Source organism: Equus caballus, chromosome 3 (genome assembly GCF_041296265.1).
Source record: "Equus caballus isolate H_3958 breed thoroughbred chromosome 3, TB-T2T, whole genome shotgun sequence".
NCBI classification, from domain to species: Eukaryota; Metazoa; Chordata; class Mammalia; order Perissodactyla; family Equidae; genus Equus; species Equus caballus.
The window spans coordinates 7,356,495-7,427,640 of NC_091686.1; the positions used below are offsets into that span (position 1 = coordinate 7,356,495).

The 71,146-nt window shown below is 52.6% G+C and overlaps 2 long non-coding RNA genes across 2 annotated transcripts; both read left to right on the forward strand.

The window, feature by feature from the left end:
• Positions 1–4,264: 4,264 nt before the first annotated feature.
• LOC138923360 (uncharacterized) lies at positions 4,265–41,012 on the forward strand. Its single transcript, XR_011436864.1, has 5 exons — positions 4,265–4,524; positions 24,274–24,405; positions 25,969–28,134; positions 28,343–28,476; positions 40,417–41,012. It is a non-coding gene; the product is annotated as an uncharacterized lncRNA (long non-coding RNA).
• A 1,369-nt stretch (positions 41,013–42,381) lies between these two features.
• On the forward strand, positions 42,382–46,582 carry LOC138923361 (uncharacterized). The gene is made up of 2 exons (XR_011436865.1): positions 42,382–42,787; positions 45,377–46,582. It is a non-coding gene; the product is annotated as an uncharacterized lncRNA (long non-coding RNA).
• Positions 46,583–71,146: the final 24,564 nt, after the last annotated feature.

The following is a 71,146-nucleotide window of genomic DNA, read 5'->3' on the forward strand; positions in this document are numbered from 1 at the left end:
GCTTCCTTCCTGCTAATCCAGTTCCAGCCAATGAGAAGTGACTGGGTGATCTCCAGGGAATGGCTCAACTTACCAAATACAAAGACAAATCCTCATTAGGAGGAGAAAGCCTTTGCCTTGACCCCCTTCTTTCTGCCTGGGACACAGATATGAGGTCTAGAGAGTCAGCAGCCATTTTGGGACCAGGAAGCAAATGCATGAGGTCCAAAGTCAACATGCTGAGGATGGTGGAACAGAAAGATGAGGTTAGACTGCATTCACATTGCTGAGCCACTGAACCGATGCCCCAAACGGCTGCCTCCAGATGGCTTGTTAGGGGAGAAAAAGAAATCCCTATTAAATTAGATCAGAGCAGTAGGCTTTTCTGTCCTTGAGCTGGCATTCCTAACCGACGAAGATATTTTCCAGTGTTCCTTAATGACCCTTCGAGGTGGCCAGGCCGCGTAGCATCATGCCCATCTCACAGATGGAGAAACTGCGGTGTGTCTACGTGTTTTCCAACTGTCTTCCCTCCAGCCTTGGCAAACTCTGGATTTGCAGAAAAGACATGCATGTCATTTGGTCCCGGGCTTAGAGTACAAAGGGCGTGGAAATGTCTTCTCCAAACAAACGCTGTCCGGGCGCATCGTGTGGTCCTGGGTTTGCGGGAATATCAAATAGCACTGAGTCAGGCCACGGTCTGGGAAGCCCTGGCTGCTGCCCATTGCTTGTTCTGAGGCTTCGTCCTGGGAGAGCCGCGGCGGGGCCAGACGTGGAGGGGCAGGAAGGACGATGGGTCTCAATTACTCAACGGACAGTGGCTCCATTTTGGGGAAAAAAATCAAAAATAAAAAACAAAACAAAACCTCCCCGCCATTGGAGACTTTTAGCTGAATAAGAGCGGCTTCAATCAACATGCCGTACGAACGTGAGGGCGTTGGACATAAATTTCCTGCCGGCTGAGTTCCAGTCTTTGCCCCCTGAAGCCTGTTGTTAAGGCCAGAGAAGTTGCATGTGGAGCATCACCGCTGTGGCCGCTTATGGGTCTCTGGAGAAAGGGGGACCCAACTGCACAGCCCCTCAGAGGAGCCCACCTTCCGGGCGCCCCAGCTCTGCAGCGTGAACGCCTTCCCAGCTTGGGCTCTCCTCGCCCTGGCAAGAGCCGGCTCCTTAGAGGAAGATGAGCTGGGCTTGCCTCGAGAAGCCTCTCTTAGAAGCCAGGGGTCCCTCTGGAGGCTGTTTGGAGCTTCCCATCCTGCAGAAGCTTTCTGTGTCCAGGGATCGATCCGCACAGAAGCTCCCTGCGCTGGCAAGTTATTCCATCCGCTGTAGCAAACCAACCCAAAATGTCAGTGGCTTGACATGATGCAGGTTAAGTCGCTGGTCCTCACCATTTGCTAAGGCAGGAGCTCCTGGTACATAGATGACTTCCCCTTGGTGATTAGGCACTTGAGTGCTTTCTATATTTTGGCTTCCCCCTCCCTAGGGCCTTGCTGCACCTGCGTTAATCCATAGATGACCCAAAAAAGAGAGGGCAGACAGCCTCTTTGTCTCCTTGGGAAATAGAAGTTAAGGAACTTGCTCAAAGCCCCACAGAGTCCGGATTCATGTCCACAGCAAAGCGCCAGCCCCCTGATCCCCCGGCTCTGTCTACACAGGACCCCAAGCTCTGGGGCAGCCCCAGGGTCCTCCGGGCTGGCTGTCTCCTCCCCCTGTATCCCCCAAATCTTGTTTGCCTCTGGGCATTGCATCCTGCTCCATCTACATTGTTCCTCGCCTCCATCCCGGGGGCCTGTGTGCACGGCCCTGCTTCCCGCTTCACAGGGCTCACGGTTCCTGCACGTCCCTGAGGCCAGCGCAGCAGTCTCCATGGGACTGAGCACAGGGCCTGACACTGAAATACGGGACAAGGCAGAAAGCATCAATATGGCACATGATCCTAATGACGATACAAGGAATGTCCCTCTCTTTTCACCTGAGAGGCTGCACAGCAGTGTGCTCCAGGAATCGGGATCCTGGGTTCAATTCCTGCATCTACCACTTAGCGGCTGGGTGATTCTGGGCATGTCAGTTAGTCTGCCCAAGCCTCAGTTTGCTCATCTGTAAAGTGGGGATGCCAGAGCCCCTCCCTGCAGGGCTGGCAGGAGGGTGTGACGGGGAAACGTGGCCACGCTGTCTGGGGCCCTTGAGAAACGCAGCACTGGCAGCTGTCGGTGCCAGGGGCTTGCAAAGGTCCTCCGTCTGCCCCTCCAGACCCTCTCTCCACTCGTTCACACCTGCTCCGTGGCTCGAGGGAGTGAGGTTGGTGGACCGCAGCAAGGGGCTCCCTTGCTCTCTTGCTTCTGGTTGGGTTTGGCCAATGGAAGGCCTCAAGGGAATGGAGAGAAGCATGTCGGCGTGTTTATTCCTCCAGCTCCCAGCTTCAAGTCGCGGTGGGCTGGCCGCACGCCCTCCTGAAGACGGTCCGCCCTCTCAGGCAGCCTCTTGGTACAGTCAACACTCCCGGGTTCTGTGACAGTTATTCCTTTGCTTATACCTCCACAGATACAACCCCAGGGTGCTGCCCCATCCCTGTCAGTGTCCCAGATCTGCCCACTGCTTTGTAAAGAGCCCCTTTATTAACCTCTCCTTGGGTTACCCTGTTTGGGTGCACTGTCTGTTTCCTTTGGGGGCCCTGACCTATTCACCACTGTTCATTTTTTCACATTTCGTTTTACGTTTTTCAAAGATTTTTCATGATCCTCTCTCACAATAAACTTTTTCTGAGGTGTGGCAAACCCCCACTTGACTGGAATCATGGAAAGCCCAGAGAGGTAAAGTGTTTTGCCCAAGGTCACGCAGCTGAGCAGGGAGCCGCTGGGTGGACGCGGAATCCATTAGCATGTCCTCCGCTGGCTTTTTCAGGGCTGAGCCTCGTTGTGGGGCAACAGGCCCACCTCCTGTGTCGGAAACTTCCCGACACGGATGGATGATCAGAGGAGCTGGGCTGTGGGAGAGGCTTCAGATGGGAGCCAAGAAACAGCCAAAGATTCCGAGCTAGAGCCTCAGTTTTGAATAATAAATAAACGCAAGATCGGGCCCTTCACATGGAAGCCTCGGGGTGCCTGCCGCCAGCATGGGGTACCCAGGCAGCCGCCCGCCCTCGGCCCACAGGATTCTTTGGTTATTGTCCAAATGGTCGGTGGGACAGGGTCTTGGGCGATGATCTCGAAACCCCAGAGGGGAGGCGAAGTGAATATTTTGGGATGATGTCTTTTTTCATACAAATAAAGAGGCCCTTAGAAGTCATATCGAGTGTCTGAATTTCCTGACTGTATATTAATCCGCTTTCATGTGAATTATGCAACATTGTCATCGGGGGCGGGAGCAGCTGGCCATGGGATGGGCAGCCCTGGAATCAAAGGGGACCCACACTGTGCCGTCGCCTCTGCAGAGAAGCCCACAGAGGCCGGGCTGCTCCTGGGCGCCCATCTCCCTCGCCCGTGGGGCTAGCGTGTGCTTGGAGGGGCGCAGGGAGGGCGGGTCAGTGGGAGGGAGTGGGGTGAACGAGAGAGTGGGTCAGACGCCCCTCAGAAGGGGCCTCTCCCGAGCTCAGCCGATGGTTGCTGTGCTGACATGAAACCCCAGTGACAGAGGAGCTTCTGATTTTTCAAGAGAAGCCGGAAACTCAGGTTTTTACGGGAAGCCTTCCAATCTTTAAATATTTGGCGACACATTCAGATTCTAAAAGTTATTATGCAAGCCAAGCAAAAGCCAGCCAGGTGGCCTGTGTGTGACCTCTGCAGGGGGTGTCTGCCTGGAGGAGGCTCGGAAGGGAGTGCGACTTCTTGACTCAGGCTGAAAGTAGGCAAAGGCCTTCGCCCCACATCCTCCTGCCTTCATCCCACTTTCCTCGGACATTTTCCCAACTGTGTTCAGTGTCCAAGTGTGACAGAGCGAGCACCAGCTGGAGGACTGCTGCGGGTCGAAGGGTTTGCTCCCCCTACACTCGCATGTTTGAAGCCCTAACCCCCAGGGTGGCTGTATTTGGAGATGGAGCCGCTGAGGAAGTGATTAAGGTTAAACAGGGTCCTGGGGTGGGGGCTGATCTATAGGATTAGTGTCCTTCTAGGAAGGGACACAGAGTCCACTCCGTGTCCCCGTGCACCCCAGAGCCAGGCCATGTGAGGACACGGAGAGAGACACTGTCTGCGAGCCAGGAAGAGAGTTCTCACCGGAAATCGACTGTGCCAGCCCCCGATCTTGGACTTTGAGCCTCCTCAGCCACGAGAAAGTAAATCTCTGCTGCTCCAGTGGCCTACTCAGGGCTTCATTGCGGCGGCCTGAGCAGACGGGCGCAGGCTCGAAGCCCTTGGTTCTGGCGACTTGTGTCCTGGAGACCCACGTCTCCAATGCTCTGAATGGGGATCCTGCCCCCTCACAGGCTTGCCGATGGTCAGTGGTGGCATTGACAGTCCCTGGGCAGTGTCGAGACCTGTGATGAGGTAGGAGGTGCCGACCCCCTCCCCCACCGAGGACCCCAGCTACCTCAAAGATATGTAGCAGGTACGACGATCAGTGTATATACTCGGGTGTGTAAAGAGGGTAACCTTGGTTTTCCAGAACTGAATTAAGTTCCCACTCTTTTGGGTGACAGAATCTTATTGTCAGGCGGTTTGGGTTTGTCCCCGCCCCGCATCTTGATCAGGGTGTAGCCCGGCAGCCAGGAGCTGCTCTGGGGCCTTCCAGGAGGGAGGGTCTTAATCCAGAGCATTGGGAAGATGTGCAATTCTTGAAGGTGGTAGGGGGTGGGGTGGAAGCAAGGCTTGGGAGGCTGCTGCTGCCATGCAGGAAATCTGGACGTCCACGAATCATGAGGGAGCTGCTGCCGGTGCCCTGAGCCGCACGCAGCTGGGATGCGAGCTTTGCAGGAGGCGGTCTGGACAGCATGCGAGCCAGTGGCTGCTGTGTACACCACCGGGCAGCTCTTTCCTCCCCTCTCGCCTCTTCCTGGGTGGATCTTGATGCCCCCCAAGGTCTCCATACCGGAGCCCTGAAGCCTTCCAATGGCTCTTTGAGCAGTGGCTGCAAATTAAGTGTCAGGCTCTGAGAGCTGGTCCAGGCTCCAGGTCCAGCCATATGGCCTGAACCAGGATCACGACTACTACTTGGTCCAGTCTTGGCTGGGGAGGCCATAGGAGTCTCTGGGGGCCGTTCTCTCCCATGGAGCTGAGGAAACCTCTTGCTTTGGAATCCACTGCCAGACCTCTCTCTAATTTAGTCTCCCAGCCCTCAGCCTGGGCTCTCCGGCCAGCTGCCACTCAGGGTCGCTCATGGATTGTTCCCAGTCTCAGAGGGTCTTCTGCGCCCGCTCTCCACTTGTGGGGACTATTTCCCCATACAAATGCTGTCCTCCTCTCGCATAGCAGTTTGCAACCAGCCCAGGGGCCTAATTCAAGTGATGCCAGCCCTCCCTCCCTCTCTCTTTTTTCAATCCTTATCTGTAAGTCAACCTTAGTAGTAGAAACCGCACAAGCCTGTGGGGTCAGCCAGACCTGGATTTGAATCCTGGCTCTGACTGCGCCCTCATGAAGCTGAGCTCCCGTTTCCTTGCCTGTATAACAGGGGTCACAGACCATGAGGTCGAAGGGAGAAGAGATCATGGATGAAATACCAGCACTCTCTCTGGCCTCCTCCCAGGGTTGGGTCCCCTTGATGGGGCTCAGGGTGTGAGAAGACACTGGTGAAATGTGGCCAATAGGAGCAGACAACCTCTGTCCCTTTAAGGAACGTCTTCCCCCAGCTTTTCGCCATTATCCAAGCCCTCTTGGCTTAAGAGAGGCAGGGAGGCTGATGGGCAGGGACCTGGATCATAGATGCCCGGTAGCATCTCACAGACTTTGGGAAGTGCTCTTGCAGACTAAGCCACACAAATCCCACAGCCTCGACAATCTGCTCTGCCTCACCCAGCAGGGGTCCTGGGCTCTTGGAGTAAGATGCAAGGGCTGCCTTCTCTGGCTCGGAGCTTAAGCTTGTTGTTATTGGATACTCAGGCTGGTGTCTGCACGATAACCCCCGCGCCAGAATACTCGGGCAAGGGGCAGATGGGAAAATCCCCAACATGTGTCTGTTGTCAGATGATGACTAAGCCGCCCTCATCACCACCAGACCCTTCATGGTGGAATCGTGCGTGTCAGACACGAATTGGAGCCCTCAGGTTCTCGTGCAGGGTGGGGGAGGGGGAGAGTGCTGGCGCTATCACCTTCGGTCTCTTCTCCTGGAGGCGTGGGGCTCAGCTCCAACCGAGGCCAGAGACCAGTCCTGGGGAGAGCAAAGCTCTGCCACGATTCTGTTCCAGACAGGGTGATGGATTGAGACGTATAGTTAATATACGTCGATATATTTATATATAAAAACCCTTACAAATCACGTCCCTAGAGCCAGGTCTTTAAATAATGGAAGACGGTAGATTACTGCTTTATTAGTCCCTTCCAAAAGCTTATAAAAATTATCTTTTGCCTCTAGGAAGACATTTTATCAGAATTTATGGCAACTCAGAGAGTCTTGAGCTATCAGATTCAGAAACTAAGAAGGTTTCGACAGCTCCTTCTGCTGCAGAGAGACCCCGGTCTCTGCTCTCCTTGTAAATTAAAATCTCTCACATTATCTACTTTATGAAATAAGATACTTGGCTCTCCTGTCTTGAGTATGCTCTTTAATTAATATAGACTCGAGTAGGCAAAAGCCATAAATGCATGTGAGGGGCTCTGGTGCATGGGTACGGGTGGCATAGGGGCACCCGGAATGTGCAGAGAGGAAAACTCAAAACATGACCCTCAGGGGGACGGCTCTGACTGGGGGTCAGCATTCCACTAATGGCTTGGAGAGATTTTCCTTGGCACATTCCCTTGGAGGGCTCCATTATTCATCAGGTAGCCTTCCCCGGGGTCTTGTATCTCCTACGCTGAGGGCTGCTCAACTGGGTATCCCCACGTTTTCCTAGGGAAGCGCAGGCTCTGCCCACCAAGAGCTTGCAACAAAAGCAGGACCGCTAAAGTGTGCTCTGGGATCAGCGCCAAGCCACAAAGCTTTGTAACTGGTCTGCTACGAGGTATATTCGGAAATCGAGAGGAGCGCTCAGCGTGTAGCAATGTGACATCGCAACCACATCCGAGGGCTTGATCAATGGACTCAGCTCGTCGAATGGGATTCAGACAAACCGAGATGTTCTTCATCTCTTTTTCCTAGTGACGTTTTTTTTTTTTTTTTAAAGATTTTATTTTTTCCTTTTTCTCCCCAAAGCCCCCCGGTACATAGTTGTGCATTCTTCATTGTGGGTTCTTCTAGTTGTGGCATGTGGGACGCTGCCTCAGCGTGGTTTGATGAGCAGTGTCATGTCCGCGCCCAGGATTCAAACCAACGAAACACTGGGCCGCCTGCAGCGGAGCGCGCGAACTTAACCGCTCGGCCACGGGGCCAGCCCCGCTAGTGATGTTTTTTAATTGTAGTTTGCAAACGTTCACAACAGTAACTTCATTTCTTGAGCCGCTAGATTATTTTCCAGATTATTTTATTTGGATTTTATTATTTTCTAGAAAATTTTCAAAATTATTTTATGTTGACTGGGTTATTTTCTAGAGTGTTTCATCTGGGCTGTTGTTTTCTAGATTCATTTCTAGATTGTGTCACTCCCTTAGTAATTTGCTTTTATCACATCTAACAAAAGTCCACGACCAGTCTCTAGTCAGAGACAGTTTGAGAACCCAGGGACCTTGGCTGGCCTTGGTGGGAACCCTGGGGTGCTAGTGAGACCCTGAAGGTCGATGGTGCTGACCTGGCACTGGGCAGGAGATGCCTCAGGACCTAGGGCCAACTTACATCTAGCAGAGAATGCATTCCGGGTGGTGTGCTCCCCCTCACTCCATATTTGCCCACTCAAGTGGCCAAATATTTTCTTTGGTTCCTTCCCTCTTGTCCTGAGCATTCATGACCCTCATCCTGGCCCATATGCAATTTCACTGCCCCACCATCCCTGCTCCTGATCCCAGTAAAAATAAGCCAGAGTCAGAGAAAGCTGCTCTTGCTGTCGTCATTACAAATAACAACAATAATTCCCCTTAACAGTAGCACTCTCTTGTGGCAGGGACACTGACAGCTCCCCAGACAGTCATATGTTCCCCTCCATTCCCCAGCCTCTTTGCCATCAGATGCAGCCACAGTCTAACTCTGACCCATGGGCTGTGAGTAGCGGGGACGAGCGTCATTTTAGGGCCAAAGCATTTAAAGTTTGGTGTGGACCCTCCAGATCTTACAGCCCCACCGTGGTGACTTGGGAAGCCATGAGTTGTGAGTGAAGCCAAAAGATGGAACCAGAGAACTTGACACGAGAGAGGAATGATTACACGCTAAGCCACTGAGGACTTAGGCTTGTTCCTGCAGCACAGCCTGACCTGGCCTGACCAGCGCGGCTCCGCAGCTTCCAGAGCACGGTCTCAACCCATCACTCACACGGTCCTCCCCAGAGCCCCTGCAGAGAGGTCCTGTAAAGAGAACTGGGCACGGTGGATACGTCAGGGAACTGAGACTCAGAGAGGGGAAGAGATTTGCTTAGGATTACTCCACCTCTGAATGGCAGATGCAGGATTCACACCCATGCCTCCGGGCCTGCTTCAACACTCTGTCCCAGTAAGTCACTTTGACACTGGCTCTCCTTTCCCCAGGGTGGTTCTCTTTTGAAGCAGGTAGCTTGCAGAGAGACAACCCCAAGAACAAATGTCGAAGGGTGGAATGAACCCTCTGCTCACCCAGCAAGAGAAAATGCCCAGGGGCCGACGTTCTGGGGGTCCACAGGGACGTAGAGGAGTTCGCGGGGGCGCGTGTGAGATGGAGCTGATGCTGCCTCCTGAGCTGCACCAGGAAGCTCGGCCCTCTGGCCCCGTTTGTTGAACAAGCCCTGGGGCCCAGGTCACAGCGGACGGAAGGGACTGGGACATCTTCTGGAGAGCTGGCCGTGGGGGGGGCTGCTCCACCAGACAAGCCTCATGCAGGATCCACAGGCAAACTCCGCCTGACCTTGACCAGCACTGCCTGGCGTCCGGTCTCACCTCCTCCCCCAAAGAGGGTGTCAGGCAGCCTTCCAGGATGGGTTTTTATTCCTTTTAGTAGAGAAAAAGGAAATGGGCCTTAAGAGAAAGTGAGGCTTTATTGCTGCATTTAATCGCTCTAAAAATATCTCACCAGGGCTGGCTGTGAGGTCACTCTGGGTGCTGATCCAGGGAGACGTGGCCAGACCCCCGCTGGGGCTCCGGAAACCAAAATGGCTAACTGAGACGAGAACTCTGAGAAGGGCGGCCAGCTCAGGAAGGAGCAGGGCCCAGGCCCCCTGGCCTGTTTCAGCCCTGGGTGCTCCAAGGCTCCCGGGACAGGAGGGAGGGGTCTGATGTGGGTCCCCAGGCCTGTCTCTGCCCCAGGTCACAGTGAGACCCCGGGCACCTCTCTCCCATCTTCACTCTAGACCTCTGCCTCTCTCGTCTGTAAGAAGAAGGGGTTTTGTTCTCTCTAAGGTCGCTGCTGTAGTGGACACTGCTTGTGGCCTGCCCAGCCCTGTTGCTCTCTCCTTCCTCCTAGAGCACAGGTCTTGTTCAGGACCCCTCCATTCCATGCTGACTCCTGGAGGGGACCCTGGCTTATCTGAGCCAGTGAGCAGGTGGCATTCTGCGGGGTTCTTGGTGCTTCAGAGGTGGCACGTGTCTGGGCTGCTCTGAAATCCATCACTAGTTTTAGGCCAAAGTTGCACTTCCCACCCGCTGCTCCCAGCCTGTGGCTGTGTGTGGCAGGTACCACATGAGGCCCCTTCCTCTGAGCAGTCCGTGATGGCCCTGTCAAACCCCGCTTAGACTGCACGGCAGTCTAGGACACTTCTCCGATATTCTTTTCCTTGGCGTCTGCTTGTCAGAGACTAACTCCTGTGACACCAGGACTGGCCTGAGAAACCAGGGGGTTAGATGTAGATTTGGGGCTGGCTCCTCCAGTGCCTGGTGGGAGAAGAGGGTGCTGTCCTGGTCAGTGGGGGGATGACCCGTGGCACGAAGTGGTGGCTCAGTTGCTAATTTCCCGGGGGATGACCCGGGAATGGTCCTGGTGGAGGCGAATGCTGTGCAAGCACGATGGCAGGTGCAGGCATTTGAAAACCATGAGGGGAGCAAGGCCCACAAAGACAGTGCAGTCCGCTGGTTACTGCTGAGTTCTGTCGACCCCTCAGCCCGCAGGTGGATCACAGACACTCAGTTACTCACAGGCAGTGAATAGTAAAGGACCGACGGCCTTGGAGGTGGCTCCCATGGAGGGCTTCATCGCTCACCCTGGGGGCAGACCGAGCTGAGCAAGAGTTGGGGGGCTCAGTGTTAGAGGCACCTAGCTCAGGAGACTCCCGGATGCGATGCCAAGGTGCTTCTGGCACTCAAAGGCCAGGATCCTGGTTGGGAAAACCTGGGATCCTGAAACACAGAGTGGGGACATCTGGATGGACGTCCTGGAGAATGTGGATGCTGCTGCCCCTTGGGCCCTTGGGGCTTGCAGGGGGGCCTTCCCTCCCTAAGAAGAGCTGGCGCTTCCTCTGCGCTGGCAGATGCCACAGAAGCCTCTCCCCTACGAGGCCACAAGCGCATCCCTGGAAGCTCAGCTGCTAGGCTGGCAACTAGGGTGAAATCCCACATCAACGCTGAGCCTGAGATGGAGGGACGGGCTGTGCAGCTGAAGAAATGCAGGAATTAGCAGTGTGTCCTGGCACAGGCAGCAGCCTGGGGCTGAGTTTAAAGGTTCTTGTTCAAGGGGGCTGGAGCATAAAACCAGATAAACAAGAATTCATTGACCTGAGGGCACTTTGTTGGGGCCTGGGAATTTCACACCCCAGCAAGGACCCCGGGGGTGGGGCAAACTGGCTACTGGGGCGGTTATTAGAAGCCTATAAAAAACAGCGCCTGCTTCCCAGCCAAGTGGAAGTGCCCAAGTTGCCCTGGCAGGTGGCAGAGGAGGAATGAGGCCGAGGGAAGCGGACATGCTGAAATGGATATGTTACAGGAGGCCAGAACACCCACTGGAGGACAGCCCCGGCGGGCACACCAGCCACTAGGACCATCAGGAAGGCGCCCAAGCGCGGGAAGCCGCCTCGCCAAGGAGCTCTGCCGAGGCTCCCCCTGCGGACCGCTAAGAGGGACGGCGAGGACTGGTCCAAGGGCCCGGCTGCTGCGCTTTCGGGCCACTCCTCTGGCCGGGGCTCCCAGCCGATGGATGAGCGCGGTAGGGACGCTAAGACGGCCGGTTCCATGGAGACGCGGGACGCCTCTGGTGGACACTTCAGCTCTTGGACTCCCCGACGGCCTTGCTGACCCTTCCGCAGCCCTGCAAGGAGGCCAGGACACTCCCACCCAAACCTGCCGCCCTCTCTCCCCTCAGGCTCGGCCTGGCAGTGTTGTCACCCAGCTCTCTCCAAGCGCCTCTCCAAGGCGGTTCCCCAACCACATCCTGTGTGCTTGCTCCTCAGAATAACACCCAGCGGAGGAAGCCACGCCAGGGAAGACAGCGCCGAGAGACAGAGAACCAGGTCCCTGAAAACATGCCTGAGCTGTTGAATCCACTGTCCTCTGGGGTCCTGTGGTTCCCGCGGCGCACGCCAGGCCCCTAGGAGCCCCTGCATCCCTCCTCCGCGGCAGCTGACCCACCCCCACAGCCGGCACAGCCCCAGCCGTGACTTCCCACGAGACGTGGAACCTCAGACCGTGTATTACTGGGTCTCGAACCCAGGTCTTTGGGCTGTTACCTGATGGCTATTTTCCCTAGGACATCAGGCTCTAGAAACAGCGATTTTGCCAGTGGAGAGGGTTCCTTCAGCGAAGGGCGCACCATTCTATAAACAGACAGCTGCTCGCTAATAGACCCGGCGAGTCAACGAGGGCTGCTGAAATTCGGTATTTATAAACGAAAATTAGCGGGTTAGGAGAGCGCCCTGAAGACTTGACTCAGCATTTGGCTCAGAAGCCGGCCGCCGGGCCACACTTGGCGGCGCAGCAAACTGCTCCCACATGTTCCCGCAGGCAGAGATGTCATCCACGAGAGGCTCGGGGCCCGTCCGCGCTCCTCGGGCTGGTCCTGGGTTTCAGCTGCTGCTATTCTTACGTTTTAATTATGCACCGCTTTTGGTTTGGTTCGCTCGTCATCAGTGAGCTTGTGGCGGGTCGCTGGTTAACCCCACAGCATGTAGGGATGGTATTTGCACCAGCGGCGCACGGGGCCTATCATTTTCCAATAACTTCCAGACTCTGAAGCGGGGAGGTGTTGCAGTTTGGTTACGAACCACCCGAAGCCCTAATTTCTACGGCGGACGTACACCAAACTCCCTCAAGTGCTCCCTCGGGGCTCGTCAATGATCGCCACCGTCTCCTTCCTTCTGGCAGGGGAGAGGGTGACAGACGGTCTGGGGGCTTTCTTTTGGCCTAAAGTGGGCTGTGGACGCAATTGTTGGGGAGTCAGGGCTCTGGAAGATTCGAGGCTAGGACTAGGGCGTTGAGGAAGGGGAAAGAGAGGAGGGAAAAGTGGAAGGAACAGGACTCTTGACCTTCCGCTCCCACGTCCATCAGAGGCTCTCACAGCAGCTGTTATCTGCGCTCTGGTCCTGTGGGCGCTGGCTGGGGCGCGATGGTGGGGGCTGGCGTTCTGCAGTGGGCGGCAGCTGTTTCATCACTGGTGTCTGCAGGGGAGGTGACCCTGACCCCATCCTGTTTCATTGCTGTGTCACTGTAGAGTTGGGGTTTTCTGGTGGCAAACTACAGATATCAACTTGAGCTGACTCAGGCAAAAAAGGACCTTACTAGAGGGATACCAGCAGTTCACAGAACAGACAGGAGGGTGGAGAGTCAGTTTTGGAGGGAGGATGGAAAGGGCAGCTGGGAACACCAATGTGGAAAGAAGTACTCCAGGTACCGTCACTGGGATGATGATAGTAACAGGCTGCCTGTATGGAGGTGTTATAAACGTGTCTTTACTTCTTGAAGCCTGACAACAATCCTGTGAGGTAGAAACCATTATTATGACCATTTTGCAGATGAGTAAACTGAGGCACAGATAAATTAAATAACTTGCCCAAAGTCACGCAGCTAATAGATGGCGGAGTAGGTAGCCTGCCTCAGCCTGGCTGTGTCCCTTGGTGGAAGGCCACTGCTTCCTGTGGTCCTCTGCCCCAACTCTCTCCGTCAGGGTTCTGAACCCACTCCTCCTGCCTCCTTTCTCTGTGGCTGCCCCCCGCCCCCCTCCTCCCCGTCTCTCTCTTTGGCCTGTGGTTTCCCTAAATCCTGCCCACATCTCTGTGTTCCTTTATTAAAACCTCTCATATTATCCTTTTTTTTTTCTTTGTAAAGATTGGCACCTCAGCTAACAGCTTTTGCCACTCTTCTTTTTTTTTTTTTCTGCTTTTTCTCCCCAAAGCCCCCCAGTACATAGTTGTATATTTTAGTTGTGGGTCCTTCTGGTTGTGGCATGTGGGGCGCCGCCTCAGCATGGCCTGACGAGTGGTGCCATGTCCGCGCCCAGGATCAGAACCAGTGAAACCCTGGGCCTTGAAGTGGAGCGTGCGCTCTTAACCGCTTGGCCACGGGGCCGGCCTACCATATTATCTTAATTTGAATGTGACATTGGAATGTGCCATCTGTTTCCACACTAGTCCTTGCATATTTCATAGAATCCTAAACACCAGCAATTATAAACCACATTGTTATTGTATGTACCATTAAGACAGAGAAAAAAATGTGGCCGATGAGACAATGCCACACTATTGATTGTAAGGCCACTATCAGAGTGTGAAACTGTGTGTCTTCAAATGAGGGAGATAGAGTATTACTCACACTTCACGAGGAAGGGGTAGAGACACAAAGAAGACAAGTAACTCATTCCAGCAACCCAGCCAGTGGTGGCGAGCCAAGGATTAAACAGACCGTTTTGTTCTAGATCCTGTCCCCTAACCGCCCCCACGCCGCTATGGGTGTGCAGGGCGGGGATCTAGAAAACGCTGTAGGGGGAAGGGAGCTTGCAGCTGAGGCCAGTAGGGAGAGGGGAGGGCAGCCTGGGCGACACCCGGAGTCCAAAGATCCGGGGGAGCCATGCACAGGGGGTGCTGGGCAGCCCAGCGGGGTTCAGGAGAGCAGAACGGACAGCTCCCTCTAGAGGAGAAGTCAGACACTGCCCTGGACAGTGGGGACGCCTGGGATGATGCCCCAGCCTCCCCAAAGAGGCCCCGGTCCCCCAACCCGTGCCTTCCAAGTTCAACATGTCATCCGTCGACAAATATAGACCAGGAGAAACTTAAATAAATGAGTGGCTGCTCAAAGCCGCAGGACAGCTAACCATAATGGGGGTTTTGGGTTTTCTGCCTGAGACACAAACAGCACATTCCTCAGCCAAAATAGCCGGGTGGGGGAACAGGGCATTACTGGACGGGAACACCCGGCCAGGATGAGCCAAACAGGACAGAAATAGGCCCCAGCCGCCACATGAAGGGAGCTGATCAGCGCTGGGCCGGCTGTGCCTGGCCGGGCCCTGCCCTGCCGGGGCGGCTGTCACCTGGCGAGGCTCTGCTTTGCCCCCTGGAAGAAGGCAACCGTGTGCTGGCCTGGGGTCTCGGCTTGTGGCAGGTGGAGCAGCGGCCCCTTAGACAAGGGTCCCCCGGAGTGGAGAGGGGAGTGGTAGCCCCGCCCTCACCACACACGCACAAACATGCATCACGGACTCACGAACACACTCAGCGCACAGCCCCTCCCAGATGCACACAGACACGTGGCGTGCACCTGCAGCTCCAGAGCTACCTACTCATGTCGCAGTGCACGCGGAGCAGGTTATGTGCGCACACAGGAACACAGAGGCATATGCGGGCCATGATGTCATGCACGCATCCAACTACACACGGACACACACATGCCTGGATACACACCGGCACTCACACTCACACACAGCTGAAGCCATGCATGTGTGCAGAGAGCCACACAATTGCGTCCACTCCTTCTTACACACACGCACAAACACGGGAGCAGATACGTGCAAGGCTGTGTTGTGCAGCTACAGGCACTCACATGCACACACACACTCCTATGCACTGTATCTCCACACGTGCAAACACCCATGCGTGCGAGTGCACACATGTAAGTACGCGATCCTGCTCACACTGCCCGTGGCCCTGCGGGCCTCCTCTTTCCCTGGGCGTGATCACCCCAGAGTAGCTGGGAAGCGCTGGTGCCACCTCATCCAAACAAGCGTCCAGGGACAGGTTGAGGGGGCTCTGGGAGGGGAGGGTCAGGGAGAAGCTACCAAGTAAGTCCCGGACCTCGCTTGTGCTGCACCCCACCCCAGCTCCCAGCCAGGAGGGAGTCAGTAGACCAATGTCGAGCCCTCCCGGTAGACTGGGCCTGGGCTGCCCACCCGGTGCCCTGAGCCTCAGTCACTGTGGGTCTCTGGGGGGGCAGGGCCCCGGCCCCAATGCCCACCCCTTTATGCCCAGAGCCCAGCAGGATGCCTGTGCTCGGTACACAGTGAGGAAATGGGAAAGAAGAAAGGCAGGGACTGGCATTCCCACCTCACAGCTGGGGAGACTGAGGCCCAGACGGCAGCCGTTAACCTGTGTCCTCGGCAGGGCCGGGCCCGTGGCCTCTATGCGTCTGCCCCCTCCTGCGGCCCCATCTGTGGAGCCTCCTGATGCCCTGCTCCTCCGCACACCCACGCCTGCGCAGCGAGGTCTGGACAAGGCAGGTCTGTAGAAGGCGTCCTGGGGGCCGGCGCCTCCCGCCCTGGCTCTGCACGGCCCACGCCCCAGTGCCCGGAGGCGCCTGGAGCCCCCAGAACAGAAACGCAGCTCCAGTACGTCCTCCGCCCCCAAAGCACGGGACGCCAGCTCTTGTCGCAGCCCCAGCTCCCCACCTCCACGCCCAAGGCTCCCCCAGGCCTGGGGATGGAGCACAGTTTTCTGGCCCCGAGACCAGGCAGGAGGGAAGGGGGAACAGCAGGAGACAGCAGGGGTCAGTGTTCGTTCAGCACTGACAACAACAAAGTCTTCCATTGTACGGAGGGACCACAATTTCTTTCTCCACTCCCCACATGGGGGACATTTCGGTTCTTTCCCCTTTTGGCCATCACAAATAAAGTTTCCATGAACGTTCGTGCACAAATTTTTGTGTAAACGTGTGTTTTTCCCTTTTGGCAAATGCCTGCACGTAGGGTTGCTGGGTCTAACAGTAAGTATGTGTTGAACCGTCTCAGAACCCGCCAGATTGTTTTCCAAAGTGGTCGTACCATCTTCCTCCCCACCAGCAGTGAGTGACAGCTCCAGCTGCCCCGCATCTTCCGCAGCGCTTGCTGTCATTTCCCCGCTACTCTAACAGGTGTGCATCAGGGATGTCTTCCTGGAAACCCCGATCTACGGAACCAGAGAGCAGAGGTGCCCTGGGTGAAGGCTGTAGCCAGAGTCAGGGCTCAGAGGCCTGTGCACCGACCCTCCCCTGCTCACAGGGGGCTCCTGGTGTCTCTTTGGGTCCAGGGCCACGACCAGAGACAGGAGGAGGACTGCCCAAGATGGCACAGCTCAATGAGAGGGAACTGGTCTAGGACCAGACCTCTGATGCCAGTGACCTGCCTTTCTGTCACTACTGGAGAGGGGGAGTGGGGCCCTCAAACCACGCTCCAGGGACCTTCTGTCAGGCTGGCTTGGGGACAGAGTTGGGTGCAGGGATGCTGGCAGCCCCAGGGCTGTTACCGCTTCGGGGGGTCTGGGTGAGGCAACATGGTGTAGGGGAAATCCACGGTCTTTGGGATGGTGCAAAAACACGTTTTTTGAAACCTAACAACACTTGCTAGCTGTGTGACCTTGGGCAAGCCACTTTACCTCTCTGAACCTCAGTTTTATCATCAGTAAAATGGAAGTGTAGTTTACCTACTTCATTGGGTTGTCAGAAAGAATTGCAGCTCATGACATCATTATTTATTCAATACATTTATTTCCTGACCTCCTACTGGGTGCTAGACACTGTTCTGGGTACCAGTATTATAGCAGCGAACAGAATAGACACAGTCTCTGCTCCCAGAGGGGAGACTGGCAGTAACCAAATGCATCCTGTGTCAGGGAGAAATAAGGCAGAATGACAGTGTATGGAGGGAAAGGGGGTCCATTTCAGATAGGGTGGGCAGGGAAGGCCTCCTTGAAAGGTCACGTTTGAGCGGGGACCTGAATAAAGTAAGCAAACCAGCCATGTGCATCTCTGTATTGTTTCTTAGCTGTGTGTCCTTGGGCAAGTTACTTAACCTCTCTGAACCTCGGTTTCTTCATCTGTAAGATTGCCTGGATTAGAATTGCCCTTATGGCACATCGGTGAAGTGCTGGTGAGAGAAGGCATGTCAGGGGCAAGCCCAATGCCTGGCACAGAAGGCACGCACCCTGAGCCTTACTCTCCTGCCCGCCTCAAGGATTTCAAGGTCTAATCAGAGGCTGACGGTGCAGGCGGGACACTTAAGCCACATATCAAAATGTGGGAAAATGCCTCTCTCCACCCCACTTTCCTCCTGCTTGTAGACCCCTCCTCACACTTCGAGACCCCTCCACCCTGAAGCCTTCCAGGATTCCTCTGTCAGCCCCACCCCTCTCTCCCCACTGGCAGCCGCTAAGAAGGGAGGCTGGGACTGCCCACTCGTGTATCTGTCTGCCCGTGGGGTCCACCCTCCACTGGGACACACTTCAATTTGGGACCACAGCTGTTTCTCTCTCTTCCTTGCTCCTTATCGCCGGCTGACATGACATCGTATATTTACCTGCTTATTTGTTTTCCCCACCACGATTTGTCCATGAGAGCTGGGATGGCTTTTTTCTATCCCTTTCTCTATCCCTGGTGCCTAACACGCACTTGGCAGATAATAGATGCTCAATAAATATCTGTGGAACAGGTGAGCGACCGCCCCACCTCGTCCCTGGGCCTGGTGCAAGGTCATAACGACTGATCTCCCGTTTCGTGAATCTTGAGGTTCCCCCAGCGAGTGACAGCTCCTGTGGGCTCACCGCTAATGCTCACGACAGCAGACTTCTCTGAAACATATTCCAGTGTTTGCACACATGTACGTGTAGATTAATCTATTTTATATGTTAATAGATATACATTAACATGTACATTAATATGGTATATATTAATGTATAATATTACATATGTTAAAATATGTATTTAAATATATTATATAATATAGAAAGATTATATATGTACATACACACACACACACACGTACCGATATTTGCGTAGCACTTATATGCCAGGCCCTCTTTGAAGAACTTGACAAATGTTAACTCTCTCACAGCCCTGCAGTGGGTTGAACGGTGGCCCTGAGGAGGACACGTGCGAGTCCAGACTCTGGAACCTGTGAACGTGCCACTGTTTGGAAAAGGGAGCTTGGCAGATGTAATTCAGTTAAGGAATTTTTTTTTCTTTTTTTTTTTTTTCGGGAAGATTAGCCCTGAGCTAACTATGGCCAATCCTCCTCTTTTTGCTGAGGAAGACTGGCCCTGAGCTAACATGCGTGCCCATCTTCCTCTACTTTATACGTGGGACGCCTACCACAGCATGGTGTGCCAAGCAGTGCCGTGTCCGCACCCCGGATCCCAACCAGCGAACCCCAGGCCTCCGAGAAGCGAAACGTGAGAACTTAACCACTGCACCACCGGCCAGCCCCAAGTTAAGGAATTTAAGACGAGACCAACCTGGATCCTCTGGGAGCCCCCAATCCAGTGACAAGTGTCCTTGCGAGAGACAGAAGAGGAGAGCAGAGAAGGGGGAGGCCACATGAGGACAGAGGCCGAGCCTGGAGGGATGCGGCTGCAAGCCAGAGACTCCGAGCCCCGGGAAGGTGACGGGGCAGGAAGGAGCTCCCTGAGGGCCTTCAGGGAGCATGGCCCCGCCGGTCCTAGCCTTCAGAGCTGTGAGAATAAATGTCTGATGTTTGAAGCCCCCGTGTGTGGTGATTTGTCATGACAGCCCAGGGAAACCAACACAGCCCTGTAAGCTCAGTACTATTATTAGCTCCATTTTACAGATGAGGAAGCTGAGGCACAGAGAGGTTAAATAACTTGCCCAAGGCCACACAGCTGGTATGGTGCAGAGTGCAGATTCACATCCAGAGTCTGTGCTCTTAACCACGATGCCCAGCAGGGAGAGGTTACATGGCTTGTCCTCTGTCGCTCAGCCAGTAAATGGCAGAACCAGGATTTGAACCCAGGACACTCTGACTGCAGTATGCACCAGGCTCCCCAGTAGCTGTAACACCGCTTGGCCCTCCAGTGCCTCCCTAAGGGGCCCTCTTTGAGGCCTGTGCCCCAGCTGCGTCTTCTGTGAAGTGGTGGCGGGCAGGGGAGCAGGTCCGTGTCCGGGGCTCCGCTCCAGATGGGGGCATCCTCCTGGCTGACGAGGCCCCAGGTTGTACCACGAAAGACTAAAAAGATTTATACAGGGCCATCCGCCACGTCCTCGCTTCATCTTCCCACAATTAAGCAGGGCCTGGTGGTGACAAACGGCCCCACGCCCACGGCCCCGCTGCTCCTGGGGACCCTACTCTCCTCTGCAGGCCCCTGGAGCTAATTCATCCTCTTCCGGCTGCCCAGGTTGGAGTTGATAAATCAAGCTAGCTGAAGAGCCAATTACGAGGTCATCACTCAGTGGGGAGAGCGTTGCCTGGAGTTTCGGATCTTCATATTTTATTGCAACGGCTGGCAGCGTGGGGCCACTGACCCCTCTCGTCGGGAAGGGCATAGCTTCCAATCTGTCAACAGAGCCCACCTGCCCTGCCGGGGGGAGTGGCCACCCCCCTCCCCCCAGGCTTGGTGCTCTGCCCTCAGCGTGGGTTCCATGGACACAGGGGGGGAGGCTGGCCCCAGACTCTCCCTCACCCTCTTGCAAAGCTGCCCCAAGCCCTCCGGCTCCCTGTCTCCGGGAACACAGTGGAGCATGGTCCAGCGCGGGGCCACGGAGGCCGTGGAGGGGCGACTCCAGCCTTAAATAGGCATTTGGAGCATGGCAGTTACAGTTCTCATGTGGGCTCCATCGCTCACTGGTGTTCCGTCACTGCGGACAAGTTACTCACCCTTTGTCGGCTTCAGTTTCCTCGTCTGTGAGGGGTCATGAGGCCTGATTGGGATGCTACGCCTAGAGCCCTCGGCTGTACATGGTCCCTGCTTTAGCAGCGTCTTTCTCATCATGGAGCAGATTGTTAAGTTTCCAGGGAACTCGGGGGAGATGAGCTGCTCTGTGATGGGCCTGTGCAGGGCCTCCACCTCTCCCCACATGGCGGCCCTGGGACAATCCAGTCTCCTTCGGGGTCCTCGAGCTCAAGGCCGCCCTTCCGTGGGTGCGCAGGCTGGTCGTCATGGCAGCCATGCCCTCCCTCCCAGCCCCCGAGCTGCCGATTATTCCCATGGCTTGGTCCGTCCAGCACTTCATCTCTGTGCAAAAGGATTAGTCACATTTAAAGTGCGCGAAGCCTTACCCTGCTGTGTAAGTCAGGACTGGGCTCTGCGTCGTCAGATAGAAAACCTGACTGATGGTGGCTTGAACCAGTGGTTCTCAAAGTGCGGCACCCGTACCAGCACCATCGGGATCGCCTGGGAATGTGTTAGGAATAAAACTCTGAGCCTCTCGCCCCAGGCCTGCTGAATCAGAAATGCTTGGGACTGGAGCCCAGCTGTCTTTGTTTTAACCAGCCTCCAAGTAGTTCTAATGCACGCTAGAGTTTGGGAACCACTGGCAAATGCAAATAGTGGCTAATTCTCCATCCCTTAGAAGAAATCCAGAAATACACAGTCCAGGGCCTGTGTGACATCTCCATCTTTCGGTTCCACCAATTTTAGCATATGGATCCATTTTCAAGATCACTTCACACTCCAAGATGGCTGCCGGAGCTCCAGCTATCAAGTTTGCATTCTGGCAAGAGGCAGGATGAAGCAGGGAGGGAAGAGCAACAGGCCTGTCTCTGTTGAGGCCGACCCTGGGGCTGCTCCTGGAAACTACACCACCAGCTTCAATAACTTCCACTCACATCTCCTGGATCATCCCCAGCCGCAAGGGTGGCCAGGAAACAGTCTCTCATCTGGGCACTTTGCTGCCCAAATAAAGAGTCATGGGCCTGTAGGCAATGAGGAAGGGCAACACGGACATCTGGTGGGCATCCAGCAGACTCTCCCGCACAAACGCTCTCCTGTAATCCTCCCAACAGTCCCCAGGGGTAAAAGTCATTATTTCCCCTACTTTACATGCAAGGAAAATGACCTTCAGAGAGGTCAAGGTCAAGTAGCTAGAAGGAGCTAACTGGCGGTGGTGGCGGAACTACTTCACTCTCTTGCCCCTACCCCAGCCTTGCTCTCACCTGCAGGGCAGCCTGGGCGTCGGCAGGGCCTCCTGTAATTTCTCTCCTTCTCCGGACCCCAAAGATTTACCTGCCCTCCCTCCTGGAGGCTTCCAGGCCTGACTGGGGGGAGGGTGGAGGGAAGGATGGAGAGGAGGGGGAGCCCTCTCCACAGCCCAGGAAGCCCCTTCTCTTTCTAGAGTAAGAGGTAAATTAGGGTCGCAGCAGCCCAGGCTGGCAGGCCTCAGGCCTCACAGTGTCTGCCTCCACAGCTCTCCGAGGGAGGTCCCAGCTCCCTCCCCTGCGTGCCGAAGCCCCGCCCTCCCGGACACCCACGGGCTCCCTGATGAGTGAGGGCCGTGGGTGGGGGCTTGTTTTCCCAGCCTGTGTCCTGGGGGCTTTCTAGGGAATCCTTCTGACCCAGTCCTTGGGGGAGCCCAAGGTGTGGCCCCACACGAGATGACAATTCAGGGCACTGGCCACCGGAGCCTCACCCCTCTTCTCCTATGAGGACGGAAATCTTCCAAGACAATATTTTAGAATTGCCTGGGAGTGGAGAAGAAAGGCTGGCCCCGAAACAGAGGGAGCAGGTCAGAGCCTCGGGTGAGACGGGTGGAGTGTCAGCGCTGTGTGTTTGGAGCCTGGCAAGGCCTCTTCCCCCGAGAGTGCTCTCCTCCCATCTGCCTTCAACGCCAGGCAGGCTTCGACGTCCGGTTCCTTCTCTGGGATCAGGCGCTGCCCTGGCTTTGGGGTGAAGACTCGCCCGTTCTCACTTTGTCAGGGCAGCACATGGAGTCCCCAGGTTCCACGGGGCTGAGTTCGGGGTCTCTTTTCGGGACGGAAAGGCTTGAGCCCCAGAGATCCTGGAAGGAGGCAAAGGAAGAGACGGACAGCTGAGACGGGAGGGGTGCAGGGACTCGTGTGAACAGCAGAGGACCACGGCTCAGGGGTCCCTCTGGCCCCTATGGGCTCTGAGCCTGCACTGAGCTCTTAGTGTACCTGGGCCTCAGTTCCCAGCCTGTGAAAAAGGGCCACGCCCCGATCGTGTGTCGTAACTGAGCGAAGCTTTGACACCTGCTTTTTACTAGGGCCTGTGTACTGCAAAGTACACAGTGAGGAAGTTTGGCCCTGAGCTAACATCTCTGCCCGTCTTCCTCTATTTCGTATGTGGGACGCCGCCACATCATGGCTTGTTGAGTGCTGTGTAGGTCCGCACCCAGGATGGAATCTGTGAACCCCAGGCTGCCAGGACAGAGTGCATGTAGTTAACACTATGCTAATGGGCCAGTGCTGATACGTATTTTTAAATTTAATTTATTTTTCATTTTTTAAATTTAATTTTTAACTTGCTATATAAATATATATATATAGAAATTTTCTGTATATTCTGATGTTTTGACATCTTAAGAAACCTTTCTGGCTGGGGAGAGACTGCCTGTCCCTGGGCTAGCCAAAAGACCCTCAGAGACAGCAAGGGCCCCCACCTGGAGCATGACTTTGATGTGCAAACCTCCTCTCTCTGCCCTGCACCCCGGAGGCAATATTCCTCTCCTTGATCTTCCCGGGCCCAGGGGCCAGGCAACCAGAGACCCTGTAACCCGGAGCCCACCGAAATGATTGCAATCAGCCTTCCTCACCTGGTCACCCTGCGCTGTCTAGCTTTTTCCCTTTGGAAACCCCAGTAAAGTCTGTGGCCTGAGTTCAGCCACAGCCCATTCTGCCTGCTGGGCTGCCCTGCGAGCTGCAACCTGTGAGAATAATAACCTCGTCCTCCTGAGCCTCTCTGGGTTTCCTCTTGTGGGCCACACCAAACTGACCACATGAGAGAATACAAACGGCCTGCCCTGAAAGGGGAGAGAGTGGGTCCCCCGCCCCTCCCTGGGCAGTGGGGACACAGGGCTCAGATGGGAGGTGACTGGGCCAGCAGAGCCTTGGCTGGGGGCTTCCTGCTTCCCTGGTCAACTATGGCGCTAGAAGGCCCAGCAGGGACTGAAGGCTGGTGGGGCAAAGGGACGCAGTCAGGCCGGGAGTCTCTTCCCTGGAGGTGTCTGACCCCACCCCCCCCGCCCACGTTGGACTCAGAAGCCCAGGGGCCCAGCCTCAGGTGTAGCCCCTCAGGTTCCACTGACCAGAAGACCCTTGCACACAGGCCCCCTAAGCCAGGCCTGGGTCCCACTTCTCTGAGGCCAGCCCTCCAGGGCCCTAGGTGAGTGCCAGGCTCCCTCCGCATCCAAGGTCACCTGTTACTCTATTTCCCCACTCCCCGCACCTCCCCTCTGGCTGCCCGGGGCCCTCTCTCCTCCCATGGTGGGCAGAATTCTAAGACAGACCCCCAAGATTCCCAACCCCTGGTTAGTCCATCAAATACTAACCCGGGTATTGCTGTGACAAGATTTTGCAGATGTGATTAAAGTCCCAACTCAGTTGACCTTAAGATACAGAGGTGATCTGGGTAAGCCCGACCCAATCACAGGAACCCTCTAAAAGCACAGCTTTCTCCCACTGGGCTGGTCGCTCAAGGGGACGGCAGAGGCGTGTGCCTCGGAGCAGGCGGACTTCCCCTCTGTGAACCACCAATGGAGGGGGCGCCTCCGGCTGAAGCAGCCCCCGCTGACAGCTGGCAGGCAATCGGGGACCTCAGCCTGACAGCCACAAGGAAGTGAATTCTACCAATGACCAGAGAGCTGGGAAGGGCGCCCCGAGTCCCTGGTGAGCAGTAGCCCCAGCGGCCCCTTCCTTGCAGCTGATGAGACCTGAGCAGAGAACTGGGTCACGCCAGCCCAGACTCCACTTACAGCCCAGTGAGTGATAAACGGGTGTTGATTTACTCTGCGATGCTTGTGGCCACTTGTTACGCAGTGAGAGAAAGCCATACACTCTGTCTGGAGCCCCTCTTTCTTCCTCATACAGGCCCTGCCTCCTTGACATGGGGCTCTGCCCAGGAAGAACCTTCATTCCCAAATTGCAGCATCCTTCAACCTTCAGGAGGGCCCAAGTCAAACGCCACCTGCCATGTGAATTTCCCCCAGGGTCCAGCCAAAGGTAGGAATATCCCCCCAGCCCCAACTCTTACACTCCTGCCCCCTCCCACGCCCTCTACCTGAAGTCACAGTCACGTTGGGCAAATTCACATTCTCAGGACACATCGTGAATTTCCATACCTCTGGGCCTTTGCACATGCTGCTCCTTCTGCCAGGAATAGTCTCCTCTTTCCCTGCCCCTCTCAGTCCAAATTAGGTGAAACCCTTCAGAATCCTTGTCACCTCTTCAATGAAGCCTTCCCAAAGCACGAGATGTGACTGCCACCCCTGGGCGCCCATCGTGCTTTGTACCTCCTTTGACTATAGCAGTCTCCTCCTCTCTCCGGGTGATCTGTCTATCTCCCTCCTGCAGGCCTTGTTTCATTCAACCTTCTGGGCTGGACACAGTGCCTGGCGCCACCTGTAGCTGAGTGAGTGAAGGTCTCCTTGCCCCAGCCTTCTCCCAACACAGAGACCCAGTTCCCAGAGTGTGGGTCAGGATTTGACAATGAAACGTCCCAAACCCTTACTGTTGAGCTGTGGATGCGAGTCTCATAGGCCCCTTCTTGTCTGGAGAACAAAACCAGCCTCCATCAAGCCGCAGGGGAGGCTGTGACAAGGGAGGAGCCCTGGGTAGGTGACTCATCTCCCTGGGTCTGGGGACCCATGTCCTCTGCTGGGAGACTGGCCTTGGGGGCCTTGGGCCCCGCTCTTCTTCTTGGATGCCAGGACTGCTCACCTGAGGTCCACAGGCCCTGCTGACATCCTCAGCCGAATCCTCTGGGCACTGGGGCAGGACTGGAGCGGCCAGTCTGTAAGCCAGCTCTGGAGGTGCTGGGCCCACTGAGAAGGCGCGGCTGGTGAGCTCCAGGTCTCTTGAGGAGCAGAGGTTCAAGGCGACGAGGGGTCTGGGGACTGTCGGGCCTGCTCACCATCAGCCTCTGCAGGCAAAGCTGTACACCCCCTTCTGCAGGTGCAGTGACCCCTTGGAGCTCACACCTGCCTTGCCCAGGGCTGTCAGTGACCCGCATGTAGCACAGTGAGCCTGGGGGTCCCACAGCCTAGGCTCTGCCAGGTACTGACCGAGGACTCGGGCACATCACTTACCTTCTCTGAGCCTCAGTAAAGAGGAATTCAGGATAGGAACTTCCTCAGAGGGCCAGGGAGAGGAGAAATGAGACGATGTGTGAACAGGGTAAGCTCATGCCTGGCATGTAGAAAATTCTAAATAAATATTAGTTATTATTATTATTATTATTATTATTATTATTACAGGGATGGCCCCTCCATCCTCCACTTCCAGGCTCTGGCGGGTCCCAGTGCAGCCCTAACAATGGGTTCAGAAGTGCATTTCCCGACACCCTGGGGAGAGTCCCCGAGTCCTCTGGGGATCATGAGACACAGAGGTGTGGGGTGGGGCAGAGGAATGTCCTGCTCACCTAATGCCCGTGTGTCACCTCGCATTTCCCAGATCTCTCGTGTATAAGTGGGGCCATGTGGTTAGAGCTGGTCCACAGGCTGTGAGCAGAAGTGGTGTTACTCCTGGGCCAAAACATTTACAAGCCTGCTCTAACCCTCCTTCCAGGTGTCCCTTCTGTGACCACGGAGGCCATGTGCTGAGACGGCGGAAGTTGTCTGGATCGCTAAGTCACCGCGTGGAGACCAGATGCCCTGCTCCGGAGCTGTTCCATTTGCACAGGACTTTTCATGGGTGACAAATGAACTTCTGGAGGGAAGGTTATTTTGTTATCACAGCATGACCTCGCCTATCCTGGTTAATACAGGGCGGCTGAACTAGTTGATACTATACTGCTGATGAGCCCCTGAACTTGCCGGCTGGCCAGAGGGTATTTCTAAGCATGGTAATGCATTGAAGGAACGCTTTCATAGGCAGAGGAGCCAAATTTGTCTTAGATGGAGCCTGTCTCCCACCAGGTTCCAAGGATGGGGCAAGGAATGATGCTGCCATGGGAGGACGAGGATCCTGCGGAGGGAGGGGTAGGAGGTGGGAAACAGGGAGGAGAACCCGAGAGCAGAAGCAGCCAGACCCCCATCTCAGGGGACTTCGCATGGATGAAAGACCCTCCCAGGGAAGGAAGAGCGCTGAGCGCTTTATACTGTCTTTGGTCTTGGGTGAGTTTGGAATGAGCTTGTAGGTACGATTGTAATGCCTCCACACGATATTGTGGGCACAACTGAGAATTTTCACAAAGGTGGCCCCATGCTCTTCTATCTTTAGAGTCAGAAGAAGAGAGGAAAGAAAGGCAACTTCAACCTCCAACTGGCCTTCTGCGACAATAATCCTATTACCAGGGACCCCCCAGAGCTGGTCCTGCATCCAGGCCAGGTCCCTCCCCGAGGCGAGAAGAGCACCCCTCGCCACGGCCAGCAGCCAAGCACAGCACATTTGCTTCAGAACCTTAACAACAAACACGCAAACCTCTAAACCCACGGCCTCTGTCTCCCTCCTCCCTGGCTGGTGCGGGGAGCAGGAAGGGGCTGAGGTTATTGAAATGCTATTTTAAACTCTGAGTCAATGTTAACCAAAACCTTGAGGCTGATTAAACACGACCTTCGGGCACAGGGCTCCAGCTCAAAAAGGCAACCAGCTTCCCCCCTCTCAGCAGCTCCAGGCTTGTTTATTGGTTGGAAAGCCCTTCAGGGGCCCGCGAAGCGGAGGGGCGAGCAGGGGACTTTAATATCTACAGGGGGAGATCAAAAGCAGTTGACATTTCTGGCAGAGAGCAGGCGCGTATGTATCTTTATATGTATAACGTTATAGCCGAGCAGAAGGGAACAGGCGTTGCTTCTCTGGGTTAAATCACATCAGGCCACATGTTCTTGATCTTGACTGTGTTGTCTTGTAATCCAACCAAATTTAACTGACACTGAGCATTTCTGATCTGAACAGTTAACATGGAAATTTGGCCCAAATAGCTTTATATACATTCTGAACATGAACTTGGTTTAGTCGTCAGAGGTGATGGGAACGAGCCCTTCCAGTTCCCCTCCTGGGAGCCAAGCTCAGGGCCGGCTGGTGGGGAGGGTTCCTGGCTCCTCCTTGTCCCTTCTGCTGATGGAGTTGGAGGGGACAGCACCTCCACATGTGGGCAGACTCTTTCCACGTCTGACCCTGGGGCCCTGGGGTTTGTTCATGGCCATCCCAAAGAAGAGAGATGACCTTGACTTGGCACAAGCATCTAATGGGCCTCAAGGTCAAGGAGGATCACTGGGAAGTGTTTCTGAGACTTACCTACCTCGAGGTTCCTGGTAACATTGGTGGGGGCAGTTTCAGCTTGAAGGATAAAAAGATGCCCCTGCCAGCAGCTAGCACAGTGCCTGGCACAGAGCATGTGATCAGTCAACGAGTCAACACTGGTGGGAGAGATTTTGAATAAATGAATGGGTGATGGACACAAGTAGCTGATTACTCAACATCCATTTCCTCTCCTGCTTCCTGGCTAATTGAATCCTGTTTTTGCTCCAGAACGCAACATACCCAGTCCCGGGTGAGGGAGCATGAGGGATGTAAGCTAATCATGACCATCCTATTCTGTTTCCCAGCTTCCCTTGCAGCTCGGGATGGACACGCGCCCCGGTTCTGGCCAACAAGGCCTCAGCAGCAGTCTGCTGGCTTCTACAAAGGCTTTTGCATTCTGGGTTAGAGGAGACGGATGAGGTTGCCGTGCCCACGTGCCCATTCTCCAGCCTCTCCCTTCTTCCTCCCCTCAGGGAAGACTTACCGTGACAGGTAGCTGGTTGTACCAAATCTACCCCTTTCATTCCACACTGCAGAGTCGTCCCTAAGAAGTGTCTGCCTTCCCCTCCAGCACCTGGATTTGGCTACCTCACTGATTCTCATCAATGGGCTATGAAAGGACGTGATGCTTGGCACTTCTGGGCCAAGACACAGGAGTGAGTGTGCCTTCTCTGTGTCTCTCTCTCCTTCCACTGCGTAGGTGTGATTGACAGAGAACGAGGCCCTAAGGGAGGCAGAGCTACAAGATGGAAGGAGCCTGGGTCCCCAAAGAAGCTTGTAGGGGACCGACCCAGTGATCAGAAACACCTGCATTGGAATACTGGGGGTCTACAGGTAAATTTCTACTGTGTGGAGCATGAATATTTGGGGGGTTATCATTACAGAGCCAGTGCTACCCCAACAAATGCACTTCCTCTCTGCATGATTTTAAGCAAGCATTTCAACTCTCTGTACCTCGTGTCCTCTTCTGCAAGTTGGAGATGTCTGTGGTGCCCACCTCCTAGGGCGGCTGAGAGAAATAAACACAGAGCCCTCAGCAGTGTGCCCAGTACGTAGCAAGTGCCCATTACATGTCAACTAATCTGATGACTATTAGTACCATTCCCGAACCGGGAAAGCCTTAGACGACCCCCAAAGTCCTTGGTAGCCTAGAGATGCCGAGATTCTCTAGACGCCTCAGATCCTGAGGGGAAAGAGCACAGAGATGTGCGTCTGAGGATTTGCCACATCTCCAGGGGAGGTAGAAATACCTGCGAGGGGGAGACAGGTGAGCATGAGGACTGAGCCTCCTTCCTACTGCCCTCTCTGCCTCCCACACAGGCGGGCTCCCCGGTGCCTTCATTTCTTAAGCTGATGAAATATTGATTGGAGCTGAGATTCCACATTCTGCAATCAATCTTTCCTCCTCATTTTTGCGTGATTCATGCTATGAGACCGGGATGTTTAGTTTTGTTGTGGTTTGCTTTTGTCAAGCTTTGTCTGTACCTTCTCACACCCCAAGGGCGAGGTGAGGAACACTGTTCTGGAAACTTTGAGCAATTCTCGCCTGACTTTGTAAAGTGGGGGTGATGTGTCCTCTCTGAGGAGGGGGCCAGAGAGAGTCCCAGCGAGGGGTTGGGACCGCAGCACTCCAGACCCGACTCTTCCCCTTCAGAGGTCCTCCCAGGCCTCAGTATCCTCATCTGCACAATGGGAATAATAACATTTCCCACTTCGAAGGATAGTAGTGAGGCGTAAATGAATTAACACGTGTAAAGTTACCAGACTGGGCTTGGCACATGGTTGATACTTGATGCTAGCTATATTCAGCGTCACTGTTATTCTCAGCACTGGGTGCCATCAAGGCCAGGCACTGAGCAGGAAGACACAAAGCTGACTTGGTCCTGTCCTTGAGTATCGTTTAGTCAATCCTGAGAGATAGATGCATAAGCAAATTCCAAGGCAGCACAGTAGGAGCTTTGATGGAGATCAGTAACCCACTCTGGCTTGTGATCAGGGCTACAGAAAGAGGGAGCTGGGGGGCTGGCCTGGTGGTGCAGTGGTTAAGTTCACACGCTCTGCTTTGGTGGCCTGGGGTTCACCGGTTCCGATCCCAGGTGCAGACCTACACACCGTTTGTCAAAACATGCTGTGGCAGGCATCCCACATATAAAGTAGAGGAAGATGGGCACAGATGTTAGCTCAGGGCCAGTCTTTCTCAGCAAAAAAAGGGGAGGATTGGCAGCAGATGTTAGCTCAGGGCTAATCTTCCTCAAAAAAAAAAAAAAAAAAAAAAGAGGGAATTGGACCTTGGACCAGATGATTTCAAAGGTTTTACCGAGATGACTTCAGTCAGGCTTCTAGAAGCAGAGCTGGAACAGGCGTTTGGTGATTTGTTTTCTCAGGAGGAAGAGAGTAAGGGAAGTAGGACAGAGTGAAGGAAGGAGCTAAGCAAGAACTGGGTCTTGGCTGGAGTCTGGCCTCTGGGGAGCCCTGGGGCAGGAATCACAACTCAAGGATTGTTCTGCCCTGAGGCAAGGTGTTCTGGCTCTTGCCCCTCCTGTCGGTCAGTCGTTGGCTGCAGCTTGCTCTCAGGGACTGGGGAGTTTACTCCCAGGCAAGGGGGCTTATGATTGGCCAAGGACAATTGTCTAGACAATTCTATGGGTACCCGTGAGCCATTAGCAGCCAACGCTGATGGTCACTGAGGGTCAAGTGTGTCAGCCTAATAAAGGGCTGTGCATAGGACACCATAGCATCCACCACTTTAGTCCGCCATGATCTCAGAAGCTCGGGCTAAGGGACTTGCCTCGTCATTTGGAAAGCAAATATGGGAATGAACCAGTGTAGGGCCACCAACACTGCAAAGCTGAGAGCCAGGCCAGAGGGCAGCGATACCGGAGGCACCTGAGGCCTGTGCCACCATCCCGCCACCTCCAGGCCTGGCAACAGGGAAAGGTGAGATGGCCCACTCTAGAATTCATTGAAAGAGTGCGTGAATTCAATAAACTCTCTGAGCCTCAGTTTCCTCATCTGAAAAACAAGGATCAGAGTATCTATTTCATCATGTCCTTCTGAGGGTTAAATGAGAGAAGGCTTGGCACAGTGTCTGGAAGATAGGAGGCCCTCAGGAAACATGTGGAAGGACCGAGTAAATAAGGGTGAGGAAGAGAGGAACTCTAGCAGCCTCGGTTTCTTCCCCTGTGAAATGGGGCTAGTCCCAGACACTCGGAGGAGTGATGAGAGAAGAAATGAGGCTGTAAATGGAAAGTGTGCAGCTCAGGCCTGGGGCCTGGTGGTGCCAGGAAAGGATATGTGGGATGAAGGTGTGAGGAGATGACAATAAGGCCCAGAAAGACGATCCATGACAGAACCCACACCGAGGGCAATCCTCCTCGGATCCTGGGAAGGTGTGTATGTGTAACCAACTGGGTCCTGGGCCTCCAGGCTCCTAGCCCAGTGCTCCCTGTTTCAAGCCTTCTCCGTGGTGGTTGGTCTCCTGCCCCTGCCACATGGGCCTTCTTCAGCCATGCCTGTGCCCACTGGCTCAGGTAAGTGGCTCCTCCTTCCTCAGGCCAGGGCCTCTATTCCCTGCAAGATAGAGCTTTTCACTCACCACTGAATACTTATGATGGTGATGATACAGACGAGGCGAGGAAGGCTCAGACCTGTAGAGAGACTTGACCAAGGTCGTGAGCTAGTCCGCGGCAGCTGGCTCCTGGATTTGAGCTCAGGCCTCTCTGATTCAAGAGCCACCACACTCTACTCTTACTCACAATGTGGCTGCACTTTACCCATATTGCATATTGGCCAGTTCTGGGCACATGATCCTCACATACTTGCAGCATAAACTTGAGATGAGATTCTGGAATAAGTTTGCATCAGATAGAGTGGTGGTGAACTGCAATTAACAGACAATCATTCTACTGTAGCTGAAACAGATAAGAGTTTATTTTTAACTCACAACAAAAACTCTATGAATAGGCAGCCTGGAGCTGTAAGTGACTCAATGAAAACACCAGGGACTTCAACCATATCCATCTTTCTGCTCCCCCATCCTTATCACTTCCTCCTCCAGCTTGTAGCCTCCTAGTCACAGTATGGCTGCTGTACCTCCAGACTTACATCCACTTTCCAGACAGGAAGAAAATGGAAGGAAGAAAGACAGAGAGGTAGCATATGTCTCAGGTCAGCAAAAACTTTTCCAAAACCCTCTGCTGTGTCTCATTGGATAGAGCTGTGTGGCCAACCCTGGCTTCAGAGAAGTATGGGAAAGCCATTGGTTTTTAGCAAAGTACATTGCCACTCTGAAAGCAAATTGGGGTTCAGTTCGTCAGCAAAAAGGAAGGACAGGTCTGGAGTGGGGAACTAGCAATTCTGCTTCAACAGTGGAGGGTACAAAATTATTAAGCACCTCTGACAACAGCCCCTCACTCCTGACACCCCACGTTTCAGCGGCAGCAAATGATCAACTGAATCGAACCAAGAGCCGAGTCTTAAACAGTTAGCTTTCACAGTCACGCATCTGGGGAGCGGCTCATCGTTTTCTCTGCCACAAGCTATTTATAGGAACTGATTTCTAATAAACACAGATTGGCAGGGCGGGGGGTGGGGGAAGGTCAACAGTGCACACGCGCAGCTTTATTGATGCTCTGTCAATCAACGGCTCTTATTTTGTTGTTTAATTTTTTTTAAGTGCATGTAAGCACTTTCCCTGCTAACAGCAGATTTATTGAACAGCTCCACAATGGAGTTCATCTCCCCCGTACACTGTGGCGGCTGCTTATCAACCCTGTGGCTTCGGGTCGGAGGGTAAATTGACCCTGTATCCATGGCCCCTTCCAGGGGAATTGCAGGAGTCTGAACAAATTCAATACTGTCCAATAAAATGTCCCCCCTCTCCCACTCCGGGCACCTCACACAGGGCCTCAGCTTTGCTGTCAAAGCAAAGGATGTAATCTGACTAATGGAACATCCAAGCATGCGGTCATGTTGGCCATTTTGTTAAGACCAAAGGAGAATTCTCTTATCTGAGAAGTTTGGCGTCTCCTGGAAAGCAGAGTTGCCCTTTCTGAGCACTCCTAGTCCTGATGAAATGGTCTCCTGGTTTAAAACAGCCCGCCTCTCTATCTCATCTTCCCTTCTCTGCATCTCCTCTACCCACTCCTGCCAAGGACGTTACTTGCTAATAATCCCTGAACACACGCAGGCATCTCTCCTTTCCCACTCGCTTGGCTCCCTCCACCTGGAATGCCCTCCTCTCCTCTCCTCTGACTTTCCGTCTCCCCGGTGACATTGCCGCTTGTCCAAATTCTTCCCATTCTTCAAGACACATCTCCAAGCCTTCATCATTTAAGAAGCTCCTTCACTTCTTCTCGATGGATGGGGCCCAGTCCTTTTCTGACAGCCTGTCGCTTGGTGTTGGTATTTCTGGAAGCCCAGATAGTGGTGGTGATGATGATGATGATGATAAAGGGCAAAAGCAGCGCTCATTTGTCACGCTCTCACTGTGTGCGGGCAAGGAGCTTTTCCCGCATTATCTCATTTTATCCTTACCATAGCTCCACAAAGGGGGGGGTGTTATCATCATTTCCATTTTATAGCTGAGTAAACAGCGGTGGAGAGAAGTGAAGTGGACACACATCTGGTGAACAGTGGGGCCTTGTGCTCTGAGCAGCACCCTTCAAGGCCCGCACATTTGGCTTCCTGTCTTTTGTGTACCTGCCCTCTTCCCACCACGCATCGCAGCTTGGTGTCACCGCGCACCCCAGAAGGCAGGAATCCTTGGGTGCATCTGACAGGCTGGCCTCCCCCAGTTTCAGTTTATACCATCTGAGAAAGGGGAGCAAGAGGAGAAAGGGTCAGAACAAGTTCATCGATCCAGAAAGCCTGCGTCGGTGCTGCATCCGGCCCTCCTGTGCAAAGATGGGGAAAGAGCTCTTGGCTAGCACCTCTGGCAAAATGAATCCCAGCGGGGCCGGGAGGCATGGTTCCCGAAGTTTAAGAGACCCCAAACAGAGATCTTTTGAAAGCGAGACTGTCAACAGGCTCTCTAATCTGAAAACAAAAGCCGTCTGCACAGGGTTTACAAGACAGATCCTCGGAATCAAGAACGTCTATAGTGCAGATGAACTTCCCTCTGGGGAGGGCCTGGCAGAGGACTCGCCCCTCTCATTTGTACATATTACCAGCCCTTTGGTTCCAGGAAATGTCATGGCCATGAGGGCAGATGGAGCCCATTGTCTGGTGTCTGCTGTTCTTCCCTTGGTCAGCAAAGGGATGCCAGCAAAGATGGAAGTGCTTAAAAAGGCATCATTTTTAAAGACCCAGATCTGGAGCTTTGACTTCGAAAAGGGCTGCTAATCCCACCCCTCCAGTTAATTCCCCTGCAACTTGCCATTGAACTGGTTGCCTGGTTAATCTAGGGTGAACTGCAGAGCAGAGGACTTGAGGGCTTAAACGTTCCGGAAGGAAAGAGCAAGACTGGCTGGATGGGGTAGGAGGAGAGAGAGGACCCAGGACGCGGGGACTGTCTGCCCATCAAGAAGCTCAGCTCTGGGGCCAGCCCAGGGTTGTAGCAGTTGAGTTCGCCCGCTCCACTTCAGTGGCCCAGGGTTCGCAGGTTCGGATCCTGGGCGCAGACCTATGCACCACTCATCAAGCCACGCTGTGGTGGCATCCCACATACAAAGTAGAGGAAGACTGGCACAAGTGTTAGCTCAGGGCCAATCTTCCTCAAGTAAAAAGAGGAAGATTGACAACAGATATTGTCTCAAAGCCAATCTTCCTCACTGAAAAAAAAAAACGGTCAGCCCCATCCGGGGATTTGGGAGGGCAAGGCTGTGCGAGGCAGGTGACTTTCCTGTTAAGGGACAGCAAGCAGCTTGCCTGGCTCTGCACCTCCCCATGAGCCAGGTGCCATCGTGCCCACGTAACGCTGACAGGAACTGAGTCAGATGGGCCTAGAATGAGAGAGGATTTCCCTTTCTGTCAGGGCTGGGCCACACGGTTTAAAGCAGAGATGGCAGATCCTGGCACCTCACGGAGGTGCAGTGGGAGCCACCAGCACCCCGCCCTGGGCCCACCTCACCCTTTCAGGGCACCGTGGCCCTCCCGCTGCCAGGACCTGCCTCGCTCTGCCCAGGGTTCCCCCTCCCACAGGCTCCCTCTCCTCTCCAGCAGCCTCCACCCGTGACTGGCAGGAGCTGCTGTACGAACATCCCAGCTCCCTCTCCTCTCGGGAGGGAAACTGAGGCATGCTCTGCGCTGACTCTCAGCGACCCCAGCAGGATGAGACTCCAACTGCCCACAACAGTCCCCGGATGGGCTTTCTTCCCTCCCTGTCCCGCTTCCCCACCCTCTGCACGTGTGTTCTGCCTCCCAAGGAAACGACTTGCGCTCCCATCCTGGTCTCAGGGTCTGCTTTGAGGGGGAGCCAAACTAAGGCAAGGGACTAGCTGGTGACGGGAGAGGAGGGCAGCACAGGAGGCGAGCCATGTCCGCTGGGACACAGGCCCGGGCCCCCAGACCCCAGAGAAACTGGCAACCTAGCTTCCTGACGTGACATCCCTTACTTTGTTTTGTTTCATAGCGGAGGGATCACAAAATAAAAACGGCAACACCCTCCTGGTCAAACCGAAAGCAGTGAGATTGGCCTGCGGGCCCCTCTGGCCTCAGGCAGGAAGGCAAGGATGGAGGCTGAGCTGCTCTTTTCGTACACGGTGGGGCAGCCGGAGGGACGCGGGCCAGGCTAATCGTCATGGTAGGACACTGGGCCCTCCAGCTGTGTGACGAGTGGACCCTGGCTCTTTTGGCCCAGAGACGCTGCAGTGACACAGAGAATTCCCTGTGGCCTTTTCCAGCGGCACCGTGTGCCACCTCCACCACCGGCGTCTTTGGAGACAGTCTGGTGTCTCCGCCCAGCGGCCCTCCAGTCCTCAGACAAGTTGGCTTCATATCCCCAAAATGAATGGGGATGGGAGGAAGAATTAGGGATCTCAAGGAACTGAAGGTGAGGGGGCCCCCTTTGAAACAGTCTGGAACTTCCGTGTCACACGTCTCAGCTCTTGAAGCACAAATCAGAATTGGAAATCACAGCATCCAATCACTGCCCTGGTCACGATAGTCACTTGGCTTCCTCCTACATACCTCCAGCCACGGGGAGCTCACTACCTATCATGTCAATTCAGGTCGTGCTGGGTGGCTCTAACTTGTAGAGTGTCTTCCTTTCCATGCTGAAGGCTGCCTCCCTTGAACGTGTCCCGTTGGCTGAACTCTGCCTGTGGAGCTACGTACTTAAAACAGCACAGCTCGGCGAGGAGGCAGGCTGGGACGTGCATCAGAACCCCCAGGGTGGAGAGGGGTCAGGGGTGTAAGCGGCTTGAAAACACATGATTCAAATCATGATATTTAAACCTGACAAATGTAAAATAAATGCTATTTTCTAGGATGCGAAGAAGTGCTTGATGGAAATTTGGCTGGTGGGACATGCAGAGGGCAGAGTCACATGTGCCCTCGCAAGGGACAAGTTCAGAATCCCCAGGACTTGCAAGAGCTTTATATTTATCAAAAGGGGACACGGTGTCTGTTAGGACTGAAGACCCGGGTTTCATGCACGTCTCAGGTTCCTCTTTCTTGTGTGTGTGAGGAAGACTGTCGCTGAGCTAACGTCTGTGCCAGTCTTGCTCTGTTTTGTACATGGCTCACCGCCACAGCGTGACTTGATGAGTGGTGTGCGGGTCTGCACCCAGGATCCAAACCTGCGAACTTGGGGCCACTGAAGCAGAGCACACAAACTTAACCACTGCGCCACCTGGCCAGCCCCACAGGTTCCTCTTCTGAGGGCAGCTGTTGTGCCTGCTCCTCAGCCCCTCCTCTTAGGGACGATCACCCCCAGTTCCAGCAAGCACTTCTGACCTGAGTCTTGGCTCCCTCCCTGTTCTGGTTACAGTCCTTTAAGCCTCTTCTCCACTTGGCTCCTCATGTACTTTTCCCACGGGGCACATGCACCTGGGGAGGTAATTGGAGATGAGGTAGGGATTAGGTGAAACTTCAGGAAAAAGGTTATTTTAAATAACAACTATTTTTGCTATTAAAACAAACGAGGATTTTATTGTCAGGTAAAGTGCAACATCAGAACAAATTTTTTAAGTAGTTGGAGAAGCTTCAAAGACATTCCTTGTACTCTCTCCCTAGCTTTCTCATTACATGGCCTTTCCTCTGAGTGCGAGAGAGCTCTCTGCATCTCTACTACAAGGACACTAATCCTGAAGGATCGGGCACCATCCTTACGACCTCACTGAACCTTAATTACTTCCTTATAGGCTCTATCTCCAAATACAGTCACACTGGGGGTTCGGGCTTCTACATAGGAATTATGGGGGACCCAGTTCAGTTCTGTCCATAGCAGCCCTGCTGGCACTGGTTGCTTCAGGGAATGCCCCTAAATCATGAGGATTGTGAGTTCACATTCCTTTGTCCTTACCAATGTTTCAGTTGGCAAATCTGAGAAGCCCTGGGCCCTCAATGTGTCTCCTGAAAGGGTAATGCCCAGAGGAGGGGGCCGTGGAGGGGTGGGTGACTCCCCTCCAGGACATATGTGAGGGGCAGATGCCTCACCCCATGCCCCTTTGTTATTGGCAGAAACTGAGCCTGGCTGGAGCCAGCCTTCAAGCATCCAGAGAGGATAGTTTATTTTTTTATTTTATTTTTTTTTGAGATTGGCACCTGAGGGGTCAGCCCCATGGCCGAGCGGTTAAGTTCTCTCGCTCTGCTTCAGCGGCCCAGGGTTTCGCTGGTTTGAATCCTGGGCACAGACATGACACCACTCATCAGGCCATGCTGAGGCGGCGTCCCACATGCCACAACTAGAAGGAACCACAACTAAAAATACACAACTATGTACCTGGGGGCTTTGGGGAGAAAAAGGAAAAATAAAATCTTAAAAAAAAAAGATTGGAGCCTGAGCTAACATCTGTTGCCAATCTTTTCTTTTTTTCTTCTTCTTCTCCCCAAAGCCCCCAGTACGTAGTTGTGTATTTTAGTTGTGGGCCCTTCTGGTTGTGGCATGTGGGACGCTGCCTCAGCATGACCTGATGAGCAGTGTCATGTCTGTGCCCAGGATTCGAACCGGCGAAGCCCTGGGCCACCCAAGCAGAGTGCAAGAACTTACCCACTCGGCCACAGGGCTGGCCCCAAGGGGACAGTTTAGATCTTGGGAACCTTGAAAGCAAAATCAGTGGAATTGCCAGGCCTGGGCTTTATGACCCATGACTCCCCAGGCTTTGGACAGAGGCAGCTCAGCTCATTTTTGTTTGGACCTCAAAATATTACATTTCTTTCAAAACTCTCTATAATCCAAAGAGCATGTGTTGACTTCTACAGTGACAATATGTTCATTTATTCATTAATTCAACTAATACTTATTGAGCCTCTACCATATGCCAGGAACAGTGTTTGGCAAATAGTGGTCCCGAAGGACCAACTTTGGTGACTGACTAAAATCCAATGTATTACTAGCAAACCCACCACTGGGGGTGTGTGTCTGTGAAGGGCTGGTTTCTCTAAGCAGGCCAAAGGGCTGATGTCTCATTTATATCTTTCCTCTTTTGAAGAAAACCCTTTCTTCATAGTTCGAGAACATTCTTATATTCTCATCTTGAGTCCAAATTAATGAAGTATAATGACCGACGAACCTCCGACAGTCCCAGTTGGTTTGACCTCAGTGGTGACAGGAGACTGTTCCAGTCTATTTTTTTCCCTTTGTCCCACCCATCCCAGGGAAGGCACTCAGCGGGCTCAGCAACGAAGAGCCAGCACTCATCAGCTCAGTTAATCTCCCCTTTTTCCCAAAAGTAATTAATTCACCCAGCTCAGTAGTTCTGAACCCTGACTGCATCTTAGGATCATCTTGGGAACTTTTAAAAAACAAATAATCTCCAGGACCCAGAGACCACAGCTCAGTTGGTCTGGAGTGTAGTCCAGGCATCAGATTTTTTTTTCAAAAGACTTCCCAAGTAGTTCTAAGCTACAGCCAGCGTCGGGAAGCACGGGTAACCACTTCCCCAAGACAGCTGCAGGATTCCTCCAAGGACCGCAGCTGGGTCACAGGCCTCAGATTGGTGCTGATGCTAAGTTGGGATTATCAAGTACAAACCTGGTGCCCAGAACTTTTCTAGATACAGCAAGGAGGAGTCACTTAAGCTCTGAGCCTCAGTCATGCCATCTGTGCAATGGGCTCGCTCCCTCTCCATGTAGCATCCTGTGTTGACCTACACAGAGTGGAATGACTAACGATGGGGCATAAGGCAGGTGGGCGGGGGTAGCTGTTGGTCAGGGCAGCTCTGGGGAGGCCATCAAACCGCACAGCGTCTTCACTCACTTCTCTCTTCACTGGCATCCCCAAATGGGAGAGAGCATTAAGAGGCATCGTATAGATGTTTCCTAAATCGTAGTGAGTAGTAAGAAAGCATTGTTGACCGGTCTCTCCTGCAGGCACTGGGGCCATCTTAGCCACCACCATTTTCTCATGCTCTTGGTGTCTTGGTGTCAAAGAGCAAACACCCACATTTTCACAAGCAATAAAAAAGGGGGCTATTTTGGGGTGCATCTCTCAAAACCCAAGGAAAGACCATGAAACTGGGTCTTGTGGCAGTCAGGAACCAGAGTCCCATAGCCGGGTTCTCTCTCAAGCTTCTTTGCCTTGAGTCCATTCTTTTCTCTAGATCTTCATCTCTTTCTCTGTAAACCAGCTTCTCTGTGAAAGGCAGCCAGCCAGTATTCCCTGAGCTTATGCTTCCACAGTGCAAGCAACAAGTGGAAACTGACGCACATGTGCAAATGCTAGTTCCAGATGCTGCGGGCAGAGAATCCGATTGGCTCAGCTTTCATCAGGTGACCACTCCTGGTCCAATCTGCTGCGTTCAGGGCTGGGATCCTGCGATTTAAATCTGGTTGTAGGGCAGGGAGAAGCTGTTCTCAGAGAAAGGAGGCAGGAGTGGCAAGACACTCCAGCTGGTATCTTCTACAGTCACACACAGGATGGTTTCAGTGACAGTTAGTCTTACACATGACCCGAGCTAGTCTGAGAGTGTCCTGGTTTCATGCCTAAAACCAGAAGTCGTCATCCAGCTCACCTCAGGTTAGGAAGGCGGGAGGCAGGGTGCCCTGCCTTCCCCCTGACTGTTCACGCAGCTCTTGGAAGCGCTTGGCACAAACATTCTCCAACCTAATTACCAGCCGGAATTAATCAAAGGTATTCTCAACTGCGTGCACGATGCTAGCCAGGAATGTCTCCGAGTTGAAATTCTTAAAATACTTTTGTTTATGAGGAAGTTTTACATGTTAACTTTTTCCAAAAGCCAGTGAGAGGTGCAGTCCCTGTAGACATCTGAGAGCACTTTGGCCGTCTTAATTCGCTCATGATGTTTCATTAATATCAATTTTCTCCCCGCGTCCCAGCCTGGCAGGTTCTTTTTACAAGTGTTCTAGTCTCCCAACCTCCTGGGTTTTCGTTGGTTTCTTTTTTTAAAAAACTTTTTCCCTGGAATTCTCTCTCCATTTCCTAAGAAATTCTCTTAAATCTTCTCCATCGTGCACACATCCTTTGGCTCTAACAGCTCCATTTAAAAAATGGAGGACATCACAGACTTCATGGGTTTTTCATTTTCTACTTGGAAGTTACAAGAAGGAGGTTGGAGGGAAAATAATCTAGAGAAACAGACCTGAATCCTGCCTTGGGTTGATTAGTGGTACAGAAGCTCCATCTTTTTCTCCCCCACCCCTCTACACCCTCAGATTCTCAAGTAAGCGCCATCTTACTTGGTCTTTTCAACAACCAGAAAGAGGGGCCTGGTAAACGTCCTCATCCACCACCACCAGCACCATGCTCAGAAGAAGTCTGTTGGAGGTCGTTGCCATCTGCCTGGTTTCCTGCTCTGTCCTGCCCCATGACAGCTGTTGGTTTATTTTATCCATTCACTCTGCTTCGCCTCTTCTCTATGCCCAAGCTTTCTTGCCAACTGGCTTCTGGGTATGTTCAACCAATGGAAGGCACTGGCAGAACACTGGAGGATGGAAGGAGGAAAAAAGTCAGAGCATTACCCTCTCTCTGTCCTTTTTCTCCAGTGGCCTCTATGGCAGTGCCTTGGTCTCTTCCATGGCTCCAGCTCCTGCTGGGAAGCCCCAGACATGGGTCTAGCTCCCTCTGGAAAACCTTGAATCTTGATTTTGGTTGCACCACATCCTCCTGTTGTCCCTCCAGCCATAAAAGCGGGAGCAGCTTCCTGCCATCGCCAGTCTCTGGGTTGTATCATTGTCCCTTGTCTGGCTTCCCAGAGCTTCCGTTGCCTGTGTAGTCAATCCCCTCTATTAAATTCTCTATGTCTGAGCCACCTAGAGTGCTTTTTGTTTTCCTGGTGGAACCTTACTATCTACTCACCCCAAATTAAAGTTCTCTCCCTGCCTATAAGACAGTGTTTCTCAAACTATCTGTTGCAAAGTACTGTTTTTAAATATTTCCACTACTGTGGATTGACACATGGCCCTACCTACTGCACGTGACTGGTACTCAGCTTGAGCCACATGCAATTTGCCATGCACATTCGATGATAAATGAACCTGTCCTCACCCTGTTCAATGAGTCGAGTCTACCAAGCATGCACTTGGATATCACAACAATGGAAAACAGCTACAAAAGTCTCTAAACCTTTACCCTCAACCTGTATAGTTGTCTCATCGCAGATCTCTTATAAAGAGTTTGCAAGCTGGTATGGGCACATGGGCCACATTTTGAGTAGCACTGTTCTGGGATCCTCTTTATTCATCTGTGGGACCATCCCATAGTTTGGGGAGTCTGGATGCAGCATAGATCATCTGTCCTTTGGGTTGTGCACGAGCCTCAGTCAGAAGCTGTGTTTCTCACACAGACTGTGTTCCCCACAACTTTCCAACACGAAAGACATACATAATCAGGAGAGCGACAATGACCAGCACTCACCAGGGGCTGACTTCTTTTCTAGGCCATTCATTTAATCCTCGCAAGGGCCCCACGACAAGGTGCCATTATTATCCCCATTTTACAGAATGGAAAAGTAAAGCTCAGAGAGGTTGCATAGCTTGGCCAAGGGCACACAACTCAAGAGTGACGTGGCTGGGACTCTCACCCAAGTCTGTCTAACTCAGTGTCCATGGTCTCGGCTATGACACTGAATTGTCTCCTTCGTCTTGCATCCTTGGCACTGAACACAGAGCCTGACACATCAGGGGAGGCATCACCAAAGATCTGAATGATCAAGTGGAGTGAGGCCTGCTCTGTTCCTTCTCTGAGCTGGGATAAGTTTCCCCACAGAACACTTGGCCGTTGACACCTGTGCTTTCTCAGCCAAATCACTGAACTCTCTCCTTGGGGAAGCCTTGCAGCTCTGCTTCCTACAGCTCCGACGGCCTGCACTGCCCTCTCTGACTTCAAGTTGAATACCACACGATCCTGTTGTCCCCAGACCATGCTTAGAGGCACTTCTTGTCTCCCGTGCGTTTAGACATTCTTCTGAACAGAGACTTTTGTAATAACAGTGGCTCCCGGCACACAGCTAATATTTATTAAGCACTTCGTGGCGCCAGGCACTGCTGTAAGCACTTTCTCTACAATAACTTGTTTAATATTCACAACAATATGGGCGAGGAACTTTTATTATACCCTTTTGACATATGAGGAAACTGAGATGGAGAGAGCTTAAGAAAGCCTCCCCAGGTTCAACAAGCAGGGGCTGGGCTGTGATTCAAACACTCGAATTGCTGGCCTCCGAAGCTACACTCTTAGGCACTGGGCAGTTCTTGAATTTTCCAAATGCTTCCGCCTCCGGGACCTGAGTGGGGCCTCCCAGGGCCGCAGGGAGGGAAGGAGGTGCAATCCCTGAGGGAGCTTTCGGGCTAGGAGAACACCTGGAGGGTTTGTAACCTTCCCACCGGGCGGGTGAGGACACCGAGGCTCCGGGGGAAGTGACTCGCTCACGGTCACACAGTGAGCCCGTGGAAGAGACGTCAGCGGGCCCTGCGTCTGAGCGAGGAGACCTCCGCCTGCAGCAGATTCCACAGCAGGCGCATGGATGTTCCCTCGACTACTGAGCTCGCCAGAGAGGCTCGCAGCGTTTTCCCGGACTCACGGCAGGCGAGTATTGACACTGCAGGGGAGATCGCAGAGGCCGCGGACGTTGACCACTGTCTGAGAGGGTGGACGTTTCCAAGTCAGGAAAGGCAGTGATGCTGGAGTTGTGAGCACTTGCCGGGGAGTCAGAAGACCTGGGCGTGAAACCCAGTTCTGCTGCACGAACTCCGGCAAGTTTCCTCACTTCTCTGAACCTCAGTCGCTTCCTCTGCAGAATGTTTTAGGTTTTGGAGAGGCTAACGCGCACTAAAGGCTTACACGGTGCTGAGGACTTTAGATCCTGCATCATCTCAGTTAACCCTGGAAACAGCCTCATGAGGTGCGTCCCAGGGCTATCCCATTTACAGTGGGCTTGGGAAGCTGTGCAGTTTGCCCCAGATCACACACTGGCAAGTGGCAGAGCCAGAACTTACTCCTAGGTCCCACCATCTTCAGAGCCCAGGCCCTTAACCACTGCAAAATTTACAACACGTGGGAAGAGCTTGCAGTAGGGCCCAGCAGAGGGTTATTACGGAGTCTCTTCCCCTCTCCAGGCCTCAATCTTCCCATCTATAAAATGGGTAGGTTAAACTAGAGCAGGGCCTACAATCTCAAATGCTGAAGGGAGGAGGCCATTGAGGGGGCTCGTGAGACAGACGGTAATGAATGCCCTTCACCAAACAGCTCCAGCTCACCCCTTTCCAGGCGCACGGCAGGACTGCACTTCCTAGCTCCCTTTGGCTGGGGCCATGTGACTAGTCCTGTCCAGTTGAGCTATGAGCAGAAGTGACATGTGCCGCCTCTATGCAGGAGTAATTAATTGGCGGTGAGAGAGCCTCACGCCTCCCTCTTCCTCCGCCATGTTTAAGATGGTGGTCGCTTCAGTAGTCTGAGTCCTGAGGTGAGGAGACACGGAGCAGGGCCCTGGCCAGCCTGCGGTGAACTTGTCGTGTGAGTGAGAAATAAACCTTTGCTTCTGAGGCCAATGAGATTTGGGGTTGTTTATTCTCACAGCCTAACCCAGTGCATCCTGGCTGCTACTGCAGGGAAAAACCAAATCGAATGGGTCAAGCATTAGAATTTTATCAAATGTATGACCGTCTGCTTTGAGCTCTTCCTGCTTTTGATGAAAAGAGAGTGAGTCACAGTTCACCGTCCTCTTGACTCTTCTACAAGACAAACGGCAACACAACCACGACAGTGGCTCCCGACACTTGTCCTCAGTGCTGGGGAGACACAGGGACCGGAAGAGGGCAACTGTGGTAGACCCAGGGCGGCAGCTATCACTCAGCCCCAACTCCGGCTGTGTAGGAAGCTGGGCCTGTCTGCAGGGCTTGTCGTTTTTCAAAGGAAACTGAACATCGAGGCGTCCACACGAAATCTTCCGATCGGTACAAGATGATGAATAAGAAAAAAATAAGTGTGCAGGATTGAACAAAATGCATCTGTTGGTTGTGTGGGCCTGTGGGCCACCTGTTTGAATCACCCACCCTACCAACGAGCCTGTTCCCTGCGGGCTGGACATTGATTATCACTATCTCACCAACATACACAGTGAGGGCTCAATAAATACGTGATGAATGAACGGATGGATGGATGGATGGATGAAAGGCATCATTTTTGAATGGGGTCCCAGGAAGCTGATGATCTCAAGGCTTAGAGCAGGGACACCAGAGACCAACTCTGCCAGCAGCCCAGCTTGGGTGAAAATAAGCATTGAATGGTGAGACCAGAGGTATGGGAACAAGGCCCTTCTCCAGCACCTTCCCCCAGCCAGGGAAGGTTCCAGGAGCTGGGCACTGCTGACTGTCCTGCTCCCTACAGGTCAGATGCTCCAGGGCCCAGCAGACTCAGCCTGAGCTGGACTTGACCTGGGGGAAATGTCTTCATCAAACCATGGTGCAAGATGCCACATAGGTCAGGGCAGCCGTGTGGCTGGCAGTGAGGCCCTGAGCCCCAGCTGGGAGCGAGGCCTGGCCAGCTCCTGCGTCCCTCAGCACTCCTGGGAGGGACACGGCCCTCTCCCTTTTTCACGGGTGGGGACACTGGGTGAGGTGGGCTGCTGCCCGGTGTAGACAGGCTCCAGACTGAGGTGCAGGCATCAGCCCCACAGCTTCTGTTCATCTTCCTGAGGATGCTGGCGGAGCCCACGGCATCCAGGCCCGTCCTCTGTCAGCCTGTGTGGGCCTCCTGCTCTGCTCCCCGCCTGGCCCCTCATCTCACCACCTCTGCTCTCCGTCTGCTGCCTCTGGGACTCTGCACGAAGTTCCCCCAGCCAGAATGTTCTCTCTGCTCAGCTCCCCCCCACCCCCACTTCTCTAAACCCTTGCCCTCATTGGGATGTCCCATAAGACTCACTCACCACACCCTGAATGGCTCCTGAGTTCCTAGGATAGCAGATAGCAGAGGTTGCTCCCTGGACCTTTCTTCTGGGAGATGCCGATGGAGGTATTCTGACATCATGGTTAAGAGTTTATGCTCTCCAGACACACAGCACAGTTCACATGCTGATTTCTGTCCTGTACTAGGCATGTGCATTAGTTTTCAACTGCTGTTGTAACAAGTTACAATAAACACAGCGCCTTAAAGCAACGCACATTTATTATCTTACAGAAAGTGAACAAGCAAGAAAGTCTCGAGATGTGGGCACCTGCACATTCCCCAGAGGGCCAAGCACAGAGCCTCCTAAGGAGCTCCTGCATCCTCTCAACGATGCCAACCACCATCTGCTCGTCAACAATGATGTCCTTAGCCATGCAGGGAGGGCGGGCCCAGGGGCGTGGGCTCTCAGAGAGGACCGGGGCCAGCACCAGCCTGGAGGAGCCAAGAGCTGGTTCCCACAGAAGAGACTAGAGGGGTGGGGAGAATTTTCTCATTAGCTGTTGACTTTTTCCAATTGTAAAATGAATGCCAACTTACCATAGAATATTCTAAAAGTTCAACAAACAAACAATCCAGAAGACAAAAACCCATAATCCCGCCTCCTGGCAAGCTGGGCGGTCTCTGAGCACCCCTCCAGTCTTGCTCCTGTCATGTGACTGGACTGATGCAGAGGCGGCGGGCACGGCGGCGACAAGCGCAGCTTCCGGGCTCCAACCGCCTGGCTTCAAACCCCAGCCCTGGCACACGCAGCCGTCCTGGCACACTCAGCCAGCCCTGGCACACTCAGCTGTCCCGAGACACACAGCCATGCTGGCACAGCCAGATGTGTGACTTTGGTCGGGTCATGTGACCTCTTGGTGCCTGCCTCAGTTTCCTCACGGTTAAATGGGGATGGTCATAGTACCTGCTTCATGTGGTAGATGTGAGGGATAAATCCAAAACGACTTAGAATGGTACCCAGCATAGTAAACACTATACAGTGTTTTTGCTTGACATTATATTTAACATCTGTTTTGACACGATTAAAAGTTCTTCACAAGTATGCTTTTCTGAGCTTACACAATGTTCCACTGAGGGAGGTATCACTTGAAAAGAACTCAGAAAACCAGGAGGCAAAGGACGAGGCCGCCTGCTGGTGGCAGCCCTGACTGGTGAGACCAGCAGGATTCCAGAACCTTTCTTCCAGGGCCCATTCTCCCCCGTGTGGCATCGCCATCTCCTGCCCCAGCCAGCCCTCCCTCCGCCCTGATGCCGTTGCCGCCCCACCCACTCCCCGCTCCACGTCCCCAGCTCGGTGAGCTTCCCCTCCTCTGTCTGCCTGTCCTGCTGCTGACAGCTAGAAGATTCCAGGCCAACTGTTTTGTAGACGGTCCTTCATCTGAGTTTGTTTGATGTTTCCCTTTGATTAAATTCAGGTTGTGCATTTTTGAGAGGAAATCATAGTTTCATTTTTTACGTGAAAATATTGAATCCATTTGGAATTAATTTTGGTATCAATGATATCTCTTTCTTCACTTATATGAAACACCTCCTTTATCATACAGCGAATATTTAATTGCATAAGTCTTCTCTCTCTGTTATTCGAGAGCCAATGTCACACGATTTTAATTACCACGGCTTCATAATATGCCCACAAACGGGGTAATGAGCAAATTCCCCATAATTATCCTCTTTTTCTCAAAAACTTCCTGGCTCCTCTCTCCCACTGAGTCTTCCAAGTACACCTTAGAATCATGTTATCAAGTTCCTGAAAAGACTCCTTCATGATTTGGGTTGTCTTAAACTTCTGGAGCACGATGGCGGGACTGACGACTTTAGGATACAAATCTTTCCATTTAGGGCATCATCCGCGTACCACTCAAGGCTTTTGTGTCTCGGTTTTGTATTCTTCTTCCTGAAGCCCCCGCCCATTGCTTGCTGGGCTCTTTACCACTTGTGAGACTCTTATGAGCGGACTCATCTCTTTTTCCTTGCTTCCTCTGGCTGATTAAGTTAGCTGACAGGACAGCACAGCGGTGACGTTCAGAGTCTCCAAAGAAGATGATCTGGGTTCAAGTCCTGGGTCACTCACTCCTTTAGCTGTGCTGCATGAGGCAAGTCACATGACTGTGCTGTGCCAAAGTTTCCTCATCTGGGAAATGGGGAGACTGATGGCCTCTGCCTCACAGGCTGTTCTGAGAATGGACACACAGAAGGGCGCCCAGCACAGCACTTAGCCATTTCTGTTCAGCATTAGCTGTTGCTGTTTCCTACACAGGCTCCCTATTGGCCCCTGGGGCCTTTCTTGGTGATATGGGGGTGAGAGATGGGGGGTCGCTTGTTCCTCCACACGCCCCTGCCAGGCAGTGGCGGACCCTGGGTGGGGGGGCTTTACTTACGAAACAGAGAGTAGCCCTCTTATAGTGGGAGCAGCCGGGGACCGGACTGGAGGGAGGCTCCACTTTCCCCCCTCGCTCTCCTGCAGGCGCGGTGTGGTCTTCCTCTCGGGCATTTCCATGTGTCTCTCCTCCATTTTGCTCTCTCCCTCCAGCACCGCCTTAGTCTCAAGCTCTGCCCTGCGACTCTGGCCTGAACCTCGCTCATCACGTCTCCACTCAGTATCTGCAGGTGGGGCTCTGGGTCCCCTTCCTCACGGGTGTTTCCAGGGGCAGGAATCTGACTGGGCCCACCCATTTTTTCAAGCCAGTCTATGGCCGGACTGTCCTTGAGACAGAGGCCAGTCAGTCTGGGGAGGCCGGAGATCTGAGTTTAGAAGGTTGTCTGGAGGAGGAGTGGATTCCCCAAAGAAGGGGGATTGGCCACAATGGGCATAGCCAGGACCCACGGGGTGCGCACTTCAGATGGTCCCTGCCCCGCACGACCCCACAGTCCACAAGCAGGGACTGGTCACACATCCAGCAGCCACCAGCAGAGGCACCCGTGAAGGAGATGCTATTGGCCCTCTTTTGTAGATGGGAGAAGTGTGGCTCTGACAGGGTAGGGGGCTTGCCCAGGGTCACTGAGCCGCCTTTGACAGAGGCATGTCGATGAATGTGGGCCTTCAGCCTCAGGATTCCCTCCACCCCCAGGTGTCCCCTCCCCGAGGTGTCCCCTCCCTCAGGTGTCCCCTGCCCTGTGTGTCCCTCTCAGATAAGCTGCACCAACACGTCCTTCCAGAGGAGGGCAGGGCAGGGCCAGGGGAGTCAGGCCGAGTCCTGGATGATGTGTCAGTTTGGGAAAGACGGAAGTGAGCAGGAAAGGCACTGTGGGGACAAAATGGCTATGCGGGTGGAAGGGATGCTCAAAGCAAAGGCCTGGAGGCGGGATCAAGGGGATGTACTGAGGGCTGGTGACCGCGTCGCAGGTATGCTGGGGTCCATTAGGGAAGCTCAAGTAGTGGGGCCAGATTAGGACAGAGGTGGGGAGCAGCAGTGATTGCCTTCCATGCTAAAAGATGTGTCTTGCTGTTCCACGCTACCCTTCACGTCCTCACAGCTCCCCACCACGAGAAACCACCCAACACCGAGCTGGCTGCACCGACACAGTGTCAGGTAGTGGGGATGGCTTGTCCCTCAGACTGTTCGTTAGCCCCAGGCGCAGCCCCAGCCCTGGCTGAAACCTCAACCTCCAGGTCGGGGGTCCCACACTGTCCTCTGTGGGGCTTCTGATTACTGCGAGACAGGGAGAGAGGGCACTAGGGAAGAGGGTGAGGGCAGTAGAGGACTGAGGGGCCCCCGGGCTCCCCTCTGCAGGCTCTGCTCTCGCCCTGTGTTAATATATGGAGTGTTATGTGGAACTCCACTGGAAAGAAGGATTGCGGTGTTCATTTTAAAAGACAACCCAAGTTGCCCTCTCCCCATCCTCTTTGCTGACCTAACTCCTGCTCACCCTTCTGGTTTTCCCTAATACCCCCACACAAAGAAGTCTTCACTTCACGTTTTCTTAAATAGTTGTGCTTGTCTTTTGTGGAAGTCGTCACCGTTTGTGATGACGTATTTATTGTTAGAGACAAGTTGTCTTTCGTCTGTCTTCCTCTTCAGACCGAATGGCTCAGTCAAAACCCGGCTCCATCAGTTTCTAAATGAGAATCACTGGAGAGTTCTTTAACACGTCTGTGCCTCAGTTTCCTCAACTGTTAGAAGGGGCTAATAAAAGCGCCTGCCTTGTGGGCTTGTTGCAAAGACGCAAAGAAATAATCTGGGGAGGAGCATGGCACGGGTCTGGGGGCTCTCCTAATAGGAGTTAAATATTATTACCATCATTATCACCACCACCACCACCATCTTCATCATCATCACTGTCACCACCATCTTCACCACCACTGTCACCACCATCTTCCTCATCACCACCACCACCACCATCTTCACCACCACTGTCACCACCATCTTCACCACCACTGTCACCACCATCTTTATCATCACTGTCACCACCATCTTCCTCATCACTGTTACCAACATCTTCCTCATCGTCACCACCACCACCATCTTCATCACAGTCACCACCATCATCCTTAGGGCCGGGACTATGTCTTTCTTGGACACTGTTGTTTCCTTACTGCTTAGCACATCATAAGACTCAGAAAATGCTGATTAAATGAATGAATGAGAGACTGACTGACTGAATGAATGAATGCTTCTCTACCAACACAACTGTTCTCCTTCTAAGGAGGCATTTCCTTTAGCCATTAAGTTGATACTTCTTATTTTTCAAGTGGAAAAACAAAATCCTTCTCCAAGTGAAAACACTTAAATGTCACCTGTGATGGAATCCCAACAAGTGGCGGTTCTGGAGATGTTTTGCCCGGATGCTTTCTGGGGAACTCGAGGCTTCGAGGAGGTGTCATTTTCCTGGGGAAACGTCTGGGTTTCTTTTCTGGGTCATTTTTCATGTAGGCTTGTCACTTTCCCAGACTAATCGGGGGCTCCCTTCCTGGCTGTCTGCACTGGCTGTCGTTCATCCGGCCTGTCCACCCTCCACCTGGGGAGCACCCAGGAAACAGCCAGCAGGTGTGAATTCTGTGCAGCTTTGCAATGGTCTCTGCCCTTCCCCGGGCCTCAGTTTCCCTATCTGGAATATGAAAAGCTTTGACTAGAGGTTTGCTAATACTGTTCCAAGCCCTAAGGGAAGTCGCTGGCTCAAAGTTGGGCTATTTCCAATTCTGGGAAGGCCTTTTGGCTTCGCGATGCCCAACCCTTCCCACTTCCACCATCACTGGGGCCCAGGGTCCCACACAACCCACATCCTCAGAGTGTGATAACTGGTAAGACAGCCCTGCTGATGGAGTGAAAGCACGAACAGAGTTTCAATCCTGGATCCTGGTGGCGACACTGCAGGGGGAACAGAGGCCTGTAATTCAAGTAATTCGATTCTTCTGCTCTGAAGGGTTGATGGTCAGCCACTCAGGATGGGGATGAACGCCAGCCTCCAGCAGGGGTGGAGGCTCCCACTTTTCCAGATAAACTCTGCAGGACCACCAGGAACGGCATTTGTGGGGCCCAAGGACCTTTGAGGGGAACCTGGAATGACCAGTGGGAAGGGCAGGCAGCCCACAGATGATGCCCTTGAGCTCACTGTCAGGAAGGAGAGGCTCCAGTGTGCCAGCTCGACCTGCGAATGCAGCCCATTTTTGGCAGTAAGGGACAATTTTAGGTGGGACATCAAGGCGTGCCACTCATAATGTCCTCTTCCCTAGTCTTCAGGGGATTTCCCTCAAGTTTCTTAGAGAAATAGGAAAAAAACTCAGCAAGGATTAAGTCAAATAGGAGGCGGTTACAGTGGAAAGGGTGCAGGTGTGGCAGGCAGAGGAAACCGGGTGCAGATCCAGCTCCGCCCCTTCACATGCCCTCTGGAGCCCCAGGGACCGGGACACCAGGGAGCCGAGCTCTTCCCGAAGAGTTGTTAGAAGGACCAAAACAAATGTCGCATGTAAAAATGCCCAGCACATCATAGGAACTCTGGACAACTTTACACTCTAGAAAAAACATGTTTACCTTGAATAGAAAACTCATAAAAAGAATTTAGAAAAAGAGAAGAATTCCCCCGACCCCTGGCACCATGCGAGAAGCAGACAGGTCGTGGGGAAGAATAATGTTGTTGTGGGCATGGTGGGCTGAATGGTGGCCCCCAAAAACATACATCTACATCCTAATCTCCAGAACTTGCAAATGTGACCTCATTTGGAACTTTGCAGGTATAATTAAGGATCTTGAGATGAAGGCATTCCTTCTGGATAACCCAGATGGGACCTAAATCCAATGACAAGTGTTTTTATAAGGGAAAGGCAGAATGAGATCTGAGATGGACAGAAGAGGTGATGGAGCCACAAGCCAACGAATGTCAACAGTCACCCAAAAGTAGGAGCAAAGAGCACTTCTCCCGTAGACCCTGCAGAGGGAACACAGCCTTGATGACACCTTAGTTTTGGACTTCTGGCCTCCAGAACTGTAAGAGGATATGTTTCTGTGGTTTGAAGCCACCAGTTCACAGTAATTTGTTACAGCAGCCACAGGAAACTAATACAGTGGGTGTGTCCGAGACCCAGCTTCTGCTATGGAAAACAGCAGGACCAGCAGCCTCAGCTGACGCTTAATTAAGGTCAGGGGAGGCTTATACTGGCTGCTGAGGCAGAAGAACTTGCAGGGCCATGACTCCAGTTGTGTTCTGGTTTTGACCTCCCAACACCCGTTTCTTCCTTCTCCTGTGTTTGTACCGTCTCTTCTTTGGGGACGTTCTCTCTCCTCCATTGTGTGGGTCTGCACATCAAGACCTCTCATAGTCCCCGACCAAGAAGAGAGCACGTAGCCCAAGGCTGGTCAACTGGACTCTCTCCCAGGTCATGGAATCTGGAGTGGAAGACATTGCAAGGTCAGTGCCCACATGCTCTTCACTTTCAGCACCTGGAACGCCTAGTGCTGCCTTTTGCTGAGCCACTTCTGCCTTCCCATCCACCCGGCGAGCTTCCCTGGAGCTTTCTTTGTGGCCCCGGTCTGTCACCGTTGCCTGAAACCTAACAGTGCAACTGCCAAGAGCGGGTGACAGCTCGCCAAGGGAAGAGAGAGGCTCAGGAGACGAGGGGAGTGGCCCACTCTGGATTAGCTTCTCCCTGGCGTAGACGGGAAATCCGGGGAGACACAGTGTCCTTGGTGCTTTGTGTTGGTTGTCGGTCCTTCTTATTGGACGCCCTTCTCCACAGTCTTGCTCACGTGGGGCTGCAGCCATGGCTTGTGGACCTTTAAATCTGCAGTGCCCAGTGCACAGGAAGCATCATTGGTATCTAACAACCAACACATTGGACACAGAGGATGGAATCTATTATTCTCAGTGAGGCCCCAGTCCAGCCAAAGCTGCCCATAGGGAAGGGTGAGAGACCATCCATGGAGGGCCTGAGGGGGTCCTACAAGTCGTAGAGGAGACTATCTGCTCAGACCTACAGGCCTTTACTTGATCTGTTGGAACAGAAGGTACCTTAGAACCCATTTAGTGCAGGCATCACAAACACCTGGCTTGCAGGATGCCTCACCCACGCTCATGGCAGACATTACTAATCAGTTGCAGCATTCCCTCCCTCTGAACCCAGCTATGGCTTCAGAATCCTTTCCGCCCCTCTGAGGCTCCATGCATTGCCTACGAATTGAGCTTAATTAGCAGAAGCCTATGTACCTTCACTGATCTCGTCCAAACTCCTCATTTGACAAATGGGGAGACTAAGAAGAGAAAAGACATATTTCGAAGTCATTCAACACACAAAGTGGTAGAGGCAAAACTCAGGTGCCTGGACCCCAGCCCCACGAGGGCTCGGCAGCGGCTGCCTCCTCGTGAAGGATTCCTTGCCCTCACACTTCTGCTCTCTCCAGCCAACCAAGCCGTAAAGACTGTAGCGTTTATTTTAGCGAATGCACAAATCTGGTCTCTAAAGGATGAACATTAATAAAATATGCGCTCTAACTCTATGTAACAAGAAAAATACAGAATACATTTTCTATTCCCATTGATCCTCAGGCCACTGGCAATCCACCAACAATTGATTTAGCCATTTGATTAGTTTGGGGGAAAAATATTATATTTTAATAGGGTATATATAATTCTAAGTTACTGCTTTGAAGTTGAACCAAATATTAAAATTACCTCTTTTTATGGATGCTGCAGCTATGAAGCTTCATAATTGCAGCCTGGGCTTTTGTAAGTGATTTGAACTGAGAAGGCAATTTCTGCAAAGCTTACTGCACGGGCCTGGTGGCCGCCGGGCTAGTCAGCCCCTTTGAGGAGCAAAGAGGCACAGACAACAGTGTGACGATCACAGCTTACGTTTGGCCCACATTTCACAGTTACAAACCTCAACAACAACCCTTCTGGGCTGCTTTCCTTCAAAACGGTTCTCAAACCCATCACTTCCCTCCATCTCCTCTGCTGGCTCCTGAGCCAGGGCACCACCAGCCCTTAGCTGGATTCCTGCAGGAGCGTTTTAAACAGGCATTGCTCTTGACCCATTGCCATCCACGATCCTCAGAGCAAGTGAAGAGGTTCCTTTAACTATGTAAATCAGACCAGGTCATACCATGGTCAGGCCATTGCTTGAAATCCATCTGTGGCCTCCCGTTACCTAGAGCAGGGTCAGCCAATTATGTCTTGCGGTCAAATCTGGCCCGCTCTCTGTTCTCCTAAATAAAGTTTTATTGGTACACCACCTCACCCATTAGTTTGCATACTGTCTATGGCCACTTCTGTGCTACAAGAGCATTGCTGACTGGGTGAGTAGACACAACAGAGAGCGTACGGAGTGCAAGGTCTAAATTATTTACTACACAGCCCTTGACAGAAAAAGCCTGCTGACCTCTGACCTAGAGGACAAAATTTAAATGCCCTAACCCTAAGCCCAGCAGGCCTTCTGGGATCTGGCTCTGCCCACCGCTGGGCCCTCCTTCTGCACCACTGTCTCCTCTGCTCACCCACGTTACTAGCCCTCCTGCTCCTCCAACACCCGAAGATGGTGCTGCCTCAGGGCCTTTGCCCTTGCCATTCAGCCGATGCCCATTCATCTGATTGTCACGTGGCTGACTCCTTCCCTTCCTTCAGGTCTCAATGAAAACATCAAATCCTCTGAGTCGTCTTTCTGCCCCATCTAATGAGCTCCTCTGGGTCACTCTTTGCCATCTTTAAGTTTCTTCATATGAAAGGTGGAGTCTAGAACTTACCTTCCAAACTGGACGGCTTCTGAGTGTGAAGGGGGTGCTGTTAGTAACTGTGCTGGGACAGCAGAGGTAATCGGGGGACACGTGGTGACTCTACCCGAAGCCCCCTTTCTCTATTGTTCCCGGTCTTTCTGCCCCTGAAAGCAGAGGAATTCTGGGGCCGGAGTGGCCTCCGTGGCCGTCACAGAGGCGCATCAGGAAGGTCCTGTTGCCGTCCGGTGCTGCCGACCATCCCTAGGCCCCGAGCGCAGCTAGAGCGCGGTGCTGTGCTGGCCGCGCTCTCATGACCACTCCTCCGGCCCCTTGCACACGCGTTACCTCAGCTGAACCCTGTGCGTCAGGAGCGGGGTCACGGGGTGACAGGCGCTCCATTTTACAGACGAGACAACTGAGGCTCGACAGGGTGAGGAGACATTCCCCAAGCGGCGTGAGACAACGACCTCACTCCTCCTCTTGCCACCACCTCTCCTGAGCTCGCAGGTTCCTCCCCGCCCCCTGGCTGTCCACAGTCCTCATTGTATCAGAACCTTCTAGAGAGATGATGAGGGGCCTTCACAGTGAGCTCACTGACGCAAGGCTGGAGCCACGAGGAGCCCGACCCAGGCCTGCCATGTCCCCTGGTGGCTCTGTCCACCTGCGCTGTGGCCTGGCTCCCAGGACCGTCCAGACTTTGAATGGGTCCTTGATCTTCAAGTCTCCTGATGGAGCCTCTCCCCCTACACTGTCATCTCCCCGCCCGCCTCCCACAGGGCTGGCCTCGCAGGTGTGCAGGACGTGCGGCTGCTGCTGACGACAAAAACAATCCCATCTCAGCAGATGTGCATCCCCACCGCAGAGCACATGCACGTCCGTGCTCCCGTGTAACACACACCAGCGCCCCCCACGGGGAGGTGTTTCCCTTCCTCCCCTGACCAGCCTCCTTCCAAGACCCCGTGAGCTGACCCTGCCCCCGACCTCCATCCCACCCCTGGTCCAGGAACAGGGCTTCTGCGCCCTCGCGGGCACCCCGCGTCAACCTGCAGCCCCTGGATGTCACGATTCGGACGTGGGGCTACGCGGAGGGCGAAACCATCTTCCTAGTTAGTCTCCCTTCCCAGCGAGGTCTCTCTCAGGGCCTGGGATGGGGAGGGGGCGACAGAGAGCGGGCCCCCCTCAGAGCTCGGGCTCCCACCGCCTCGCAGCGCCCCTTCCAGAGCCCCCGCAGCCAGCCGGACCCACGGCTCTCTCCTCGTTCAGATACATATTGTATTGGCCGAGAGACATCAAAGGGGCCGTGTCGTTACATATTCCATCTCTGAGAGGAGAAAAGCAGCCCCTTGCTTTATTAACGTGGCAAATGTTGACTCTTGTAATGAAAAATGCACAACGCTGAGCAATTTTTGATGAATAGGTAATAGAGAGGAGGGCCTGGAATCAGGGAATTAATTTCTCTTTCGTGCCCCCATTGCAAGGACGTGGAAGCCCCGTGTGAGGCCACTTGCCCTCCAGACAGGCCCACAGGCCCTGAGACCCTGGACTCCCAGACGTGGGCCCAGGTGGGGGAGACTAGGCATGCCTGTGAAGAGGGTCCCAGTAACCCCTCTTGACCCCAGGGCAGCCATATTTATTACTAATTGCAGTAGTCAAGCCACGAACTCCTCAGGAGCTAGCTGTTGAAGTGTGTTCAGCTCTTTACAGCCGTTGTCCCATAAGAACCCCAGGAGCTGGGTTTAACTGTCCTCATTGCTCATAGATGGAAGAAACTAAAGTCCAACTCACTTTCATAAGCTGCCCCGGGACGTACCACCAGATTCTGAAGCTGGGACCCAGTCCTGGGAAGGCCAGCTGTAGAGAAGTTTGCAAGCTTGAGCTGTCCTTCAGCTGCATCGCTGTTGTGATGCAGGAAAGTCATTGTGATGGTCTTTCTTTCTGCCTCGTCTCTGGATCTAACATAACACTCAGCTCCCAGCACCCAGCCATCTGTGCTTATTGACTCACGAAGACTGATCTTGTCTAACTAACTGAACCCATCTCCCTTGACGTGGGTCTACCCAGTGATGGTTTGACAGTTCAGTGGTGTCAGAGTTCTAGGTCAGGTCCTATGAGATTCTCTTGGTCTTTTCCTCATGGTTGCAAGTTGGCTGCAGCAGCCCCAACCATCACATCTTCACATTATAGTATTCAGTGCAAGCTGGGGGGGGGGGGGGCAAAGAATGTGAAAGAGATGACTGCTGAGATGCCCTCCTCTTTTGGTAAGGTGAGAAAAAAACCTTTCTCAAAAGCCTCCTAGGGGACATTCAGATGTGAGTACGTGTTCAACATTTTCAGCTTTGATAACGATAATTTGAAGAAAGGTGAAGAGAGGTGCTGTAGGGCAGACCACCCACAGTCTCTGCCCCAAGGCCTCCACGGGGACCTCTGTGGACTGCAGAGCCCGCCAGTTTGATGCCCGGGCACTCAGCTAGGGTGACTGGCCACAGGAGGACGGAGGGCAGGATTCCAGAGTGGCTGAGCTCAAGTCACCCCAACCCCCACTGGCCAGGGAGCGGGGCTTGAAATAGAAATTAAAGTCATCTATGGAGGACAGAGAACGGTATTTTCTCTGCCTACCCAGCAACTGCTTGTGTTTCCGAAGCTGAGGAGAATTCCCAGGGGGTGATGGATAACCAGGAAATGCGGAGCAGAGGGAGAGGATAGGAACGATCACAGACTTAGAGGTGACAGGGCAAGTGGGAGGCGGCTGCCGAGGAGGAGGAAGAGAATATCAGTAGTTCCCGTTTCCGGGCGTTGAATTCCAGGCCCTCTGCCGCGCTTTATGTCCGTGTTCTCATTGAGCCATCACAACGCTGTGAATGGTATCATCCCATTTTACAGACGGAGAGCCTGAGTCTCAAGGGCGTCCGCTGCCCAAGGTCAGGCAGCTGGTGAGAGGAGAAGCCGCAGTTAACCCACTGCCACACTGACCTCAGAAGAAGCCTGAGTGCAGACAACCCTTTGGGGACCAGCCCTTCCATTCTGTAGCCTCCCTCCCACCCTACTTCAGCTCTTGGTTTTGGCACATGCTGCCTTCTTCCTAGATAAAGCCTACTTATAGCCTTGAATATTCTGATACCCACTCCTCACAGGAAGCAGACTATCCCAGATTATTGTGGCAAGTTGTCATGTACAGTTGTGCAGGATGTGCACTGCACAAAGGCTTCCAGCTGGGGGCATGAGCAAGACTAAAACCCAGCCCACACTGTGTACACCAAACATGCCCTAACCTGGGGCTGCACTTGCCCAGAGAACGGGCATCTTCTCTTCACACAAGTCACCATCAGACGGCCAAGCCATATCCTAGCTATGAGTTTGGAGGAAGAAGGCAGCTTTTTACACTATTCACACAGGTACTCTATAGACGAGCATTAATACTGTGTCACACCAGGGTTTTAAAAGACTTGGGTTCAAGTCTTGGTTTGTATAAGCTTTTTCTAGAAAAAAGAGGCATTATCTTTCTGAGCTGCCTCAGTTTCCCTGAAGGTCAGCCCACTCATCACAGGGGAAGTGGGGCCCCTGGCCTCCAACAGGCAAGGGAGAAAGCGGAGCCCGGGCCTCTCTGATTTTAAAGGTACAAGCCGACACTGCAGCCTAATTATTTTCCTGCCCTGATCATGATACTTGCTTTAGGCCCACTTTCAGAGAACTCAGACTCAAGAGCTGAAAGAGAGAGAGAGAGAGAGAAGGAGATTTATTTTCGAGGAAGGCTTGGAAGTTTCTGTGGCATCCCAGATGCCTGAGATAACTGAGGAGCATTATTTATTCTTATCTGGGTTTTTTGGACTCTGAATTCAGAGGTTCAATTTCCCTCTTCTCTCCCTGGCTCTTTCCTCCTCTCTCTTATCCTCTCCTGAATATTTGTTACAGTTGCATTTTTCAAACCATTTACTGTCTAGAGGGTAAGTGGAGTGACACAGCTCATAATGTGCAAATAAATGGGAACTAAGCTGGTCAGCTCGAGTGGAATGAATTACTGTCGCCGGTGAAAGGCAGCGATGGGGAGCAGCTGCCGGGAGAGCGAGGGCTGGGCGGGTGCCGCGCTGGAGTGGCCGGAACAACACTTAGGATGATTTATCAAAGAGCCCTTGAAAGCCCCTCCGAGGCTTTAAACAGGCATGAAGAGAGGCTTCGTGGCACTCGGGCCCTGGCAGCACAGAGTGATTAGCGGGCGCAAATGCCTGACCCCGCGTGCGGCTTCCGGGCCGGAGAAGCCGGAAATCTTCAAAGGCACTCAGGAGAGATGGCCGAGTGCGGGCAGCTCCAGGGGAGGGGACTTCCCAGGATGGGGAGAGCGCAGGGGCCTTCATGAGCTGATGGAGCAGCTCAGAGAGAGGCGGCGGGAGTCTGGGGGCACGAGGGCTGGAGAGACAGGGGACAGCCGGTGAGAGTGGGGTGCCTCATCCAGGGTGCCCCGCAGAGAGTGGCCTCACCGGAGCTCCAGGCCCGTGGTCTGCCCCTGGTACCTGGGAGCATCCAGAGCAGTCTCCTCCACCGCCCCGTTTTCTCTCCTTGGCTCGATAGGGTGCCTACGATGTTCCCATTGGAGATGATTCATTTGGGATGAGCGGGCTTCTAAAAATAAAAATTCCTTTGAGAGACATGGCAGAGTCAGGGATGCCGCGTGTAAATGCATCCTGGGCAGTGTTTGGGCAAAACTGAGTTCCCCTCGTTTCCCACAGCTGGACGTCCATGCAGCCGTGAAGGCTCGCGCAGCCTTGGCCGGATGGGCAGTTTGGACACGGTCATTCCTTGTCGTGGGAAGGGAGGGGCCGTCCTGCCCACCGTGAGATGCTTACAGCTCCCTGGTCTCTACCAGCCAGACACCACTAGCACCCCGCTTCCCGAGTCATGACAACCAAAAATGACTCCAGACGGCGCCAGGCGCCCCCCACCCACCCCAGGGAAGAGCCACCGCTCTGGAGTCACACCTCTCGGAGCGGGCTGCAATCAGCTGTCTCGGGGCTGCTTCCCCACTCAAAGTTTAGAATGGTTTTTATCTAATTATGACTTTTTAAAATGAAAAGAAATCCATTTTAATTGAATTTATGGCAAAAAGCAGCAAACTTGAAGGGGTTGCTAAATTTCCAGCTCAATGTTCACCTGCTCCAAGACCTGTTTAAAGTTAAGGAGGAAAAGGTTACAAAAATGTTCCGAGTTTAGAGCCATTTTGTATCAGAAGCTACAAATTTCAGCTTCGTGGAGGACTCATCAACCACCTGCACACTTACCCTTCTCCCCAGTTCTTTCCTCTTTCCCCGATAGGGGCTGACTGTGTCCTCCGAAATCCATATTTGAAGTCCCAACCCCCAGGACCTCAGCACGTGACCTTACTCGGAGATGGGGTCTTCACAGAAGAAATCGAGCTAAAATGAGGTCCTGACCCGATATGACTGGAGTCCTTATAAAAAGGAGAAATGTGGACGTAGAGAGAGACTCGCACGCAACAGGGAGGATACGACGAGAAGATGAAGGCCGAGACGGACATCAGCAGGTGGCCGGGAAGCCCGAGCCGCCCTCAGGAGGCACGAGCCCTGCTACACTCTCGGCTCAGACTTCCAGCTCCAGGACCGCGAGAAAATAAATGTCTGTGGTTCAAGCCCCCGTTTGTGATACGTTGTTACAGCAGCCCCAGCAAACCAAGATGCCCTGATCTTTTTTCAGTGATCATTTTTTTTATAGTTTTGGTGATAACTTGCACACTCTCTTCTGTACCCACAACCCCTTCCGTCTTTCGTCTGGGTTTCTGTATGGAAGTGGGGTAGATGCCCCACCTGCCCTCTCCATTGTTCTCACTCCAGAATTCTTCTTTCATGAAGCATTTCTTTGAATTTCCAAGGAGGTCCATAGGTCCCACAGAACTAGTTTCTCGAATACTTGAGAACGTGCTGTCTTTATCCTTGACGGCCATTGGGCTGTGTGTAAATTTGAGAACCTTATTTTTTTTAATGAGAGCATCTAAACCTTGCTCCATGGTCCTAGGAGTTGCAAATTGCTCTGGAGAAGTTTGAGGCCCAGCGGGTTTTCCCCTGAACTTGACTTTCTTCCCCAACACCCCCCACACCAGATGACGATGCTGTGTATGCTTGACCTCCTGTGTCTTCTGGGGCTGTCGTCTTCTATCACTTTTAGCTTAGACTTTGTATTCTCTCCCACTTCACTGTTAGGATTTTCTCTGGTCTGTTCACCACTCCCCGGCTGAATTGCTGGTCATGTTTATATTTTGGTTGTTGTTGCTTTCAGTGTGGTATTCGACTCTGTAAAGCTTCTACTTTCCATTTCTTTTTTTTTTTTTTTAAGGTATGCTGCTGCTTCTTTTTTTTTTTGGTGAGGAAGATTGGCCCTGAGCTAACATCCATCGCCAATCTTCCTCTTTTACTTTTTTCTCCCCCAAGCCCTAGTACATAGTTGTATATCCAAGTTGTAAGTCGTTCTAGTTCTTCTATGTGGGACGCCACCTCGGCATGGCTTGACGACTGGTGCTAATCCACACCCAGGATCTGGACCGGTGAAGCAGAGCACGTGAACTTAACCACTCAGCTACTGGGCTGGTCCCTACTTCCCACTTCTTTCCTGAGCTTCGCTAGCTTGCTTTCCATCAACTCTGGAGTCCCTTTTGTAGAAAGACCACATTGTATTTAACCTGAGTGCCTGAATAACCACCTGTCCAACCCTCCCTCAGATATGTTGAGTAATTCTTGCGATATTTGCTCTGCAGTGGCTTTTGTTTACATTTCTTTCCCTCTCCTGATTTTTATTTTTATTTTTCCGTGCCCCAGTGTGTGCATAGGGCACGTGCTGACTCCTCTCTGACTCCTCCTCCTCTGTAGATGAGGGCAGGTGTTTGCTGGGTGGGACACATCGAGGGGCCAGAGACCGGGCCGGGGAAGCCCACACTTTAGTTCAGAGTTGTGGCCTCAGGTTTTTTCTCATCAAGTCTGTTTTCATGTGGCACTCCATCTTCCGTGCCGGAGAGGCCAATGTAACTGTCCCAGGCCCCCTGCACGGAGCTCAGGGGTCACTGCCTCCTCACCCTTCACCCCACCTCACCTCCTACCGTCCCCTCTGATGAGGTCAGATCCCAACAAGAAAAACCGCCTGTCCCCATGATGTCCCCTCCACGGCCGCCTCCTCTTCTGCTCTGGTCCAACACGACGTGCACAGCGACATGGCCATTCTCTCTGGCGTCCTCCTCACTTCCCGTCTCTCTAATCCCCTCCTCTGATTTGAGGGGTGAACCTTATTTTGAGAGAAAGCAGCGCCCGCCCGAAGTCCGGTGACAGAAGCGTCAGCTCTGCCCACCTGCTGGGCTTGCTCCGACGCTAGAGCGAGGCTCTGTGGATGGCGACACACCCCCTGCTCCATTGAAATCCGGGTTTCTCCCTTCTGATTGATTTGTGGTTGCTTTATGAAGATTTTAAGGGAGATGAGTAGAGAAAAATGACTTTATTTTATCATCTTTAGCTAGATGTCTGTGATCATTTAAAATGTCATTATTATTATAACATTTAGCTACGATTATAACAGAATTATGTTCATTTTTCAAAGCTTATAAAACAGAAACAAAGTATAAAGAGGAAACTTACATTCCCATCACCCAGAGAGAGCCTGGCGACCTCCACGTCATGTCTTCGCAGGCGAGGTAGGACCCCGGGACAGGGCAGCGAGGGCCGGCTGCTCAAGGAGGCTCTGGTTGGTTCCTCGTGGTGAGGGGGAAATGCGTTCTGCTACGCCTTCTCTGTGTAGCAAATAGGAATAATTTACAGTAAGAAAACGAACAAGAACACGCCAGTACTATGCTGATCTCTCTATATACACTAAGTAAGTTAATCCTCACAATGATCCTATGAAGTGGACCCTATTATTGTCATGTCTGTGTGACAGATGAGGGGCCTGAGGCTCTGAGCAGCGAGGTGACCGGCACAGCCAGGGCGTGGCAGCAGGGGGATTCCGAGGCAGCGTCCACGCTCTTCATCACTGCCCCACCCGCAAAGCCCGTGGCAGAGCTGGGCCCGTGGCAGGTGCTTAAGCGTCATCTGCTGACTTTCACTGAGCGTCAAATCCCTTCATCACCAGGAAGAGCAGGAGGTGGAGCCTTTGGTTCAAGAATAAGAATTACGCCTCGCACCCACTAGGATGGCTACTAATAAAACACACACACAGCAGAAGAAGCCATCCACAAAGTGAAGAGAGAATCTAGAGTGGGAAAAAGTATTTGCAAACCACATATCTGATAAAGGGGTAATAGTCAAAATACATAAAACATTCTTGCAACTCAATAGCAAAGAAACAAACAATCCATTAAAAAATGGGCAGAGGACCCAAAGAGACATTATTCTACAGAAGATACACAAAAGGGAAACAGGTACATGCTCAACATCACCAGTCATCGGGGAGATGCAAATCAAAACCACAGCGATATATCGCCTCATGCCTGTTAGAAAGGCTGTCATCAAGAAGATGACAGATAGCAAGTCCTGGCAAGGACGTGAAGAAAACGGAACACTTGTGCACTGTGGGTGGGATTATAAGTGGGTGCAGCCACTATGGAAAACAGGATGGAGGTTCCTCAAAATGTTAAAAATAGAATACCATATGATCCAGCAATCCCACTTCTGGGTTTTTATCCAAAGGAAATGAAAACACTGACTCGAAAAGATTTCTGCGCCCCTACATTCATTGCAGTGTAATTTCAACAGCCAAGACATGGAAACAATCTAAGCGTCCATCAACAGATGAATGGATGAAGAAAATGTGGTATATAGATTTACAGTGGAATATTATTCAGCCATAAAAAAAACAAGGGAATCCTGCCATCTGTGAAAGCATGACTGGAAATTGAAGCCATTATGCTTCGAGCGAAATAAGTCAGTCAAATATTTACTTATATGTGGAATCTAAAACAAACAAACAAACCAAATGCATAGAAAAAGAGACCAGGTTTGTGGTGATCAGAGATGGGGGTTGGGGGGAGAGGGCATTGGAGGAAGACGATAAAAGTTATAAAACAAACAAGTACTAGGATAGCAACGTACGGCATGACGGCTATAGTTGCCACTGCTGTACAATATGTAGAAAAGTTGTTAGGAGAGTAAATCCTGAGTTCTCATTACAAGGAGAAAAATATTTTTCTTTTTTTTCATTTCTTCTTCTTGTATCTATATGAGATGATGGATGTTAAGTAAACTTATTGTGGTAATCATTTCACAATATGTGTAGTCATGTGACGTTTTGGTCAATGATGAATCGCGTATATGGTGGTCTCATAAGACTGGGGCCAAATAGCCTAGGCATGTAGCAGGCCATGCCACCTCGGTTTGTGTAAGTACACACCGTGATGTCTGCACAACGATGAAATCGCCTAACAATGCGTTTCCCAGAACATGTCCCCATCATTAAGTGACGCATGACCATAAATCAAACTTTTATGCTGTACACCTGAAACTCATTCAGGGAGGTATGTCAATTACATCTCAATAAAACCGGGGAAAACCCAGAAAATAACAAGCATTGGCAAGGAAGTGGAGAAATCAAAACTCTTGGACACTGTCAGTGGGAACGTGAAAGGGTGCAGGCTCTATGGAAACAGTATGGCAGTTGCCCCAACGAGGAGAACCAGCAATTCTACTCCTGGGTATATACACAAAAGAACTGAAAGAGTCTGTACACTCATGCTCATAGCAGCTTTGTGAACAAAGCCAAAAGGTGGAAGCAACCCAAGTGTCCACTGATGGACAAATGGATAAACCAAGTGTGCTATATCCATACGACGGAATATCATTCAGCCTCGTATTCAGCCTCCAGTCAGAGAGGAAATTCTGACTCATGCCACAATATGGATGGACTCTGAGGACACCAGGCTAAGTGAAACAAGCCAGCACAAAAAGACAAAGACTGTGTGATTCCACTGAGATGAAGCTCTGAGAGGAGGCAGACTCATGGGGACAGAAAGTAGAATGCTGGTCACCAGGGGCTGCGGGAGGGGGTCGGGGAGTTGGTGTTTAATGGGGACAGAGTATCCGTTTTGCAAGATGAAAAATGCTCTATGGATGGATGGTGGTGATGGTTGCAAAACAATGAGAACATACTTAGTGCCGCTGAATTGTCCACTTAAAAGTGGTACATTTTATGTTATGTTACATATGTATGTATGTTATGCATATTTTACCCCAATTTTAAAAAAGAAGAAAAACTCAGTCAACGATTGGAGAGAAAACTGACGCCCAGAGAAAAGACGTGGAGATTTCCGGAAGGCTGGCGCGCCGCCTCCAAGGACCGCGCACACACCAACTAGGTGGCTGCGCCAGGCTGGCTGCAGAGCAAGGGGCCGGCCCCTCCCCGCCCTCTTGGGGGCTCTCCGGGCAGCTGTAGAGGCCAGGTGGATGACTTGGAGTAGTCAGGAGGCAACACCAGGCAGAATACGATCGTGGGGCCTCAAGGCAAGCGGGCGGAGGAGAGGAGGCAGTTTCTCAGGGACAAAGCGCCCCGTGCCTGGAATTTAGACTGGAGATGCCTGGAAGAAAGAAGAGGCACGATTCAAGGCAATGTCATGCAGTATGATCTTCCCAAGGGTCACCAGGTGCTCTGTGGTCCGCTGCAAGCATCCTGTGTAAGGTTTATAGACACCCACATCTGGTGGGAGGGCAACTGTACCCTCAGTGGAGGCGAATGTGGCTTCCTGCGATACGCGGAATCACCTCTAATCTTTATCACCACGCTCTATTTTATTCATCCATCTATACGAGATCCATTTGTTCATTCATCTTTCATCTATAGGAGGATAGAGAGTGAGAGAGAGCACTGAAACACGTACAGATATCGTCAGTTCTGGGAAGCAAAGAGGACACAGCCCCTTCCCTTTAGGAGTTAACACTCTAGTGGGAAATACAGACATTTGTCAGGTGGCCGCATGAAGAAATGTAAATTGCCGCTGTGACAAGAGTGCAGGAGAGTCACCTAGCACAGAGAAAGCCCTTACATGGAAGGGGTGATCTGTTCAGGCTACGGGAAACCTTCTCTTTGGAGATGGTGCTTGAGCTAAGACCTGAAGGATAAGCAGGGAAAGAAAGAGATGTCCTGGCAATAGGATAAGCATGTGCAAAGGTCCTGTGGTGGGAGGGAGGGACTATACCAGAACAAGGAAATTAAAGACAAGCACAGGGCAACTAAGCACTGAGTGAGAGACAGTGGCATGCAAGTTGGAAGGCCTCTCCAGGAAGCTGTATTTTACTAGGGGCAATGCCTCTCACCAAGTTACTCTCTAATGATGGTATAAAGAACCACAGCAGTACTCGGAGAAAGAGAGGTGATGGCCAAGGGCGACAAACAGCAAGAACAGAGGCCTGAGAGTGGGCATGAGCATGGCGTGGCTGAGAAATCCACCTGCCTGGAGTGGGGAGTCTAGCCAGCCAAGGACGGAGCCCTCGCTCATGCTCATGTGCCCTGCCTGCCCTCCACTCTAGGGGCCCCCAGCATCAGCTTCCTCCTCGTCTCCCCCTGCGCTTCCAGCCAGGGACGCTCAAGGGCTCTCGCCATCTTCCCCATCCCATGGGGAGGCCTCAGAGTGACTGGAAGCTTCTGGAACACAGAGCTCAGCCCCACCCACCCAGCCACATGGCTGGGTTCACCCTCTCTTTACTGAGAACATGCCAGCCCAGACCGGAGCTTCCTCTCCCTTCTCACCACAGCCTGCCTGCCTCGAGGCCTCCCTGTCTCCGCCTGCCCTGGAAAAAACTGTCCTTCTCTGCAAGGCCACACACTTACTGTATTCTGTCAATTCTGAGATGAGCATTTTTTTTTTTTTTCACATTTTAACATCATTGAAAGTGGAATTGCTGTTGGCCAGGAGCAATCACGACATCACTGGCATTACCCACACACGGGCATCGAAATTCGCACACGGGTGTCACTGATTAGCAGAAAACCCCCAAGACGACAGTGCCGCATTTTTTTAGGAAAACACAGACATCAGTGACTCTGAAAGCAGAAACTTGGGTTTCTGAATGCGGGTCAGGAATATCTTTGCCAATTTATTTCACTTATATTTTCCTTTTTATGTGTCCAAATGAATGATCTACGATAAAAATCTGTTTATGTAAGTATGAAAGAATGCTTTCATTAAGTATGAAATAAAATTTCTAAGTGATTCGGGAAGCACTGTTCATACTTTAGTTGGCAATGACTTTTTACTTTCTTAGTACGTAAAATAATGATGCATTTTACAATTGATGGAGTCAATGAAATTCAGTAAAATGCAGTAATAGACGTTAACATTGTTGATCACCTCCCACCCCACCCCCATGCACACCGGATATCCTCTGCTCGGTCTTACGCATCCAGCTAGAGCTTAATACAGACTCCTAGAACCGACCTGGATGAACAACCAGACACCTCCAAGTGGTAATCACACTTTGCAGTATCGGGAGGGGAAATGTGTTTGGGGCCCTCAGAAAATAAATCATCGCGTGAACACACAGGAGGAAGTCTGAGTCAACACGGGAGGATAATTTATTGGAATATTAATGAGAGCTTGTTCCCCTTCCATCTTCTCCTGCAAGCAGGTAGGCAGGCTTTGTAAGTCCTGGCTTCTGGAGTCTGAGCAGGGCTGCAGACGGAGCGGCTTAAGTTCAAGGCCCTTCTAATCTTCCGGAAAAGGTAAAGTCGCTGAAGCGATGGGATGGGGTCATTGGAGTGGGCGAGGGGGCCTCAGAGGAGCCCTAACTTGGGAAGGAGGGAGCTGGCCTGAGGCTGGAGAGGGGACCTGTTCCCCACGGATGTGAACCCTCAGCAGGGCCTGGCTGCCCACCAGGCCCAGCTCCCGAGGCTGGACTCGCTGCACGGCTCTCCGCCTCCCCAAAGGTTCTCGCGTCTCCTGCATGGAAGGGGAGCTGCGGGGCCTCGGAGCCTGCGGGGACCATGCAGGCTGAGACCGGAGGGGCTTTTGCACTTTGCACGTCCTGGATGTAGCCCTTCTCAGGAGGTGGGGTAGAGATCTCCATTTTTCTGAAGTTCAGCCCCCACCAACCAGGCAGCATGAGTCTCCAAGTTAGAATTAAGCGAATTTAAAGAAAGTGAAAGAATACGCTGTATCTTGCACACACGAGTTTGTAAACTGAAATCTACACCGCATGACCAACAAAGTTATTCCCTGGGCTTGGGCAGCTGAGGAGCCCGCATCCCACCCCCTGAGCGTGGAGATGGAGGCCCTGGCGGTCTGAAGGGATAGGACGCTCCACCGTCTCAGACCCCGCTAGACCCCGAGCACGTCGCAGGCGGAAGGCTGGGGCTCCCGCCTCACGTCAGTCACGCTGGAGACGGCTTTAATGGGCTTGGCGTCACGTGCCCTCCAAGGCCAGCCCCCCTGGACCGCTGTTTGCAAACTCCTCTCCAACAGCTTCCCTTGAAGAGAGTTGCTACACAATCATTACAAATTGATTGCAAAAGAGCTAACAATCATGATTAAATCATTAAATTCTTGTCTACGCTTCAGAGAGCGGAGAGAAAATTAACTTCCCACCAACCTAATTTTTTCCTGAACATGAAATAATGATTTTCTGCCCGTCTAATTACAAAGCCAACATCTGATCAAGCCAGCATCCAGAGGGGATTATCGCCTGCACGAGTATTAGACCTCATTACCAGCTTGAGTGCAAAATTATTACATCTTGTAATTGGATGGTGAGATTTATATACAGATCGGCCCGGTTTCTGTAAGATTGTAATTACAAGCTTCGTTGGTTAGCTACTTATCACTCAGCACAGAAGAGAGGAAAATAAGCAACAGAAAAGGCATTTCATTAACCCATAACCCTATCAAGAGAAAGCCACTGTAACACCCATGTCTGCATTAGGGAGAACAGCTAAATTCACAGATGAAACAATTTATTATACTCTTTGCAAATGGGATTGCATTTTGTTTAACCCCTAATGAACTCTTTGGGTAAAGTGTCTGAACAAACCATTCATTTTATAGACAACTAGGTTCAATACAGTAATTATAAGGGGTAACTGACTGAGATAAATGCTCACCTGCTTAGAGGAAGTTGATTAGAGACACAATTGCTGGGTGCTGGGCGCCCGCACAAAGGGCCCGGGGCGCACAGCCCGGCTTCCCGGCAGCGCAGGGAGGGCGCGGGTCCCCGCACATCTCGCCACGCGGAGGGGACCCCGCGCCCCTGGTCGAGCTCGGCTTTAATCAGGCCGCGGGGGCGCCGCACTTGAACAGTTTTAGGGGCGCTGGTGCGGAACGCAGAAATTTAAATGCAGCCTGACGCGGGCTCCTCGCCAGCTCCAGATGCGCCGCCTAAATTAAACGTTACCTTTTCGCGTGTTTACGGCACAACGACGGGCCTCCCACAAAGTCGCTCTGCAGGGTGTGAAACCCAAGGGTGACGTGGCACGGAGAGGGGTATTTTTCAGTCTACTGACTTGCAGGACTTCCCCTCGGGGGCCAGACATTGAAGCTCCCGCCGCCCGTGTCTGCACACCCGGGAGCGGGGTGTGTTTCGTGACACATGACGATTCTATGAAATTCAGATCTCAGGGCGCATCAATAAAGTTTTATTAGAGCACAGCCAGGCTCGTCCATCTGCATCGTCTGTGGCTGTTTTCTGCTGCAACCGTAGACCCGCAAAGCTGGAAATGTTTACTCTCTGGCCCTTTATGGAAAACGCTCGTTGACTCCTGTTCTGTTCCATTCAGCCACACGCTCATCTATTCATTCGACAAACGTTGACTCAGCACTTACTGCGTGCTAGGCCCTGGGCCAGGTGGTGTTCGAAATACAACAGGTAAAAGGACAAATTCCTGCCCTCCGGGATCCAACAGTTTCAGGGGAAATAGACCTGGACGTGGTGGGGCTTCAGCAGAACTGAGCTGCCATTCCTGCTGCTTCTGGTTACAATGTCCTGGATTTCCTGGGGGAACTAGCCTTGCCTTGACTCACACCACGTCACCTGGCCTCCGTGATTGGTTTGAGGATGCGCACGTGGTCCAGGCACAGCCCATGAGCCACAAGCCAGGACCCTCTGTGGGGAGAAAGGGGCACTCCCTCTTTGAGGTGGAGCCAGACTTCATTGGCTTAGGTCTGGAACCACACAGAATACCTTGTTGCCCCTGGGAACCTGTGAAAAAGCCCCCAAAGAGGAGAATAGAGCAGAATGATGGAGGAGACTGCGTCTTGATATCACTGGTTGAGCCCTTGATCCACCCATGCCTGAAGTCAGTCTACCCCTGGACTTTTCCATTTTATGAGCCAATAAAGTACTGTTTCTTTTTCCTTTTGCTTGAACTAGTCTACAGTCACAACAGAAAGAATGTAACTGATTTGTACACAGATAATTACAAAAGAGGGCAGAAGGAAATGTCATGTGTGGGGTATGATCAGCATGTTGTAGAAGTCCAGAGGAGAGGTTGATCCTGCCGGGAACTCAAGGAATCCTTCCTGGAGGAGGTGGTCTTTGAGTGTGGGCTGTGAAGGGGGTCAGGGTTTTGATAGGTGGAGAAAGTGGGTGATCTAATTGCAGGCTGAAGGCGTAGCATGGGCAACAATGGGAGAGCATGGGGTAGGAGTACGCACAAGGGATAGTGTGAAGGGACGCTGGAAGAGATGAGGCAGGGAGAGAGATTGGGAGCAGATCAAGCACACACACTGGGGTCCCCCTCTCATCACTTCTCCTTCTGAACCACTCCGAGGGCTTATTCCCAGAGCACCAGGGCCCATGGACACCAGGGTTCTCTTAGCCGGGAAGTTAGGAGAGTCACCACCACCCAGAGATGTGTAGATGCTCCAGTGCCCTCCTGGTCTTCACACCTGGTGCGATCCCCTCCTGCGGAGTACTGGAGGGACTTCCTCTTTGCTTCTAATCAATAGAATTCGGCAAAGGCAAAGATCTGTATGCTGAAGATTATAGAACACTGATGAAAGGAATCCAAGAAGACCTAAATAAATACAGATATGCCATGTTTAATGACTGGAATATTCCATACTGTTAATGTGTCAATTCCTATCAAATAGGTTTGTAGATTAAATGCAATTCAAATCAAAACCCCAGCAGGATTCTTTATAGAAATCTACAAGTTGATCTAACATGTTTATGAGGAATCAGAGGAATTGGAACAGAGGTGCATAGGTCAAGACCCCTTGCCTGAATTTGGGACAACATGGAAGGGCCCTCAGACTTCAGAGCTCCTTGTAAGGTGACCGAGGACTCGGTTCCCGCTGTGCCATGGGACAGCTTCTGCTTCCGCCCTCTCCTGCCTGCCTCACCGCCTCACAGGGGTGTTTTCTGGGCCCAAACCCCACTGGACCTTCTATGCACAAGTGTCCACCTCAGGGTCAGTTTCCAGAGAATGCAACCTAACTCGGTGAGTTTGAATGAGTTTCTATAAATGAAAATGTTGACTATTTAAGGGGTGATTTGATAATTAAAAAAAAAATGAGACCAATGTGACAGAAAATTTGTCACTGTGTCAATTTAGGAATATTATCTCCAAGTTTAGCTACGATTCCTGAAGAAGCCTGTAAAACAAAAAAAAGAAAGAGAGATTTAAAAATGTCAGTATACACTATATGATCACATTTTTATAACATTCTTAAAGTGACAAGATTATAGAAATGAAGAACAGATTAGCAGTTGCCACGGGTTAAAGAGAAGGCGGAGGCGGGAGGGACGTAGACGTGGCTGCTGAGGGCAGCACGAGGGACCTGTGTGACGATGGAGATTTTTCTGCGTGACTGCATTTACGTCAACGCCCTGGTGTGACCGTGAAGACGCTGCTGCTGTGGGAAACCAGGTGTAGGGATGGGATCTCTGTAGTATTT